This window comes from Xenopus laevis, chromosome 1L (genome assembly GCF_017654675.1).
Source record: "Xenopus laevis strain J_2021 chromosome 1L, Xenopus_laevis_v10.1, whole genome shotgun sequence".
NCBI lineage: Eukaryota > Metazoa > Chordata > Amphibia > Anura > Pipidae > Xenopus > Xenopus laevis.
The window spans coordinates 202,474,888-202,528,332 of record NC_054371.1 but is presented as its reverse complement, the minus strand read 5'-3'; the positions used below and the strand labels follow the sequence as shown (position 1 = coordinate 202,528,332).

The 53,445-nt window shown below is 39.5% G+C and overlaps 1 protein-coding gene and 2 long non-coding RNA genes across 3 annotated transcripts; 1 reads left to right on the top strand and 2 right to left on the bottom strand.

Annotated features, from left to right (window-relative positions):
* The first annotated feature begins 465 nt into the window (after positions 1 to 465).
* Positions 466 to 3,017, top strand: LOC121395467. Its single transcript, XR_005962498.1, has 2 exons — positions 466 to 1,494; positions 1,678 to 3,017. It is a non-coding gene; the product is annotated as an uncharacterized LOC121395467 (long non-coding RNA).
* A 993-nt stretch (positions 3,018 to 4,010) lies between these two features.
* On the bottom strand, positions 4,011 to 6,295 carry LOC121395464. The gene is made up of 2 exons (XR_005962497.1): positions 5,536 to 6,295; positions 4,011 to 5,502 (listed from the first exon to the last, which is right to left on the bottom strand). It is a non-coding gene; the product is annotated as an uncharacterized LOC121395464 (long non-coding RNA).
* Positions 6,296 to 15,258: 8,963 nt separating this feature from the next.
* On the bottom strand, positions 15,259 to 51,536 carry jmy.L (junction mediating and regulatory protein, p53 cofactor L homeolog). The gene is made up of 11 exons (XM_018265504.2): positions 50,408 to 51,536; positions 35,596 to 35,769; positions 34,146 to 34,296; positions 32,072 to 32,241; positions 29,640 to 29,805; positions 24,888 to 25,075; positions 22,130 to 22,216; positions 20,224 to 20,319; positions 17,199 to 17,754; positions 16,303 to 16,613; positions 15,259 to 15,963 (listed from the first exon to the last, which is right to left on the bottom strand). The coding sequence occupies exons 1-10, from the start codon at positions 51,038 to 51,040 to the stop codon at positions 16,306 to 16,308; spliced, it is 2,529 nt and encodes an 842-aa protein (XP_018120993.1). The 5' UTR covers positions 51,041 to 51,536; the 3' UTR covers positions 15,259 to 15,963; positions 16,303 to 16,305.
* Positions 51,537 to 53,445: the final 1,909 nt, after the last annotated feature.

The following is a 53,445-nucleotide window of genomic DNA, read 5'->3' as shown; positions in this document are numbered from 1 at the left end:
AACTTTTCAGTTGGTCTTCATTATTTATTTATTTTAATTATTTGACTTCTTCTGACTCTTTCCATCTTTCAAATGGGGTCACTGACCCCATCTAAAAAAACAAATGTATTTTTACTGCTACTTTTTATTACTCATCTTTATATTCAGTCTCTCGCCTATTCATGTTCCAGTCTCTTATTCAAATCAAGGAATAGTTGCTAGGGTAATTTGGAACCTAGCAAGCAGATTATTGATATTACAAACTGGAGAGCTGCTGAATAAAAAGCTAAATAACTCCAAAACCACAAATAATAAAAAATGAAAACCAAATGCAAATGGTCTCAGAATATCACGCTCTATCATACTAAAAGTTAACTCAAAGTTGAACAACCCCTTTAAGAAATGATAAATTCTGCTTGTATAGGTGTCAGAATCACATTAAAGTGCCATTACTGGAGGAGAGAGCAGTCAGGTGGGGAATGTGCTCTGTGTATACAAGTGACATAGAGATAATGTATTTACATCCTTTTCCATCTGCACAGACTCACTAACAGTTTGTCCTTCCCTGGGGATCATTCGCTGGAGCAATGTTGTGTAGTTCCTGAAGCTGAGAGTGAGGAGATATTCTGAGGGTTCAGTATTCCCTCCATTATACGGCGAGGCTGCATAGTGTGTGGCAGTGGAAACAATAAAATTAATACTAGTGAAGGCTCAGGCCCAAGTTTTGCAATGGAGACTGAAGTTACACCACTACCAACAGTCCAACTTAAAGGAGAAATAAAGACTTCAAAATAATATCCCAGTAATGCTGTATTTTATGCAGTGGACTTAGTGTGCCAGGCCAGAGGTTAGGCCTCAGTGTAACAGTAATAATCCAGGCCTTGCACTGGAATGTGCCATCTTGGATGGTCAGGCCATCTTTTGTCAGTGACTCTGCACATGCTCAGTGTGCTCTGGGCTGCTGTTGAGAAGCTAAGCTTAGGGCTTTACAGAAATCATCCCATTAAGCTGATGCTACAGAGCTGACTATTAATCAATAGTGATGTGTGGGCCACTCCAAAACCTCCAGGAACTGTTGATTTCCGCACAAGATTGTGGGGTCACAGGCAGGTTTGGGTTGAGCACTTCCTTCCCTCACTCTGACCTTACTGTACCGCTTCTGCCTCCAGTCTTTTATAGACTTGTGTCTGCATGCCCCACCCCTTTTGTGATGCCGGGGCGGGTGCAGGTCTGTAAATAAGGAGGTGTGCTGGGTTAGGGCCGGGTGTGGATGTTGAAGGATTGGTGCAGGTGCTGAAGAGTCAGGTGCCGGTGCTGAAGAATCAGGTGCGGGTGCTGAAGGGTCAGGTGCGGGTGCTGAAGAGTCAGGTGCGGGTGCTGAAGAGTCAGGTGCGGGTGCTGAAGAGTCAGGTGCGGGTGCTGAAGAGTCAGGTGCGGGTGCTGAAGAGTCAGGTGCGGGTGCTGAAGAGTCAGGTGCGGGTGCTGAAGGGTCAGGTGCGGGTGCTGAAGGGTCAGGTGCGGGTGCTGAAGAGTCAGGTGCGGGTGCTGAAGAGTCAGGTGCGGGTGCTGAAGAGTCAGGTGCGGGTGCTGAAGAGTCAGGTGCGGGTGCTAAAGGGTCAGGTGCGGGTGCTGAAGGGTCAGGTGCGGGTGCTGAAGAGTCAGGTGCGGGTGCTGAAGAGGCGGGTGCTGAAGAGTCAGGTGCGGGTGCTGAAGAGTCAGGTGCGGGTGCTGAAGAGTCAGGTGCGGGTGCTGAAGAGTCAGGTGCCGGTGCTGAAGAGTCAGTAACCTAAAGCAGCTCCTGCAGTGCCACTCCCCAATGCTTACATTTCCTGCGTTGGGTCTGGGGGGGGGGGCGCGCATTGCTAGTGTGGATAGCAGAACGGAGTGCTCTTGCAGTAGAAGAGACAAATTTCTGGTTTCAAATCTGCCAGGGAACCTTAACAATAGGGGATTTGTGCAATCATTAGCTCCCAGTTAATTGTGGAGTCGCTGCTACATTGTTGCATTGACTACTAGAGGCAGATTTATCAAGGGTCAAATTGAAAATTTGAATTTTGTAAGTTTGTTTATGGTCAAAACTGTCAAATTCGACTAGGGAGTTGTTCAAATTCGATTTGAGGTTTTTTTTTTTAAATTTAAATTCGATTTACGAGATCTATCATATACAGACTCTTTAAGAACTTGAATTCGACTATTGCCACCTAAAACCTGCAGAATTCAAGGGATATATTTAGACTTGTTTGTAGCCTCCTGACATTCAAGTTTTTTTTTCGTAGAAAAACCGCAAATTGAGTTCTTGAAATTCAATTATATTTGAATTTGTTTCGAGTTTTTGGGTTGATTATATGCACCTGACTTTAATATAATTCGATTTCAATGATAAATTTCAATTGGTCGAATTTCGAGTTCATGGGATTTTTTAAAAAAAAACTAATGTGAATTGGAAATTCCACTTATGATAAATGTGCCCCCTAATGTATTCTGCCTGCATCTCATGTTCTAGATACAGTCTGGCTCTCTAGCAGCCTCGGGTTCTGCAACCAAATAGGCCGTGAAAAAAAAGAGGTATTTTTGGCCAAAAACAGGGAGTGCCAGTTGGGCGAGACTACAATGAGGGGAGACTTTGGTGGAGTCATGCAAATAAAAAGGCAACATGTAGTAAGGCATGAGAGAGTTAAAAGCTGACGAATGTCACATTAATCTGACACTGAATCTATTAGCGGGGGAGGGGGGATCTGCAACCTATGACTGCCTGGATGTAATTAAACTACAACTCCCATTATCCCCAACAGCAGCTGGAGGGCATAAGGTAGCAGATCTCCTCTCTATGGAATCCAAACCACACAGAATTCTGTTCCCATGAATATAGCTTTACTATTAGAAATTCTTCAACCTGAATCTCACCTTGCTTTGTTTTCTACAGGCACAAATCTGAATCTGACATCAATTTTAACCTGTATTTTAGTGGCATTTGCTGCATTTTAATTAGAACCCATGTTTGCCATCTTTTTACAAAATAAACCCAAGTGTTTTTTTTCCATTGTGTGTTGAACTGTTTGTTATTGAAGGGTAAGTAAGACTTTCAAGCATTGGGGGGTAATAGGCAGAACACTTGCCATAATAATTAATGAGCAGAGGCACCAATGCAGTTACAGGGTGAACCTGGGGAGTTTTCAAACCTAAATGACCTCCGTTAGAATCACCCCAGGAAGCCCAGCTGCCCCTCTGACTACATAAATACGTGCCACATTTTACATCTCTACAGTCCAGACTGATATTATTTTACTTTTCTTGGCCCAGTTGTAGGTACGAATCTATACCCACCGACTACACCCACCACTATACACAACCATACCCCTGACTATACCAACTGACTACACACCGGCTATATCCACCACTATACCCACCAACTGACTACACACCGAATATACCAACTGACTACACACCGACTATACACACCAACTATACCAACTGACTCCACACCGACTATGCCACCGACTATACCAACTGACTACACACCAGCTATACCCACGACTATACCCACCACTATACCCACCAACTATACCAACTGACTACACACCGAATATACCCACGTCTCTACCCGCCACTATACACAACCATACCCCTGACTATACCAACTGACTACACACCGACTATACCCACCACTATACCCACCAACTATACCCCTGACTATACCAACTGAACACACGCTGGCTATATCCACCACTATACCCACCAACTATACCAACTGACTACACACCGACTATACCCACCTACTATACCCACAGACTATACCCACCCTTTGTGTACAGGGATTTTACACACTCCCTGGGTTTTTCCCCAGTCCAAAAACATAGGTTCCTTGTCTGTAGGTGAGAGCAGCCCTAGTGCATGTGTGTGAGACATTGGGTCCTGAGACTGGAGACAGCACTCATGTGACTGATGAACAGTTATTAGAAATGATAAAGGGTCACATGATGGAAGAAGATAAGACGTAAATCACATGGAGACGCGATACATGAAGAGGAGGCTTGAAATAAATAACCTTTATTAAAGAAATCAAATGAACGTCTCAAGCACCAAAAATTGTGAGTATGTTGTTACATAGATTTATATGAGAAAGTGATTCAGTACAAAGTAATTCAGCTCATGAGAGTAAAAAACAAAAAAACAACAAGTGATACAATAACCAGACTTGGCGGCAATAATAAAATAATAGAATAGTTTCTGTTAGTTGTATTGCTGTATATATACAGTATATATATATAGAAAGGCTTAGTTAGAGTAACTGAGCTGCAGAGTTGGGAATGGCAACTGCGCGTCAAGGACAATAAAATGAGTGTTTTACTTTGGGTCATGGTAAATAGTGGATTGCTACCCCCCCCCAAAATAATTTGAAGCCACTTTCCCGTATACAGCCATTAAGTTATTTGCATTAGCTAAAAGTAGTTGTTTTCTTATCCCTTCCTCTTCTCTGGGTCTGACTCTGCAAACAATGGCTTCTCCTCCGGGCTGGTTAATCAGCTGCTGCTACATTGTTTCAGTAGTCAGAACAATTCAGAGAATATAAACGGGCTGATGGCTACAGCAGTTACAAATAGAGATTTATTAAAGACACTAAAAATATTTATGGACAGTAAGATTGTATATTGGAGAGTTTTGTTTTCTGTCATAATGCAAAAAAAAATTTTTTGGGCGGAGTTCCTCTTTAAAGGAATAAGGGGCTAAATCTGAAGCTTCCCCATTAGCAATCATTTCTTATAGAGGCCAAGCTGTGCTGCTCTGGTGAGACCTGTAGGGAATGGAGCAAATGGAGCAACATGGCAGCCAATAGCAGGGAAGGAACAGACACCTGCACCTGGGAATGAGCAGCGGCTCATACATAAAGGAACATGTATGGGAAATAAATTCAATATAAAGGGCATATTTACCATAAATTATGTACCACTTCCAAACCCAACGAGTCCTAATTACTTTTCAGATAGTAACAATGATACAAACTAGGGATTCAGTTCAGGATTAAATCCAAGTGCTCCACTGAACCAAATCGAAACCCCTTTTGTCACATAAACAAGGAAATGACTATTTCCCCCACACGACACACACAGTGACCCTTCCTTACCCCGACATAAGCAAATTATGGTTCACATGTGATTTTGTCTGAATGGCAGAAGTATTGGGGTTGTTGCTACATGTCATCAATGAACAGCAAACAGGACAGGTTACATATGCAATAGTGATACATGAGCACATGCTTAAAGGGGAAGTACAGCTGAAAAATGAAGAGCCGCAAACAGGTCACACGAGTAATAATATTACTTCCAATTGTTTCCCCACATATGATTTTACTTTCATTCAGTACAGACAGTGCCTCACCAACCATCTCTGATCCGTCTCTGAACCTTCTCTGAGCTGTCCCTCAGCCTCCTCTGATCCGTCTCTGAACCTTCTCTGAGCTGTCCCTCAGCCTCCTCTGAACCTTCTCTGAGCTGTCTCTCAGCCGCCTCTGAGCTGTCTCTGAACCTTCTCTGAGCTGTCTCTCAGCCGCCTCTGAACCTTCTCTGAGCTGTCTCTCAGCCGTCTCTGAGCAAGCCTTTGGCCTGAGGTTTGAACACTATTCCCATAATTATTCTTTCCCTTTGACATGTTTCATATACAGGAGATAAATGATGTGATTTTGCCACACACACACACAGGCAGATGACAATACGAGTAACACAGGAAAGTGCTGAAGGGGCCCTGTCATGTAGGGGCCCTAACCAGTGGTGCTGCAGCAGTAATGGGACAGATAATGTAAGGGCCCTTACACCCGGCATTTCACCCTGCCTTCCCCTGTGATTCATTCTGCCGCAGGGGAGAGCACAACACAACACAACACAACAAAGCCTATTCTTCCTTATGGGCCTATAGTGTGTTTGGCAGTCGCTATTAAGTGGCCAATCAGAAGAGCCAGAAGTGAGGAGGAGCCACAGCTCTTCTTTCTCTCCTCCCCCGCGGATGCACTGACACATGGTATTTTCCAGGTAGGATTTATTAGGCTTGAGCCGCTTCTCATGGACAGAGGGACACGTGACTCTCAATACAACAAGCCCCACAGCAAATGGCACAGAGATCACAGTGAGTTTGAGCAGAATGCTTTAAAGGTTCAGGAAAATACATACCTCCCAACATGTTGGAAATAAAAAGAGGGACCCCATCCATTTTTGAGGCCATACCCCCTGATTACCATATTCATTTTACTAAATTTGGCAGGTTATGAATGTTTGAACATATTTCTGTGTGTTTTTTCAATTACAGTTTTGCTAATGAAGGTGAATTGCCATTTAAGCGGTGAGTGTAACTTCTCCCAAGGGACCTGTTATCTTATATTGTTACAATTACTTATTGAAATTGTTACAAAAGTATCTTATCTGCTGCGGAGGCTGTTCTGGGCTCTCTGCCAAAAGCCAATTCCATTAGAAATTTGTTTCTTTTTCTGGCTGTTCAGTGCAGAGAAAAACTGGACCTTCCAGTACAAATGAGGGACTGCAGGTTGAGCTGTCAAAATTGGGACTGTCCCTCTGAAAACGGGACAGTTGGGAGGTATGTCTGGTAATGTCACTACAACTGCCCATATCAGCAGGACCATGTTCCAATGAGCCAACACTTTATTAGAGGGGTGGTTCACCTTTAAGTATGTTATAGAATGGCCTATTCAATTGGTCTTCATCATTTATGTTTTATAATTTTTAAATGATTTGCCATTTTCTTCTGATTCATTCCAGCTTTCAAATGGGGGTCACTGACCCTGTCTAAAAATCAAATGCTCTGTAAGGCTACATATTTATTGTTATTGCTACTTTGTATTAATCATCTTTCTAATCATGCCTCTCCTATTCCAGTCTCTTATTCAAATCAATACATGGTTGCTAGGGTCATTTGGTTCAGATTGCTGAAATTAGAAACTGAAGAGCTGCGGAACAAAAAGCTGAAAAACCACAAATAATAAAAAATGAAAACCAATTACAAATTGTCTCAGAATATCACTCTCTACGTCATACTAACACTTAATTTAAAGGCGAACAACCCCTTTATGTACCACGTGCTTTACCAAAGAGACTTAAGCAGTGCCATGACACATTATGTATTTGGGCACCAATCACAGCCAGTGCTTGGCAGAAGAGCTATCAATCAGTGCTAATGAAGGGGGAATTACAGTACAGAAACACACATGTGCCTTTATTGTGATCTGTGTAAAACTTGGGTGAAAATAAAAAATATATGACATAAAATCCATGTTGTGCTATAGAGAAGTGTCAGTCATTAGACTCTGCTCTGTCCCCCCAATGTTTGTCCAGTGTATGGGTGTCTGACCTGGGTATATTTGGGCGCATGTATAAAAACCACACGTTATTCATATATATTCAGCAATGTCTTTCTATATTAGTTTATGTGCACAATACAGTCATAGGCAGCAAACAATGTGAGTGAAGAATCACACGGAGAATAAAACATAATACACAGGCTGATAAAGAAAGACAAACGGCAAAGAATCCATAAAAAATAATGGCCAAAATGATCAGCATTTTACCTGAATCTTCTTAAAACTGGAAAAAAAAATCCATCTGATGGTGAGAGGAAAGCTGAACAGCGAGTGTGTAAATGGCAGATAGGGATGTCGGCACCCAAAGCACCTCTGTGTTCTACGACAATTTGCAACGGCTCTTGTTTGTGAAAATGATTTTCTCTTCTGTCTCTATCTGTCAGTCAGTAATGTTGTACAATCCCACAGCGAACTTATATTATATTTGCTGATACATAAATATCAGGGAGGAGTCTGAAATAAGAGTGAGCAGCTTCCAAATTATAGTGGTCTATACATGGCACCATCCGGAGGTAGGGGAGCCCCTCTAGAGCTGTTAGTGTTTGGGGAGATATGAAGATATGAAGCTTCTAGTCCTTCATTATTGCTTGTCTTTCATTCATCTCCTCTCTTATCTACCAGTCTGCCATTCACTCCTGGATTTCTATGGTCACTGGCGCCTAGCAACCTCAATACCATCTAAACTCCAAACAGAACAGCGGCAGAATAAATAATACAAAAACATCAACAAGGGAAGACCAATTGCAACATGCCATAGAGAATCACTGCCTCTATAGTATAATAAAAGCTTCCACATTTGTAGAGCATTTTTTTTTTAGCTTGGACTGTTAAACTTAAAGTGGTTCACCTTAAGTTAATGTTATACAATAATTCATTCTAAGCAACTTTCCAATTGGCCATTATTTATTTTCTATGGTTTTTGAATTATTTGCCTTCTTCTTTTAAGTGGGGGGTCACTGACCATATCTAAAAATAAATGTTCTGTAAGACTACACATTTAGGGGCACATTTACTAAGCTCAAATGGAGGATTCGAAGTAAAAAAAAACTCTGAATTTCAAAGTGTTTTTTTGGGTACTTCGACCTTCGAATAGGCTACTACGACCTTCGACTACGACTCAAACTAAAAATCGTCCTACTATTCGACCATTTGATATTCGAAGTACTGTCTCTTTAAAAAAAACTTTGACTACATACTTCGCACTTTAAACCTACCGAAGTACAATGTTAGCCTATGGGGACCTTCCCCATCACTTTTCTAAGGTTTATTTGATCGAAGGAAAATCCTTAGATCGATCGATTAAAATCCTTTGAATCGTTCGATTTGAAGGATTTCATCGTTCGATCCAAAGGATTTCATTGTTCGATCGAATGATTTTTCCATCAATCGTAGGATTTGCGGTAAATCCTTCAAATTCGATATTCGAATTCGTAGGATTTTACTTAGACCCTTAGTAAATGTGCCCCTAAGTGTTATTGATATTTTTTATTGCTGATTCAGGCCTCTCCTATTCATATTCCAGTCTCAAAAACTATCAAAAATGAAAACCAATTGCAAATTGTCACAGAATATCGCTCCTTACCTCAAAGGCAAACAACCCCTTTAATTATAAAAATATTCCACTTTGTTTTAAACATTTCAATGAACCTGGCTTCCTTTTCCCACACAATGACATTATTTTACTGCCTGTTGCTAAACTATTTTATCATTGAAATGCTACTGAAATAATTGTGTTTCAGTAAAATTCTATTTATTGTCAAAATTTCCACCATGAAATCAACGCACGCCCGAACACACTCACTTACTCACTCACACTCTGACCGGGACAGAAGCTTTTAAGGCTATATATATATATATATATATATATATATATATATATATATATATATATATATATATACACACACACACACACACATACGGGTATGGAATCCGTTATCCAGAAACCTGTTATCCAGAAAGCTTGAATTACAGAGAGGCAGTTTCCCATAGACTCCATTTTATCCAAATTTTTAAAAATGATTTCCTTTGTCTCTGTAATAATAAAACAGTAGCTTGTACTTGATCCCAACTAAGATATAATTAATCTTTATTGGAAGCAAAACCAGCTTATTGGGTTTAATTTTCTAGTAGACTTAAGGTCTACCCCAGGTCACGAGCATTCTGGATAACAGTTGGGATCAAGTACAGCTATGGGACCTAAGATATAATTAATCTTTATTGGATACACAACAATCCTGTTGGGTTTAACCAATATTTAAATTAGTAGACAAAGTATAGAGATCCAAATTATGAAAAGATCCCTTGTGCAGAAAACTCCAGGTCCTGAGCATTGTGGATAACAGGTCCCATACCTGTATTCCAATGCCCGGTGTGCTTAGCATTAGCATGCAAGAGTTGGTCAGTGGAAGGTAACTCTGGGTTGGGAATGGAGGCTTTTTTTATTCATACAAAGATAAGATTTAATCTATGATAAACCAAAATGATTGCATACAAATGTGTCTGTGCATCTTCCATGTTCATAAGGGACATGTATCATTTAAACATTAAAATAAACATTTAAATACTTTGGGGACGTTTGTGATTCCTCTTATTGTATTTTTACTAGTTTGTTACAAAGCTATACATATAGGCTTTGAGAGTATATATATATATATATATATATATATATATATATATATATATATATATATATATATATATATATATATATGGATTTATAAAATGTACTTAACATATTTGGATCAAGGCTTGGATTAAGATGCAGAAATACACAGAGAGATTGTAGGATTATACTAAGGCTTTATGGAACACATAATAAAAGTGATACTAATTTGGACATAATTTCTGCAAATATTCCAAAGATGTACAAAGCTCTGCATATTCGCTGGCCCTACCTTTATGTCTTTGCTCATATTTGTATAGGTTAGTTGTCTGGTTACATTACCGTAGGAACAATATATCCAGTAAAAAGCTAAAGGGGGGGGGGGGGTCAGCCTGTAGGACCAATGTTGAAAGATGTTTTTTTCAGGATACTAACGCCATTAAGGCATTTACTTCCCTTTAAACAGTCCTAGCTTATTGCGTGTGCAGTCAGTCTCTACATTGCAGCACTTGCACATCTGACTGAAAACTGCCAGACTTCTATAAAAAGAAACAAATACTTTGTGGGACTAGATGAAAGGGGACAACCCTGACCTGGTGTGGGGCTCCTCCTGCATTGTCCAAATATATTTTTCATGAAACAAGTGAAACCACACAATGAGCAGATGGATTCCTTTGTGTGTTTGGTAAATTAGCAGTTGGGCAATCTGGAGTTCCAAAGTAAAAGAAACAATAACATTCATTATTTATCATGCTGTGTAAAAAGTGGAGAGAAATATTAACGGTGATGTTGCTCATAGAAAACAAAAGCAAAGATCTGATTGGTTGCCAACTGTTGATATGTTTTCTGCTGCCTATGGAAATTCTACAAGAACAACTGCCACAGCAACGTGGCTGCTAGTGATGTGCGGGTCAAGAAAAACCTGCACCTGCCCTGGACCTTCACGCACCCAACTTCCCCCTTCCATTTATAGACACACGCCACCCCGCCGATGATGTCATGAAAGGGGAGGGGCAGGAGAGAGCCTATAAAACAGGAAGCTGAAAGTCAGCAGTCTAAGGTCACGGGCGGGTTCAGGTTGAGCTCTTCTGCGTGCTCTCCCTACCAGTGACCTTAGACTGCCGACTTTCAGCTTCCTGTTTTATAGGCTCGTTCCTGCCCCTCCCCTTTTGTGACACCATCGGTGGGGTGACGTGGGTCTATAAATGGAAGGGGGAAGTTGGGTGCGGGAGGGTCTGGGGCAGGTGCAGGAGGAACAATGAGCTTGGCCCGCACCTGCCCGACCCACAGGCAAACCCGCGGGTATCAGGCCGGCCCACACATCACTAGTGGCTGCACCTACTAATATGCACAAATGGTCATTTAAGGAGGGACTGGGCTTTACAAGCCTCGTCATTTAAAGGAATATACACACACACAGAAACATACACTTCAGTGCACAGGCAAACCCCAATATCTATTCTACACAAAAGCATTTTAAAAAGGCACTGACAACATTTCCAAATTCAATTTCTTTCACAAAATGTGCAAAAAAGTTCCATATCAGTTGCCCTGGGCAAATTAAATATAAACTGGGCCCAGGAGCAGCAAGAGTCAGATTTGTACTGTCCAAGGGCAAAGTAAATATAACCATTTATAAATAAGTTGTAATGCATTGTAAGTAATGAAGCCGAATGAAATCCCAATTGATTTTATTTACACTAGAGAAGGTGCGGAATGATTTTCATTCTGCCAAACAAACACTGACACCAAACTTCAAAACATAATCTAAAAGCCCCTGCAAACATGGTTTATTCCATACATTGCAGGGACTATTCAGCAACTGTGTATGAGGGGAGTCTTTAAGAGTAAGCTCTTTTTCTTTTTGCTTTATATGCTTTGAGCAGCTGAACAGTGTTCTTGCAAGTAAATGAAGGAGGGCATTGTTGGACTGGGGCATCCAGGGCTCACTGGGTGCCCCCCACCCCAGTTGCAGCTCCTCCATACGGCACCAGCAAGCCCCCTCCCCACATGCCGGCCCAGTCCGACCCTGATGTAGGGACCTGAAACACACTGTGCAATGTATTGACAAGGCAAAAACAAAAAACACACAGATAAGGGGAAAAGGTTTGCATAGGAAAATTCATTCTATTAAAAGAAAATATATATATATATATAAATCTGTTAGCATAAAATAACGTGTTCTGGTGAAAATTTGGTTTGAGAAGCCAAACAAAACCAAACCGTTTTCGCGCACTTTTTTAATAGGAGGCTTTAAACAGATGGCAGACTATTAAATGTTAATAAGCAGAAGTGAGCAAGTCATGTTGCTCCAAGTCCATTGAAGAACTTGTAAAGTCATCGGTGGGACCATTACATACTAACCGCTATTAACACATCTGTTTTAAAGTGTGCTCTCCTTTTCAAGTAAAGGTTTACTAACATTGCAAGTTGGACTTAACATGCAGCCACCTTGAAGCCTAGTACCAATGGAGCTTGGCATGAATGTATTTTGGTGGGAGCTTATTGGGCAAGCGTGGAATAGCACACAGGGGGACCTCTGGTGCGTAGCTTAATGATCGAAACCAACATAAACATACAAAGTAATTCAACCGCATTAGAAGTACAAATTCTATACCACCAGAAGATGATCGGGAAGAACGGAAATAATTAAGAAACTGAATTATTGTCCCAGGATAATTGTTTAAGTAGGAGTCTCTGTAGGCCTCATTAAAGGCACGGTTTTCAGCCATTTGAAATGTGGGATTTTAAAAATCCCTTAGTGCAGTGGATTTTTTTGTCAAGTACCCAATTCGAGAGTCAACATTTGGTCAGGGACCTGTTAGTAGGTTACAGACATATGTAACAAATGTGATAGTTCCACCGCACACCTTTAGTTCACATGAACTGCAATAGTGGTGCTGGTCCTCCGTAGACCCGGCCAGGTCCGCACACACGGAATAATGCAGACGGGGAATTGACCTCCTTTTTTTAAAAAAATTATGCCACCAGTGACATCAACGTTTCGGGGGGGGGGGATCTTCATAAGGAGGCAATTCCAAGTGCACAACCCTATTTAAACCTTAATGCCCCGCCTCCATTTCCCATCATACAATGCAAAAACACCCCACTTTGGGCTATGATATTAAATTAAAACATTTAATATCATATGTTGGCCACACCTCAAGAGCTTTTAAAACCAGGATGAATGAGCATAAAAGTATAATAAGCTAAGGGGGATGAGTCTACCAGTGTCCGGAAAAGAGAAAAAGATAAATTTAAAAAAAAGAAAAGAAAGACCTTACTGGCGAAACATTTTTATGATACCAAGCACAACATCTCACAACGTAGATGGCAAATTCTTGAAGTAATTTATAGAGAGAAAGGTAAAGTTGACAAAAGGTCTTTATTAAGAGGGGAGGCCTTTTGGATTTGGAAGCTTAAAACATTTACTTCCAAGGGCTTCAATGAGAATTTTAGTTTCCTATAATACACAGATTTGAACTATTTCCTGTTCTTCCCACCTTTCTTTACAAATAAGAACTGCCGGGAGAGTTCATAGAATACTATGAAATACTAGCAATCCCAAAGAGCAGTAACTGTTTCCTTACACCATAAATGTTGTGAGGTACAATCATTGTAACTGTTTTCTTCACTATTGTTGTGGCATTTAATAATGTAACCTTTTTTCTCACCGACAATGCAGCGCTATGATTAATGTGAATTTTTCTTGGGACATTCAGTCACATAGAGACACTCATGCATTCGAATGGGATAATTGAATTGCTATATTGCATTTTTTCCCTGTTAGTAAATTATTTTTTGCATTGTATGGTGGGAAATGGAGGACATTTAAGGTTTAAATAGGGTTGTGCACTTGGAATTGCCCCCGAAACATTGATGTTACTGGTCCAAAATTTTCAAAATTTACAGGGTCAGCGCTAAATAAAAGCTCAGGGGAAAATGTAGAAAATAAGGGGGGAAAAAAGGGAAATTTTATAGTGTTGTAATTCTTTATATCGTTATGGCTCCACACTCATTTTAGTATCATTTTAGTGCAGTTACCCTTTAAAGATCACCACGTATGAATATTTGGATGGGTACTTACAAACGGTTTAGTTTAATATGTGCACATCAAAGTTTGTAGAAATATAGCTGTGTGGTGTCACTTCTTGCTAGGAGAGATTAAAATGCGCAGGAGGTTGTCTTGGTGGTTTGGGCTCCGACCTGCGTTTGCCTCCACGCACCGCTGACTCCTGCCTGGATACTTGGAGATGACGTCAGCCGCCTTTGCCTTGCGCGTTTCGTCGCTTTACCGACTTCTTCAGAGGCTAGAGCTTGTAGCCTCTTATTTTTATTTAATCGAGGAGAAACGAGGACTTTTGGGTTAGAATTTAAAGGGGAAGATCCAGAAACTTTGGTCACTTTTATAGAGTAAATTAGTTGATGTTACTGGTGGCATAATTAAAAAAAAGGGGTCAATTCCTCGACTGCATTATTCCGTGTGTGCGGATCTCTTTTCGAACATTTGCTACAGACATATGAAAACATAACTTTATCAGCCTTAGTTCCAAGAAAGGAAATAAGTGTTCATCCCCCAAATGAGAACTCCAATTGACATTCAAGCTGGGCTTTTGGGACATTCTTCCCGAATCTCTTGTAAATGGCCTTTAGTCTGATCCCTCCTGGGGCAGCTCCACAATTATAAAACAAACTCAAAACATTTTATGCTCCAACTCTGGACATGGATACAGGAAAGCAATATACTGCACTCTGTGTGACGAAACATGTAATACAGCAAATATGCAATGTGGGAAAATAGATTGTATCATGCCTAATAATTATTGTCTCCAAAAGAGGTGTCCGCAAGTTGCTGAGCTATCAGCTGTATTATTTGTAGCTAAACTTAAAATTTTAAAGATATATATTATATATATATCATGGTAGATGATGAGGCAAACTTACAGATACTTTTACACAGTGCAAACTGATATAATGGGCTAGTTAACCATCAGATGCAAAGTGCTGATCTATCCCTTAATACAGTACAAGAAATTGCCATCTTCATGACACCCAGTAAAAATTAATATATATATATATATATATATATATATATATATATATATATATATATATATATATATATATATATATATATATATATATATATATATATATATATATATATATATATATATATATATATATATATATATATATATAGATAAGAATCACACAGAAAAAAATAATACTAGGTTTTCTGATGTATAAATATTTCTTTTGCCTTTTCCTTCAGGAAGCCTGCAAGGAATGTCAATAATATTGCATACAATAATTAAAAAAAAATTAAACTGATAAAATCAAAAGTAAAAAGACAAACCTACTTGCTCATTACCACGCTGTATATTTGGTAACTTTTTTTTATAGCATCTGTGAGCGGCTAAATCTAATTATTGGGAGGAGTACATCCCCAAAAGCCACAAGAGTCCTGGAAGTGAACGAGCACATGCTTTCAGCGGAATGCAAATGAAACGTGGGCAATTGATATTCAGGAGAGGTATTCAGTGATGTGGTTACCGTTGACCTCTTGTTGAAATAAAGGTCACTCGCATCCAGGGCACGACCTGCTGTTATTGTACAGAGTTTGCAGTGAAGGAAGCTGAAGATGCCTGGAGCAGGCTTTCCTTGACAAATTCTTTGATTAAAATGGATTCAGTGCAATGATATATAGTCCTCCATACTATGCAACTTCAAAAAATAAAGGGGGTCAGTGTAGTGCTCATAAAAATACCCTTACCCTATGACTGGCCAATCATTTTAAGCTAAATTTAAAAAAAATAAAAAGTGCTTCGGATGCAAGGAGAGCTTCAGCAATTCTGTGTGAATGGTCTAGTACTAAATTCACTACTCCAGCACTGACGGTCCACATTTACTTTTTTTCCCACGGCGATTACAAAGTCCTCTGTTCTCCAATATAAAGTACAGCATTTCCTGTGCAGATCTGCTCCCCCACAATCTGTTGGCTTCATTCTCCTATCTATAGACAAATACAACACAAGTTAATAATAATGCAACAAAATTTAATAGGACTTTGCTTGTTTTAGCAGAAGGGCGATGAATTAAAAATAATAAAAAATACACTTTTTTCGCTCGGTTAGAGATCACCACAGTCCTCTAGAGTGAAATACCGCCTCTCTCCATTAATTTCGATGGGGATTTTAAAGGCGTAAGGGTAAACTTTCACCCTTTGATAAATACGCCTTTAAAAATCCCATAGAAATGAATGGAGAGAGGCGGTATTTCACTCTAGAGGACTGTGGTGATCTCTAACTTCACTTTTTGATAAATATCCCCAAAACACTCAGGGGTATATTACCGTTTAGTTCTCCCATTCAGTGCCAGGCAAACTCTCCTCTTCATCCTCTGATTCCGGAGATGCTTCCTTTATGCGCCTCAGTGCTTCATGAATGCTGCGAGTTAGTGGGTCAGTATCAGGGAGAAGGGTGAATGATTCTCTTAACGCCTCTTTCTGAACTTTCTTCAGTTTAACCCCCTTTCTGATTTGAGCCAAAATGTTATTGCTTTCATCCTCATCAGGAAAAGGTGGCATTGCTCTCTGCTCCACTTTCTTCAAGTGGAAACTCCCACGTTTTAGAGAAGCGAGAACTTCATCCATTGGCGAGCTTACTGAAAATAAAACATCAACTTTATCAGGAAAAATACAATGTCTTTCCTATACTTTGGTGTGCTTTTAATAATACAGTGGCAATACTGCTAAACCAGGAGTGCCCATACTTTACTAATGCGAGGTCTACTTTTAGTGATGATGTTCCATTATGATCTACATCCATAAAAGCATTGTTGTTCCATGGAAAATATTGCTTAAAAATAGTATATTGATTTGAGAGAATTTATATTGCTATATTTAACAAACAACGATTTGTTTGTAACCGTAACATAATAAATATCTGAATGAAAAGAATGAAATAGGACAGTGATGTAGACAAGCTGTTTGTTGACAGTGTCTTGAGATCTACTGATCCCCAGCTAAAGTTCTACTGGTAGATCCCGATCTACCTTTTGGGCACCCCTGTGCTAAACAGCATAATGTTTAAGCTCAGTAGTACTAAGGAATCTGTAGGTACCAATTATTTTATCTTTACAAATATCAGAAGCATTGGTTAAAGAATGTTGTGTGTGTTTACTTCATGATTCCACAATGTAAATCTGCACATGATAAAAGCAACCCATATTACAAGTATAGCACTATACCTCTCCTACTTTGTATGCCTTCCAGTGCCCCTGTTTTCTTCAGCCTCTTCCGTGCATTGAGAAGTTGACTGCTGTCAAATAATTGTGGCAATGGGCCCGATCCAGGCTTAGTGCCCTCCTTTTCCTCCGTCACTTTCTTTACATGAATAACTCTTATGTCTAATGTGTCAGTATCTTGCTTAGAAGCGGGTGGAGGTGGCGGAGGAGGAGGTGGAGGAGGTGGTGGAGGAGGTGACACAGGCAAGGAGCTTGGCTGTAAAGTACTGATTTCAAGTTTTTCATGGGTAAACGTAGGAAGAGAAGTCATTAGAGGCAATTCGGAGGTAATGGCATTAGGAGGTAATGAACTGTCTTCAAGCTGTGTTGTGTTTTCTGGTTTCTGGGTCTTTCTGGGCTGTAACACTTCAGTGTCTCCAAAGTCTGATAATCCTTGTGTCTGGATACTAACAGAAAGAGACTGTGGTGCGTCAGCAGAGTAGGCTGTACGTATTGTGCTTCTTCTTTCATGAGAAAAACGCAACCTAGTCGATTTCAGTACCACTTGTCCAGGATGGCGCTAAACATAAAATAAACATTATATAAGTAATACATATGACAATAAAAGCAACTAACATCTATTTATTTTGTGCTCTTTGTGCTATTGCTGAGCACAGCCACCTGCAGACTTGGGCTACTAGCTTCTCCCTGTCACAGGGCCAATATACCCCTTGTTCAACACAAAATCAATTAATAGGCTTTGTGCTAAACCAGAAATAAGAAATGTATATTTTGCTATTTCTTGCACTAAACAGTTAGTGAAGCCGATTCATTTCACAACTTCCTGGTTCTTCAGAGCAATTGTGGGAGGAGAAGAGGAAGCTAGTCTGCAGATAAACCCCCTGTATAATAAACCCCTCCTTATCCGTAGACCAAAAATATCAACTGCAGCTGGGGGAAGAAGGTAGTACGAGATTAACAAAATCGTGATTAGTTACTGCTTAAGAACAGAAAGAAAATGAATAATCAGAATACCTTTTCAAAACAAGAAAGATGAACCAAGGAGTATATAAATGTGTACATCACTCCTTTAAGAATACAATTGTAACCACTTTCAAGCCTGTAAGCATGTTTATTTCAGAGCTTTAAAGTTCTGCAGGCCCCAAACAATGTCAATGTGGTCAAAGGTCAGTATGTCTAACCGTTACACACTGTGTATGTAGGCAAACTTTTCCACTTTATTACTACCACTCACAAGAAAGTTATAGTTCTATGTCCCGATCTATAGTTGAAAGGACCTTGACTACAGGTAAGTTTCCTCTATGCAACCCAAGAGTGAGATTAGAGAGGGCAAGTACCTAGTTAATAGGTTAAGGCACAACAAACCGGAATATACTGTAAGTGATATAGAAACGTGTTGGATTGGAGAATATAAATAAACCTATTTAAACAGACCTCAGGATCAGCATGCATGTGTCTCATATCCTGAAGATTAGTATTTATAGTCATAAACTGAAATGCAGAGCTGTGGAGTCGGAGCAATTTTGGGTATCTGCAGTCAGAGTCAGCAACAATTTACCGACTCTGACTCCTAATAACTTTTAAATACAAGCACTGAAAATAGTCAGATTTAAGAGCTTCTATGAAGGACGATACAGCGAAGCAATTTTTTTTTCTAAGAACAATACTTTAGTTCATTTTAAATTGTATTTAGCAGCTATTCTACAGCTATATGTCAGGTTCAATTAATATATCAGTGTTTTAGGCTTTCCCATTTAAACTAAACTACAATTTTGGTTTAGAATTACCAAAGCATGTGGTTTATATTTTTGAGTTGGCAGTGATAAAATGTCTAGTATGTTGTGTACTTAAAGGAGCACTAAACCCCCAAACTAATAAAAACCCCTACACCCCCCCTTGTTCCCCCCGCATAGGTGTTAAAACCTTTAACTGCACCCTAAGTCTTTAATTACCCCTCGATGCATCGGCCCATGCACAGTTGTAGCAATGTTCCCATTCTGAACAGGGAGGTGAGACTATGGAGAGTAGGGGTTTTCATTAATTTGGAAGTGTAGTTCTCCTTTAACTTCAATCAACATGGACAATACTTTAGGAACAGTACCACCAAAAGAATGAAAGCGCTTTATAGTAATTAACATATATTATACTGTTGCCCTGCACTGGTAAAAGCAGTGTGTTTGATTCGGAAACACTACTATAGTTTATATAAACAAGCTGCTGTGTAGCCATGGGGCAGCCATTCAAGCTGGAAAAAAAGAGAAAAGGCACAGGTTACATAGCACATAACAGATAAGCGCTGTCCAATACAATGGTGTTTTATCTGTTATGTGCTGTGCAACCGGTGCTTTTTCTACTTTTTATTCCAGCTTGAATGGCTGCCCCTATGGCTACACAGCAGCTTGTTTATATAAACTATAGTAGTCCTTCTGGAGCAAACACACTAGTTTTACCAATGCAGAGCAACAGTACATTATATTTTAATTACTTTGATACACTTTCAGTTTTTAGTGTTGTTTGAAGTTGGAGGTAGAATAAACTGAGTCAGAGGATTTAAGTACTGACTCAGCCCTGCTGAAATGACCCATCCAGCAGGTTAATGGTTTCCAAACTCATTCAATCTTCCTCCCGAAATCAATTTAGCAACAAGCAGGCTGACACACTGAAAACTGAACCACAAAGTTGAAAAGTGCAGTAAAAAAAAAGCTTTATTTAAGGAAAAAACATCCAAAATATGAAATGGTAAGCCTTTTTTTTTTTTACTGCTTTGCTGTTTCTAGAGTCTGAGATTGTATACCCTAAACTTAAGGTCTGGGGCATGTGCTTGGACATCCAACATCATTACTGGTAAATTTATACCACTTATCCTCCACCAGTTGCCCAATTACACACAATTAAATCTATCACTACTTTTGGTGCCTTGTCTGACTACCATCAATGGAACCAATATCACTACATAGTGAATATACAGGGAAACTTGACATTAGCAAAGAGCATGGTGGGGAAAAAGGTATGCATGATTTTTACTGACCTGTTTAAAGGTGCGCAGCCTGTCCAGTGTTTTCTGACGTTCTTGACTAACCCATGTGCTTTTCCGTTCCTGTTCATCTTGCTGCTTGTCTCGCTTCTGAAAGAAGAGAAATTAGCAGATGAAAATAATGATTTAGGGTTTCTATACAGACTGTAGAAAGGTATACAGTGTGTGAGTGCACGTTATTTATGGAGCTGAATAATATGTCAATCTTAAAATAGGTGAAGCAACTAATAAAGGGATCATGTTGTCACATTTACTTTATGTAAATAATATTTTATTTGCTTCATATAAGCCTCCTTTAAGGGGTTGCTCATCTTCCAACACTTTTTTTTCCAGTTCATTTGTTTTCAGAAAGATCACCAGAAATAAAGACTTTTTTCAATTACTTTCTATTTTCTATGTGTGACCAGTTTTCTTCTATTGAAGTGTAAAGTTGTCACCTTCTAAAGCATCTCTGGGAAGGGGGGTCGCCGACCCTGTAAACTGTTGTAAATTGTCTTTATTTCTGGGGAACAATCTGAAAACAATTGGAACTGAAAAAACTGTTTGGAATGCGAACAACCCCTTTAACTCCTTTCACTCTTATTGTAAATCAGCCATGGGCTGTCGTTAAAGGAACAGTAACACCAAAAAATGAAAGTGTCTTAAAGTCCTGTTGCCCTGTACTGGTACAACTGTCATTTTTACTTCAGAAAGACTACTGCAGTTTATATAAACAAGCCATGGGGGCAGCAAAAACAAAGTTGAAAAAGGAGAAAAGGCACAGGTTACACAGCAGATAGTAGACCATCTCTGTAGTATACAATGCGATTCCTCAGAGCTTATCTGTTATCTACTGAGTATCCTGTGCTTGATTGGCTACCCCCATGGCTACACAACAGCTTGTTTATATAAACTATTGCATTTATTCTGAACGAACACACAGCTTTTACCAGTGCAGGACAACAGTATGTTATATTGTCATTCTTTTAAAAACTTTTTTTCACACAAACATGGAAGTAAAAAAAAATGTTAACAGCTTGCTTGCATGCACAGTTCTTTTTCCCTCTTTTTCTCCAAATTAGGGTTCGGATTCGGTTCGGTCGAATCTTTGACAAAGTATTCGGGATTCGGTCTAATTCTAAAATAGTGGATTGGGTGCATCCCTAGTATTTGGACCTAGATTCAGTCAGAATCAGAGCCTGGGTACCAAAGGACAAATCCTTTGGTAACCAGGCTCTGATTCTGACTGAATCTACACTCTGCCATTTAAAAAATTGTCAGGAAGGAGATGGAAATAGGGATGTGAGTACAGTGTACCAGGAATCTATTCCCCATGCAAGCATACAGGTGACATGTTCCTTGTAAAATCACATGGCAAGGTTGGATTTGGTTGATTTAAAATCATACAAAAATCCCCTGCTGCTCCCATCTGCAACTGGTTTTCATTTTTTAGAATTTGTTTTTGAGTTATTTAGCTTTTTTTCTCAGCAGCTCTCCAGTTTGCAGTTTGAGCCAAATCCAAATTACCGGAGCAACCATGCACTGATTTCAATAAGAGAATGGATTATGAATACTGTAGGTCCTGATTAGAAAGAGGAGTAAAAATATGTAGCAATAACAGCTTTACAGAGCATTTGCTTTTTAGATGGGGTCAGTGACCCCCATTTGAAAGCTAGAAAGAGTCAGAAGAAGGTTGGCATATCATTTAAAACTATTTAAAAAAATAATGAAGACCAATTGCAAAGTTGCTTAGAATTATCCTATTCTATAACAAACTAAAAGTTAACTTAAAGCTGAACCGTCCCTTTAAGGGAGCAGACAGGAGTGGCAGGGCAAACACCACAAACTAATAATCATGCAAATAAAGGCATAAAACATTTTATCAAGCTGAAGGGGAGACAAAGGCAGCCGCCAAACTCACTTGCTGTGCAGTATGATGCACTCTGTATTCTGAATCACTATCAAGACGTTGCTGGATCTTTTCACTGTGTTTTGCAATGCAAATTTCCTGTAACGACACAATAAATGTTGGAACCACACAATGGGAAATACAGGGAAAAAAACTATAGCACAAAGATAAGAACAAAACAAAAGGAAAGGTGGGGAATGGTAACAGCAAAAAATAAAAAAGTTAAAACGCTAAACTACTATGTGGAGGCAAACTGGTACCTACAACAGTAAAGTGTATGCAAGCCGTTTTGAGAGTGCACAAAAAAAGGAGAAATCTGACTCAAGAGGATAAAGATTTGCACTGACAAATTCATTTTTTTAAAGCAAATAAACAACGAGATGTTTGCAAAAGCCAGAAAACAAAGTAGAAACCAGACACAACTTACTGATTATATGTATAATTAATAATGAAATTGCACTGCCTAAGAACATTGTCATTCCTTGTGTGTATACACAGCACTGTACTGAATGCTGACTCAACTACACTTTAAACTCTAAGAGGCATATTCCGCAGGCGAAAATTCACCAGCGACTGCTTCGCTGCAATCGCAGATGTAAATTCTTTAGGACAACGCTAATTCCCCGAAGTGCAAAGTTGCATCCAGGGTAATGCCCTACACATGAGCCCAGTGTATAGTTTATGTTCCATATGTTAGAAAATGGAGGGGGGAACCCGGTTACACAAAACATTTTTACGGACGTTTGCAGGCTATCACTCTGAAAAAAGGATGCCAGCGTTTTTTTGGGACTTAGAAAAATTTTACACTAAAAATTGAGGAAGTCCTATTCACTCCATTGCACTTCACCTGGTCTGAGTTGGCGAAGGCAAGTCTGGAAAAAGAGGTAACGTTCAGTCCAATCCGTCCATCCTAGTGAGTTTGCGGAGTTAAGTCTGTTCGCCAGAGCAAAAATTCGCCTGGTGTTAGAGTACGAAGCAACGCTAGCGAAGGGAAGCCTGCGCCTGTTAGGAAATCAGCGAAGTTCCGAAATGATGTCACGCTGGCAAATTTTTCTGCCCCTAAATGGCTTATTTTATTAACATTCACACTTTTACTGTGATTTGAAGTGCAAAAAAATGTAATAACTCAAATGTAAAACTTTGGCATCTAAAAGCTTGTGAGTTCCTGTATAAGTCAAGGGGAGTTTTTTCCCTTCGAGTTTGTGCGAGAGTTTGCAAACCCATTGAAAATGACGAGTAGAACACAAGTTTGATACATTTGAGGTTTTTTGCACGGTTTTATTCAATCAAGTTTTTTAGATTCAATTTTTTTAATAAATAGGCAAACATTAGAGCTTGTTTTTTTTTTTCAAAAATGTAAAAAAAACTCTAAAATTTACAAATTCAAATTATGATAAATAGGCTTCTAAAGGTGGAGGTATTCCCTTTTAGGTGTAAAATGCATTAGTTATCTGGAAAGCCCTTATCCAGAAAGCTCTGAATTATCTCTCACAGACTCAATTTTAATCACACAATTCACATTTTTAAAAAAAAAAGAAAAAAAAGAAAAAGAAAAATGATCTCCTTCCTCTCTGTAGCAATAAAACAGAGCCTTGTGCTTGTTCCCAAGATATAACTAATCCTTCCTGGTGGCAAAATAATCCTATAGGGTTTATGTAATGTTAACGTTATTTTTAGTAGACCTAGGGGCAGATTTATTGAAGTTTGAGTTGTTTTGCCACGAAAATTCAAGTTTTCAAGTTGTCTTTTTTGGTCAAAACTCAGATTTTCAGGTAAAAAAAAAAAAACTTGAATATTCAAGATTTATTATACCCCCAACCCTGGAAATGGCTTGAGCCACCTAAAACCTGTCAAGGTCATGTAGGAGTCAATGGCAGAGGTCGCTTGAACTATTTGAAGAGTTTAACAGAACATTTGATGTTTGAGGTTTTTTTTTCGGAGGGTTTTGCCTGAAACTCGAATGATTCGAGTGTTTCAAGTTTTTTCTTCACGAAAAGTCGATCAATTCAAGTTTTAGGGTTGCAGGACTCAAACTTGCATATCCAGTTTTTTCTAAAATAAGATACCATTCCAGTTTCGAGTTCATTCGAGGTAAAAAAAATTCTTAACACTCAACCTTTGATAAACAACCCCCCTAAAGTATGGTGATCAAAAATATGGAAATACCCCCTTTATCGTTAATACCCCAGGTCCCATTCTGGATAACAGGTCCCTGTATAGTGATTATTGGTCCCTGTATAAGGATTATTAATGTATTTTTTCTAGGGATGCACCGAACCCACTATTTTGGATTTGGCCAAACCCCCAAATTATTTGCGAAAGATTATACAGAATACCGAACCGAATCCTAATTTGCATATGCAAATTAGGGGTGGGAAGGGGAAAACATCTTTTACTTCCTTGTTTTGTGACAAAAAGTCACTCTATTTCCCTCCCTGCCCCTAATTTGCATATGCAGATTAGGATTCAGATTTGGTTCAGTGGGGCAGTAGGATTCGGCCGAATCTGAATCCTACTGAAAAAGGCCGAGTCCTGATTGAATCCCAAACCGAATCCTGGATTCAGTGCATCCCTAGTTTTTTCCCACCACTGTGCCTGGCTCATGTATTGCTTACAGTAAATGCCAATACACAGTAGCCTTTTAATACTAATTGTCCCATTGTCCCAGGTAAGAAGCATGAATGTGAAATACATGATCACGGAGGCCAGAGCGCATGCTGCACCCTGCTTGTCGTGATTTCATAAAAGATACATTAAGTGGCTGAAATACCTTTTTATTTCTGAGGTAGGCTTTTTTGGCTGAAATGCGGCCACGCTTGGCTTCCAGCTGACGCACTTTCAGCTGAAGTTTATGCAACTCTTCCCTTTGTAAAAGGATAGAAGCTGCCATATCTTCAGTTGCCAGCATTGCCTCCATGCTTTCATATGTATCATAATAAACCACTTCGTCTGTTTTTTCTGAAAAACAAAAGCAATATAGTAAGATAAAAAAACAACAATATTTTAGTGGAGATGCAGATATTCATCACGATTCCTCCACAAATCATTTATATAGAATTTACAACATATAATCTACAGGTATGTACCATACACGGTACACGGAAACCAGTTATCCAGAAAGCTGCGAATTATGGAAAGGGCGTCTCGCATAGGGTAAATTTACGAAGCTGCGAAAATTCAACAGCGACGGCTTTGCAGGCAGCGCAACACTTCGCCAGGCGAAAATTCGCTCAAACAACGCTAATTCACTAACATGCAAAGTTGCGTCCAGGGCGCCGAACGCTGGCAAAGTTGTGCTAGTGTTAATTCAGCAAGCAAAGCGAAGTTGCGCTAGCGTTGGCTAATTTGCATATGGCGGGAAGTTAAAGTTGAATGGACGTATATGTTGCAGGAAATACAACACACTACACGTCCAGGAAACTTTAATAAAATGAAATAAAGTTGTTATAATGCTCTACACATGAGCCCAGTGTATAGTTTATGTTCCATATGTAAGGAAATCTAGGGGGGAAGCCGGTTACCCCAAATAAGATTTACGCTCTTTTGCGGCCTATCACCCTGGAAAAAGGAAAAGTCGCCAGCGTTTTTTTGGGACTTAGAAAAACTTTCAACTAAATTTTGAGGAAGCCCTATCTACTCTATTGCACTTTGCCTGGTCTGAGGTGGTGAAGGCAAGTCTGGCGCAAGAGGTAACGTTCAGTAAAATCCGCACATTAGTGAATTTGTGAAGTTATGTCCCTTCGCCAGAGCGCAACTTCGGCTGACGATTGAGTGCGAATGAGCGACAGCCTCTTTCACTAGCGAAGTACCGACATGACGTCACGCTGGTTAATTTTCGCCAGAGTTAATCACTTCGTCCTTCTTTTTCTCTGTAATAATAAAACAGTATCTTGCACTTGATCCCAACTAAGATATAATTAATCCTTATTGGAAGCAAAACCAGCCTATTGGGTTTATTTAATGTTTATATGATTTTCTAATAGACTTAGTGATACGGACAGTAAAAAAAATCTTTTCAAAATATTAATCTACATTAAAAGTTACCTATAGGCCATGTTGATCATTGTTTGCTGATAGTTCTGCTTTTGTAAGTCATTTTCACTTGAAGTTCCTAAACCTGACTGTTTTGCCAACCTGACTGTCAGTTAGAGTCTCTAATGCTAACCTGACTGTCAGTTAGAGTCTCTAATGCTAACGGACTCCTGCTGCACAAATATGGCAGCCCCCTCATAGAGGAACAGGGTAATAAGAAAGGTAATGTAAAAGCATCAGGTAAATACTTTTATGAGAAAATTATAAATAGCATTCAAAGACAGTGTTATGATAGATGATAAAAAGGGTTATTTTCTGATCTCTTTAAGGTAAGAAGATCCAAATTGTGGAAAGATCCATTATCCAGAAAACTCCAGGTCCCAAGCATTCTGGATAACAGGTCCCATACCTGTATATATACTAAGAAAGATGTGTTGCCATCAGCTGCCCAGCATGGTTTAGTTATATTACTTTATGTGACGTTATTTAAATTGGTGTTCTGATGTTCACCTTGTGATTACCCATTATTATAGAGCTCACTGAGACACTTGTGTAAGTGCAATCTAAACACTTTGTATTTGCTCTTCTATATATAATTACAGGATATTGAGCAGCAACTGTCATTTTTAAGGGTCAGGGCACACGCTCAGATTCGGGTAGATTGGTCGCCCCGGTGATAAATCTCCTCTTCCTCAAGGCGACTTATCTCCCCGAACTCCCTCCCCTGCCTTCCCACCGGCTAAAATGTAAATCGCCCAAAGTTTCCTCGTGAGGCAACTTCAGAAAACGAATTGCTCCGAGTGCCAACCCGCTGGCGATTTACATTCTAGCTGCCGTTAGGCAGTTTGGGGAGATTAGTGGCCCAGAAGAAGAGAAGATTTGTCGCCCGGCGACTAATCTCCCGAATCTGAGCCTTAGTGTCACAACACACAATATTTTCAGAAGTGATTTAGGGATTAAACACACTGTACATAGTTGTTCAGGCAGTATGAAATAAATTGGTCAAACTGCTTGGCCAAATATGTGCCTCTATGGCCTGATTTAGTACTGCCGATAGAATTTCTATAGGTTTATTTAGATATAAAAGGTTAACTGTACTAGTTTTCTCTCTTTTCAGGACTGTCCAAATAGAGGTTTGCTTCACAGGGAAGATAGAGTCTGCAAAGACAATTTTAAGGCAACAGTCCTTCCCAAATCTATATTTCTTTTGAAATGAACTTTCAGATATAATATAGAAATGGAGCATAAGTCAGTAAAAAACCAGCCCAATATGGGTAAAGTTAAACTGCCGTTCTAATATAAACGTACTGTATCCTGACACCAAACTGAATATCAGATAATATATGGACCACCACCCAAGACTCTGCATTTCTGCCCTGCTAAAAAGGCACCTGACTAATATGCTGGTGTGATCTCATCGAGAAATCATTTCAGAACTTTACTATTCTCACTCTAAAATTATTCCCTGCTGTTGAGCATGAAACAGTGTTAGATCATCTCTTTTTACGAGACACATTTGTAATCACATCTGTATCATTACATGCTGGATGACATTAGTATATATTCACAGGAAACACGCAGTCTGTATCCCTAGACGAATTTCTTAAGAATCCCAAAGTGCATAGTGGCGCACAATCATCTGTTGGGATGGAGCTGCAGGGTTCAAGATGATGCAGGATTTTAACTAATATTACTTTAAGTTCCTTTAATCGAAAATAATTCAGCCTGCCCCAAGCAGCATCTTAGACTGCAAAATGGTATCCCCCAAACATGTGCATTTGGAGTTGAATGTACAGGTATGGGACCCATTATCCAGAATGCTCGGGACCTGGGATTTTCCAGATAATGGACCTTTCCGTAATTGAGAAATAAGTCTACTAGAAAATCATGTAAACATTAAATAACCCCAATATGCTGTTTTGCTTCCAATAAGAATTAATTATATCTTAGTTTGGATCAAGTACAAGCTATTATTTTATTATTACAGAGAAAAGGGAAATCATTTAAAAAAAATTGGATAAAATTTGGATAAAATGAAGTCTATGGGAGATGGGTATGCCGTAATTCGGAGCTTTCTGGATATCGGGTTTCCGGATAACAGATCCCATGCACACTGAATCCCCTCCAATGACTTCAGGAGTCAGAAGTGATGTTCAATCAAAAAATGTCATTGGTGCAGCTGAATATTCACAAGGATTGAATGGCCTCCCCCATGGCTACACAGCAGCTTATTTATACTAAATACAGCAGTGTTTATTATGCAAGCACACGTTATATTTAATTGCATATCAAACACTTTCATTTTTACAGGTACTTTAAATAAATACAAAAAAGAGGGGTTGTGGGTGCTCTCCTAAGGCTAAAGGTGGCCATACATGGATAGATCCGCTCGTTTGGCGATGTCGCCAAACGAGCGGATCTCCCTCCGATATGCCCACCTTGGGCAATATCGGGCAGATCCGATCGTGGGCCCTAGGGCCCAACGATCGGATCCTAGCATTCGGCAAACGGGCGGTCGGATCGCGGGACTGCATCAACGAACAGATGCAGCCGCGATCCGACGGGATTTTTAAACCCATCCGATCGAGATCTGGCCGACTTTCGGCCAGATCTCGATCGGGGAAGCCCGTCGGGGGCCCCCATACACGGGCCAATAAGCTACCGACACAGTCTGTCGGCAGCTTTTATCGGCCCGTGTATGGCCACCTTAAGTTAAATTGTGTTTAAGTATAATGGAAGTGCTACTGATTTGGCCAATTAATCAATGCACATTCCTTGGTCCCCTGTCTCTCTCTCTTAAAACTACAAGCTAGTGGCGGGGGAGAATCTAGCCCTCAGACTGAAACCAAGGTTCAGCAGACATTTACTTCAATTAATGCTACTATGCAGAGAGGTACAAGACCTTTTATACTATGACCAGAGGTAAACAAGTTAGGGACCACCGTGTGGGGTTTACCTTGATGGCTTATCAACTTTATGATCATAACTTTGTAACAAAAAAAACGTTTTTTGTAAACGCATGCACTTGCATTTATACTGAATTACTTAGACAGGGGACCAAGGAATGTGCATTGATTATTTGGCCAAATCAGTAGCACTTCCATTAGACTTAAACTAGGGATGCACCGAATCCAGGATTCGGTTCGGGATTTGGCCAGGATCCAGCCTTTTTCAGCAGGATTTGGATTCAGCCGAATCCTTCTGCCCGAATCCGAATCCTAGTTTGCATATGCAAATTAGGGCCAGGGAGGAAAATCGCGTGACTTTTTGTCACAAAACAAGGAAGTAAAAAATGTTTTCCCTTTCCCACTCCTAATTTACATATGCAAATTAGGATTCGGATTCAGTATTCGGCTGAATCTGGAGTGCACCCACAACCCCCCTTTTTTGTACTTTAAATAAAGAGCAAAGTCAAAAGTCTATCTACATGCTTCCAGTGAAAAGCAATCTGTGCAGCTTACTGAAATCAGACTTTATAAGCAGATTGCACCTGATATTTGTCTTTTAATGCTTTCCAGTTGAGCGGTTAGCAGCAGCTCTTCACACTTCAGGATCTCAAACTGCACTTCATATAACTGGAGCTGGTGATCATAATAGTCGGCTTCTAATTCATCTAGGACGGCAATGGCCTCTGTTCCGCCCTGCAAGCTCTGCATCTAAAAGACAAAAACATGATCATCGCACATGTAACAGAATAGTAACAAATAAGGCTGCCTTTGTCCTTCACAGGAATCTACATTGGCAGTCAGGAAAGATTTTTTACACATTCTCTGACTTTCCAAAATAAGTAATCAACTGATGGTACTAAGGAAAACTGAAGTGCTATGCCTCATGATATAACACAGACAAGGAAAAGGGTGCCAAAAATCTAGTTCCATCTAGGACCATTCTTCAATTCATGTCTGACTGTATATATGCATTTCTCTTCTGTATAACATTGCCCCCACAAGATCATTTCTGTGCACATTGCCAAAAGTAAATAAGAGGGAACACTGCTACTGCTACAGAATGAAATGTATTCAATTTCAACAGTTTCATGATAATGATCTACATCAGTCTCTGCAGTGGAGCTTACAATCGAAGATCCCTCTCACATTAGAACAACACAAATAGGGCCAGGGGCATTTTAATGAACTTGCTTGTATGTTTTTGAAGAGTGGGCGGAAAACTTATGGAAAATCCTTGCAGACGCTGCAACAGTAATACAGAGCTTCACCAGAAACCTATAGGAGTCAATATAACCTCCCTTAATCCTCTAATACCCATAAAAAACCCAGTATTTTGTTTATTCCGTTACAATGATGCCCCTTAGTGCTCATTTGGGAAGCATTGCGATGAAAAACCTCATGTTCAGTGAAGAGACCAGAAAGTTATGAATTACGAAAGGTTGTCTCCCATAGACTCCATTTTAATCAAATAATTAAAAATGTTGAAGCATATTTCCTTTTTCTATGTAATAATAAAACAGTACCTTGTACTTGATCCTAATGAACACATAATAAATCCTTATTGGGTTTAAATAATTTTTACTACATTTAAAGTATGAAAATCCAAATTATGGAAAACACCAGGTCCCAAACATTCTGTTTAACAGGTCTCATACCTGTATTGTATTAAGAGGTGGGAATGTGGAATAAATGGGTCTTTTTGACAAATAGCTGGGTGGAAGAGTGGTTAGAGTTGCTAGCTTGTGGGGCTGGGGTTCTAGGTTTGATTCCAGTTAGAGCACTGCAAGGAGAATTTTATGTTCTCCACTTGATTGTGTGGGTTTTCTCCCACACTCCAAAAGCATTCTTGGTTTCTGATAAAAATGACCATGGCGTGCGTGTTAGGGACTTGTAAGCCCCACTGGGGCAGAGACTGTAGCAAAGTATGGGAAATGTCTATTTTTATAGCGCTGGCTAATTCCGCATTGCTCTGCAAAAGATATGCATTACCTAAAGAATCCATTCCACTCACAGGCAATCTTCAACCTCCTTCAAGCACCAAAAGTTGGTTTCATCTATATGGTGACTCAAAGTATATTGTATACAGCATGCATTGTTGCCCATGATCATTTCAGATCTGTTTAAGGCTAGTGCAAATAAGCAAGCAATCAACTGGAGAAATAACTTCTAAAAGACGCTACACTACTTACTGTAGTCTCAGATATTTGTTGAACCACTAATCCAGCACCTGGCTGGAAGCCTTCTCCTCTAAGGGCAATGGAACATGTTGAGATTAGTCGCCCGTGATAAATCTGCTCTACTGCATGAGGAAAACTTCCAATATGGAAAACAAACCAATACGTATGTTGTCCCACCAACAATTTAGATTTCACACTAGAGTGAGGTTTGTTGTAGCACATTTTTACTTCTGGCCGTTGCCGTTGATCTAAGGGAGTTAAAACTTGTCCAAACTGAATCATTTAAAGGGACATACAGTATACCCAGACATATAACCATATGAACTTGTACATCTACAAATTAATTTTTTTTTTTTATTACATTTCACGATATTATCATTTTTACAGTGCTGATGCCGTGAATGCATTACAGGAATGCTCTCTGACAAAAAGGTAAAAAAGCATGATTTCCTGAAACAAGAAGAGTCTGCTGATGCTTCCTTGTCCATTTCGATTCTTTATTATCATTGGGGTAATAGAATAGAGCATGTGTAAATTGCATTTGTGCATTAAGTGCGGGTATATGTCTTTTTCAAGTCGATACTAAAGCTGGTTTCACACACAGAGAATAGTTACAAACATTAGACAATAAAAGGAAAAAAAAAAGTTATAGAAACAGAAATTCAACTCAAAGGAACACCTAATATGTAAGCAGTGCTTCTGGAAGTTGTAGTTTCCCATCTCACTTTACCTTCCTTGTTTCAAAAGCACTGGACATGTTTAAGCAATTGTGTAAGGAGACAGCTTTGGGGGAATACCTGATCTTTCAGGGCATGCTTCTGTTGCTCTAAACAGATTTCTTTTGCTCGCATCAGTTGCAAGGTTTCTTTAGCAACACCATATTGAAGCTTTTCCACACGTTCAACTGCCGCAGCCCAGGCCGTCTTTCCAAACTTTTTTTGGTCTCCTCGCATCTGAGCGAACACAGCTACAAATTCAATAAAAATCATACAGTTTATTAAGTTGAGACTGTTGAATAATTTTTGCATTGTTTCCTCTAGGTCCTAAACATCATAGTAACTTACATAGTAATTAAGGTTGACCAAAAAAAAAAAAAAAGACACGCACATAACGGGGAATTCACAAAAGTGGAGAGAGCCCATTTTTGAAATAAAAGTGGTGGTAAACTAGTGTAAAATACTTTCTCCATATTCACAAACAGAAATCTGCCTAAACTCAGACTCAACCACCACTTTTCAGTTTTAAAGAAAGACAGTTTACAGACACTTTTATGAAATGGTCTTTCGAAAGTCATATAAATGGTCCAAAAACTACATTTTAAACAACATTTTCTCCCAAAAAAAATGGAGTAGAGCTCAGTTTAACTTCCCTGTGTATCAGATCAATTCTAATATAATCTGTTCTGCTTTGGTTCAGCCAATCTTCATTTCACCCCTCTTGTAGGTGCCCCATTGGGGAATTATCATATTAATAGGGATTCGCTTTTCAGTCAGGACACAAGTTTGTGTCTAACCCTATAGGTGTAAAAGCCTCATTAACAAAACAAGTAAAACACTGATCAAACAAATAAAGTGTATTTTATACAACAGATAGTTTATATCAAATAAAGTGTATTTTATACAACAGATTATATCAAATTAAGTGGCATATTAAAGTATCTTACAAACTGGAATATATATTTAAGTTAATATTGTCCTTTTACATCTCTTGCCTTGAACCACCATTTTGTGACGGTCTGTGTGCTGCCTCAGAGATCACCTGACCAGAAATACTACAACTCTAACAGGAAGAAGTGTGGAAGCAAAAGACACAACTCTGTCTTTTAATTGGCTCATGTGACCTAACATGTATGGTTTGTTTGAATTGTTTGTGTGCACCTTGAATCCTACAATCCCAGGAGGCGGTCCTTATATTTTAAAATGGTAATTTTCTATTTATGGTTACACAATGCCACATACTACTACAAAAGTATATTATTATGAAAATGGTTTATTTACATGAAGCAGGGTTTTTCATACGAGTTGTTTTATGCAATATCTTTTTATAGAGACCTACATTGTTCGGTGGGTATAGTTTTCCTTTAATGCTGAGGATCAATTGCAAACTCACTGAACAGTTATATCCTATGTGGCCCCCCTTAAAGTCGCTGACTAACTCAGAGTTAGAGATCTGAAAAGCAGGAAGTAGTGTTCAGGCTATTATGTTAGACATCCAGTCACTCCAGCCTTTATACATTACATTTTTGGCTAACTAACTATATTAGAAACAATTTTTATTTTGTATAGGCTATCTATTTACCCAGTTTTTATTTTTACACCAGGCTGTTCCTTTAATTTGCCAACCTAAACAAACCTAAAGTATGTTTCTAACGTATCTTTACATTAGCTAATTTTAATGGAAAGCTGGCAGGTCTGTTAAACTAAGCTACAGATTGAGGCTAGGGCAACATGGGGGCCAAAACCTGATTGTTGATTTCAGCCCTACCGAAGGCAGTAACCTCCTTTCTCTTCCACATTCAGAAGTACGGAATTGGAAGTGGCACAAAGAGATTTTGGCTCAAAATGCACAGACTCGCAGTTCTTTGCGAAATCCGCTGAGTCTGTTTGCGCTGCTTCCAATTCAATACTTCTGAATGCATAAAATAGAGGAGGCTACTGCCCACAGTAGGGCTGAAATTAGCCAGTGGATTTCAGCTAGCAGATTTTGGCCCTCATGTGGTCCTAGCCTAACAGTGAAGTCACTGTTATAAATAAATGATTATACAGTATACTAATGATTAATCACTAGCTTAATCCAATGACCTAGATTTGTGGAAAGCATAAAAAGCAGTGAAGCAGTCTCGTTAGCACTTGTGCTTAAAGTTTCTGTTACCTTTCTGAGCTTTAGCTGTTATTTCAAAGTATTTGACGGTTAGATCCTGAATTGAAAGAACTGCCATATGAGCTTTCTTTTGCCAGTCAGCATCTTCTTTTGTAAGGCTCTCTATTCGTCTTGGACCCAAGTAATCATTCTCAATTGCGATCTGAAAATGTAAAATTATCATTGTATATTAGTGAAGTCATCTTAATGAACAAAGCTAAGGTCATAACTTGATCGTGCTCCACAAAATGACAATGGTGTTCTTCATATGCAGTGCTGTTAATGGACAACACATCTGGAAACTGTATAGTGTTATAAGTAATGCCTGAGCCATGGATAACTTGGGGTTGGTACTGCTCAATGTAACTATATCTGACTGTACACTAACTTGGGGTTTTAAGAAATAACTATATTAACAGAATATGCTAAACAGTGTGAGTAGTGGTATTGAAGCATTATATTTGTCCTCCATCTTTTATGCCTTACTCAGGAACAGAAGACATAAAAGGAACACTGTGGTCATGATTTGGTGCATGTTTATGTCACCTTACTCCTCATGTTTTATTGTAAAAGCAATGACACCTAAAATTCAGTGAGTGGTTTGCAAAACAGCCTCACTTTACAGCTTACAGACACGACAAATTAAGTAAATGCATTTTGAAACACTAAAGAGAAAGAGCACAAAATGATTTAACACATAAAGCGCCAAGCATGATTTATACCAAGAGGATTAAATGGACTAGATGCCAACAACTGGTAAGATGATGAAGTTTATTAAGGCAATACCATTGAAGTCAATAAACAAATTGTTCAGAAAAAAAGCCAGCAGCACACCGAATCCGGTTGTAGTTGTGTTCAAAATTGAAAATTTATTTAGCCCATATGCAAAAAGGCAACGTTTCGAGCCTACCATGCCCTTTATGAAGCTTGATAAAGGGCCTGGTAGGCTCGAAACGTTGCCTTTTTGCATATGGGCTAAATAAATTTTCAATTTTGAACACAACTACAACCGGATTCGGTGTGCTGCTGGCTTTTTTTCTGGATATTGATTTGACCCAGTGACAGGAGTGGGTCTCACAGTACAGCACCTGACACTACAAAAGTGTGATTTGGGGAGGTGAGCGCTCCGCATAATTGAGACAATAAACAAATTGTTGACACTAGGACAACTGGCATATGAGCAATGGGTCAATATAAAAGCTTACTTTACTTACATCTGTATCAGCTAGCATTTAGGCAGGTTTTACTTTTACAAATATTTATTGTTTATGTGGGAAATTACATTGTCTTGTACTCCTGTGTGTATACATCGTTCCTTTCTGGCTAAAAACAGCATTCTGGCTCACTTTAGAGCACAAATAACTTTGTTAATATACCATTTAATTAAAAAATATATTTTTATACTAAATAAAAACTTAGGGTGCTGGAAATAGTTCCATATAATTATTTAAGCATACAATACCTTAATCTGCTGTCTCCTCAACATTGCCAGCTCCCTCATATCTCTGAATGGCTGTAGCAGGTACTGGTAGAGTTCGGTGGTTGCTTCTACAACATTACTGTAGGCTTCATCCTCCAGCTGATACAAGTCCAATAAGTCCACCATCACTTCTGTGGTTTTGTGCTTTTCCAACAACTTTAAGTAAACATATATAAGGTTTATGAGTGTACAGAACATCATGCAATTTAGCAAACAAAATAAATCACCTTAGACAATTGACTAAAACAAAGAGGATACTAAAGCTGGCCATATAGGTTATGATCTGTCTGGGAACCTCCCCAAAGGAGTATACCTTTAGCCAACCTTCTAGGTGACCACATTTCCCAAATTGTTTGACCTTCTGCCCAGCAATCACATCTCAGACAGGCCTGTTAGAGACCATTCAGGAAAGGACCACATCCACATGCGTTGCCCTCTTCTCACAGCTAAGCCCTACTCACACATTGTCAGATGACAGGCCAATAGGTTCCCAACTCAGTCAGGAATGGCCAAGTCGAAAAACAGTCTCAGCCTCTGAGAAAGGCAAGCTTATATCCTAAAATTCTCCAAAAGATGGTGCTAGAGTTGTCAGACAGCAATCAATCTTTCTTTAAAGGAAAACTATACCACCAAAATGAACACTTAAGCAACAGATCGCCTGACCAGAAATACTACAACTCTAAGGGGCAGATTTATCAAGGGTCGAATTGAAAATTCAAATTTTTGGATTTTTTTATGGGCAAAACTGTCAAATTCAACTAGGGAGTTATTCAAATTCAATTCGAGTTTTTAAAAAAATTAGAATTCAGGCTCTTTAAAGGAGAACTAAACCGCCCGTGATGTTAAGTCCCCACTGGCCCTCCTCCCTGCCTCCTCCTGCACAGCCTTACCCCCAGAATTCTGTCCCCTCTTGAAATAGCAACTGCACATGCAGAGTGAGCACAGCGGAGCTCACGGGTGCCATCTTCTTCTCTTCGGTAAGCTTCGTGTCTTCTTCCTCCCATTCGGCAATTTCCGACTCTTTTGGCGCATGCGCAGCTGTCACTAACCAGAAGATTTCTCCAACTGCTCATGCACCATTATGCCGCTCACTTCACGAAGATTAATGAAGAGAAGAAGATGGCGCTCACTCTGCAAATGCGGTCGCTATTTCAAGAGGGGACAGAATTCAGAGGTAAGACTATGCAGGGGGGTTTAGTTCTCCTTTAAGAACTCGAATTTGACTATTCACCACCTAAAACCTGCCGAATTGCTGTTAAAGTCAATGTGAGACCTCCAGGGATCAATTTAGATATCGAATCGAGTTTTTAAAAATTCTAATCAAATTCGAGTTTTCAGGTCGATTCCATTCATCCGAGTTAATAAACTTAGATTTGTCGAATTTATGGGAGTTTTTAAAAACTCACATGAATTTGAAATTCGAACCTTTGATAAATCTGCCTCTAACTGTAACAGAAAGAAGTGTGGAAGCAAAAGACAGAACTCTGTCTGTTAATTGGCTCATGTGACCTAACATGGTTTGTTTGTGTGCACTGTGAATCCTATTACCCCAGGGGACGGCCCTTATTTTTTAAAATGGCAATTTTCTATTTATGATTACCAAATGGCACATACTACTAAAAAAGTATGAACTGTTATTATCCAGATAAGGCTCACAGAGATAAGCTGCAACATGGTAACACCCGATATCCGCATCTGCATTGTAGGCGGGCAAATCTGGTGTGAGATTGACTTGCACTGTATTTTTATTTATTTATCTTGTCTGGCTCTAAACTTACATTTCGTATAGCTTTCTATATTAGCCTGCCTGTTTCTGAAATGCTTGATATGATCCACAGAGTCAAATGCTAACGCTGATCTCTTTATATGTAAAGCAGCTATTATATGAAGAAGCACTTCCTTACTTTAATTAAGGCAATAAATACAAACTAATGCAATACAGTAGAACCCCATTTTATGTTTTTCAGGGGACCAGAAAAAAATGGTGTAAAATCTAGGAAAATGTAAAATCAGGGAAATGTATTATGCATAATATATAGGTGGGACCACAAAACAAATGAGGGAAAACGTAAAATCAGGGGATGTAAAATGGGGGTTCTACTGTATAAAGGTTGAGAATAGCTGGGGTAGCATAAATGTTGCCAAAAAAGGCCAGATATTTGGGATCTATGACCAACTGGCCAACAATTTGCTTTTTTTTTTTTTACAATTTGAGAAAAACGCAAAAAGTCACCAGAAAAAAACTCTGCAAGTAAATGCGTGAGGTTCAATGGAACTTGTCTTGGTGGTGGAAGGAAGTTTCAAATGAAATTTTATAGACTTAACAATCCATCACTTGAATGGTTATCATGCAGTTAGGTTTAGGGAGAGCAATAACAACATCCATTGAATGATTGACAAGGAAAGGCTAGCATGCAAGGACATTTCTCTTGTGCACAAACACACAACTCAGAGACATTGTGAGACAAAGAAGGCTACTGAAGAATGCCACATCAGCTGTTTTCTTTGCACTTTCCTTCAGCCGCCAGCTGAAATGAACAAGCCCATTTAAAGCTTGAGACACTAGATATTCAAGGACAAAGATCTTAGCAGAAGGACACACAGGAGAAATGAGGATGCTTGAGAGAAAACAATATAGACATATAGCATTAAAATGTGCTTGGAAAATATTTCAGACTTGAGAGAAGGATATGGACAGGGCCTAAACCTTTGCATTTTTATAATAAGGCTGGAAAGCAATAAACCGAAAACCCAAAAGAACTAAACCTAACTGGCAAATCCCACAAAATACTGAAGAGCTGTAGGACCCACATGGTGAGACTAAGGGGCAGATTTATCAAGGGTTGAACTGAAAATTCAAATTTTCGAATTTTTTATGGTCAAAACTGTCACATTTGATTAGGGAATTATTGAAATCCGATTCGAGTTTTTTTGAAAATTCAAATTAGATTTTTGAGAGTTATCATACTCTGTCCCTTTAAGAACTCAAATTCGCCTATTTGCCAAATAAAAACCTGCCGAATTGCAGTTTAAGTCAATGGGAGACGTCCAGGGGTCAATCTGGAGTTGTTTGCAGCCTTCCTGACATCCAAATTTTTTTCGGAGAATAAAACTTGAATCAAGTTTTTAAAATTCAAATCGAATTTGATTCGAGTTTTCGGGTCAATTTAATTCACCCAAGTTTAAGAAATTTATAATAAATTTCAATGCAAAAGATTTGCTTGGATTTTCTTTTAGAGGCTGCAAAACAAGTTTAATGTGGAGTTGTACATTTTCAAGAATAAATCAGAAATTCGTGCAAAGACACAAGAATTAGAAATAAATCCAGAAGAAGGTCATATAACATTTTTAGACACTAATGGCACAGCCATGTACTCATAACAGCTATCACCAATTTTGAAAAATACCGTTTTCCACCTAATGCTTTTCCATATTTTTTCCTAGTTTGTAAGTTATTTGCGGTCTTCAAATGGTGAAAGAATTCAGGTGAGAGGAAAAGGTCAGCAGATTTTGATGGTCGGCTTGTTTAAAGGGACTGATACCTGGAAATTAACTTTTAGTATAATGTAGAAAGTGACATTCTGAGACAATTTGCAATTGTTTTCAGACTGGAATAGAAATAGGAAAGGACCTGAATAGAAAGAGAAGTAATAAAAATTAGCAATAACAATAAATATGCAGCCTTCCAGAGCATTTTTTTTTTTTAAGATGGGGTCAATGACCCTCCATTTGACAACTGGGAAGAGTCAGAAGAAAAATGAAATAATTTAAAAAAAACTATAAAAAATAATAACGAAGACCAACTGAAAAGTTGCTTAGAATTGGAAATTCTATAACATAAAAGTTAACTTAAAGGTAAACCACCCCTTTAAACCAAGATACCAAATAAAAGGGTGCAAGAAGTCATGAAGATTGTTCTTGGCAAAAGTCTTCTGTGTGTATTTATATCATTGTTTTTCATGGAGTAAAACAAAAAAAAAAAAAATGTTGTTACGTTATATGGTGTTACTGCAAACAAGGGATCTTGGCGTAATCATATGGTCTATATTAAGTTTGAGGATAGCGGGGCAAGGAATAATAAAGATATAAAAGACTCTAGAAGGCAATCTCAACAGTAGTAAAAACGATCACAGGAGGGGGTGAAAAGCTGATGACGGCTAGAAATCATTTCACTGTAGAGAATTCCTACAAAAAGAAGAGAAAGTGGCCAAGGAAACTGGAACTATGCATCACAAGCAGCCAAACGAGTAGGCAGATATAAACAAGAGGCATCATTCTTCTGAGAAAGATCTCCACCCCAGAAATTCAGGAACATGACGATGCTTATGAAACCTAGGAGGTAAATTAATCTTTTTGTGGGGCTACACAGCATCCTTATAGGTAGGAATCAAAAGCAGGGGAAAAAAAACTCTTATGGGCTTTATTTGACCTTTAATAGAACCCAACAAAAAACCAAACACTTGTGGTTACTTCTATAATTCCAACTTTTATGCTGTGGTGAAGCTTGGATATCAGTGTCATAATTACAAAGAATTGGAACATAAGAGTTATGGAGCACATGAATGTACAGCCAACAATTACACAGTGTGTGGTTACTATTTCACAAGAGAAAAGCTGCAGCTACTGTATCAACTAATACTTGGGCCTTTCTATTCAATCCCCCCTATACATCTACAGTATACATGTATGGGACCTACTATCCACAATGCTCGTGGCCTGGGGTTTTCCAGATAACGGATCTTTCAGTAATTTGGATCTTCATACCCTTAAGTTTACTAGAAAATCATGTAAATAGTAAGGGGGTTATTTAGCAAAGGTCGAATGTTAAAGAGTTTTTAATACCTCAAATGAACTCACAACTTGAATGGTATCTTATTTTAAAAAGAAAACTCGTACGGAAAAAACTGAATTATTCAAGTTCGAGTTGTCCGAAATTCGAAAAACTCGAATTAATCGAGTTTTTCACAGGAAAAAAAAACAATCAATCACAAAATTAGAGTGCTCACCCCTCCAATATCCGCTTTCGCAGTGCCAGGTGCTGAACTGTGAGACCCACTCCCGTCCTTGGGCCAAAATATCATTCAAGGAAAAAACAGCAGCACACCGGATCCAATTGAAGTAATATATAAAAATTCAAACTTTTATTAAGCCCCTTAAAAAAAAAACAAATCATGTTTTTTTCAGAGGGTTCTGCCCAAAAACTTAAACATCATGCAGGCTGTTAACATGTTCAATCGACCTCTACCACTGACTCTTACATGACTTCGGCAGGTTTTAGATGCTGTGTTTTCAGATTTAAGCCATTTCCAGCTTCAGGGTATAATAAATTCGGGTTATTTTTAACCCGAAAATGCGAGTTTTGACCAAAAAAAATCAACTCGAAAACTCGAATTTTTTTGAAAAACACAACTCGACCCTTAATAAATAAACCCAATATGCTGCTTTGCCTCCAATAAGGATTAATTATATCTTAGTTGGGATCAGGTACAAGATACTTTTTTATTATTACAGAGAAAAAGGAAATCATTTTTAAAAATTTGGATTATTTGATTAAATTGGAGTCTATGGGAGATGGCAAATTCCGAACTTTCTGGATAACCGGATTCCTGATAACGGATCCTATACCTGTACCACTATATTGAGCAACAGCAGTACATATACAATGAAATGGATAAAGTGCCAACTGAAAACAAATGAAAATCATTTAGCCATTCAATGATCTTACAGAATAGATTTTCCTGCACAGCAAAGTAATAAATAACATTCTCCATCATTTCAGTAGAGCATGCTCTCTTAAAAGTAATCACTGGAGGTTTTGGACAACATAAACCTTATTATTCTTGCTATGACAAACAGGTATTTATTAATAACAAGGTTATGGTGGTGAGCTTAGACTAATACTAAAGGGCAAATTTTCATGCCCTGATTATTTTTTACTGTGCAGTAATGATAATGGGTAACAAGCAGCCAAACACATACAAATGGACACATATCATATTTAATAGAGATTTCAATGTGTCAAAACCCTTAACTGGCAGTCAGGATTATTTTGAAAACTGAGGAAAATCTAAAACTTAGGGAATCTTTCACGATGTAACAGTCTTGTTATATTTTGCAGTACAAGATTATTCTCAGTGACAGTGCCCCAAGACATTCACAGTATCCTTCTGGATCAACCATGATCATGATATAGTGTAGACCTGTGATATAAACTTACTAGTATTTTATCTTTATCTCTAGCCCTGACTTTTTGAAAAACCCGCAATATTTTTGTTCCAGTAATTATGAAAAATTAAATAAACAAGCAAATCTGTAAAAAATGTTTTTACATTTTGAGTCCCACAGATCTACGTCTACGATCTACGATTTTGGCACAAAAAGATTGCACATCTTACTATTAGGGTTGCCACCCGGCCGGTATTTTACCGGCCTAGCCGGTAAAATACCCGCCAAGGCCGGGATTACAAATTTACCGGCAATGTAGCTGCCGGTAAATTTTTAATACGATCAAGAGGAGCCCTTGGCCTGCCCCCAATCTCCTGCAACTTATCTTTTTCTTTGCCTCTTCTAGCGTCCGTGGGTCTCCGTCGCGTGGCCCGCCCCTTTTGACATCACATCCTGCCCCTTTTGATGTCACACCCGCCCCTTTTGAGGTCCCGCCCCCCAGCAGCCGGTAAAAAAATTATAAAAGGTGGCAACCCTACTTACTATCAGTAGCACTTTTAGGTGCAGATGTAAATACTAGTGATGTCAGCAAAGTCTCAACCCGCACACAACCCTAACCCGCAATAGTTGGCCAAATCTCAACCTGAACCCAGCCAACCGATTGCCAACCCGAGGGTAACCTCAGGTTTCAGGTCAACCCGCATATCACTAGTGCATACAGTACCTTACAGCCAGTCATGTGATGCTCATCTGTAATTTCCCACTAGTAAATGAGTAGACCGGGGCATGTGATGGGACTGGGGTGCAATAGCCCCAGGAGTCAAGGACAACACATATTTGGTGTCCATGTGACTTTTATATTACTCTACAGGTGCCCAAAACCCCACCAACATCAGCCTGCCCTTTAGCACTCCTTGGGCCCTCCAGCATCTGCCTTAATGCCACCCTGAAGCCACTTAACACCCACTTATTTTTGGGGGGAGTTCATTCATATTAGTGCATATTTTTACTGAGTATTTTTTGCACTAAAAAAACATTGTATTGCCCAGTGTGACTTGTATGAGCACTTAACAAACTAACTGAATTCAGTCATTTGACTGCAGTTCTGCCTGGTTTTTGGTTGCTTGCTTTTTTTCTGTTAAATGTTTGTTTAATACTAGATGAACTGGGATTTTAACCACTAATCTCACTTGTCAGCAACATAGAAATACACATAGAAAACAAGAAACGAAGAATAGTCACTTATTACTGAGACAAAACATACAGTTACAGGTGTGGTAGGAGCTCATTGAGGTCAGGCTAGAGAGGTTCTGTTCTTTACACAGGCAGGTGCAACAGGTGAGTCAACATTCTGTGGAAGATTTTCATTTTAAAAGTGACCAGCGTTGCATAATGATATATACACAGTCATACTGTATGTTGCAAATAATTAGTATGGTAGACATGCATTGGTTAAGGAATTAAATGGTAACTAAATCACCTACTGTTTTTATAACAAGTAGCTGCTACACAAACAGAGAATTCTACTGGATCTTTTATGCAGGAGGGTTTGGCTGGTTTGTTATCTGCCTGGAAGGTAAAACTTTCTTTCCCTATTCCTCTCTACTCCATCTTTTATCTACAAGTTAGAATTCCTACCACTATGAACTCTGCATTTGAAGTCACTCATTTGTTATTAATGCATTTCAAATACAAACTGATTGAAATTAAAGTTTTTTTCCCGCTTCACCTCCCTCCCTTTCTCATTGGTTAATGTAATGTACATTCTGATTGGTGGTTGTGCCTTTAAATACTTTTTTCTATGTAGTGTAGTTTGACCTATGATTATGTGCCAGATGGGCACAATACGTGTAAAGCGGTCTTTGTACTTCATTTAAAGAAAGACTTTTATTCTTTTGGCCTGTATATTAGAGCCTGTTGTTCAAGTGCAAGTTCATATGTTATTACAGTCCTGCCATGTGGCAGCTTGAGAAACCCCACAGGCTATTTTAAATGATGCTATAATAAAGATTTTTTTGTACTTTTAGAATGAAATGAATCTCTATATTTGCATTATATTTGTAATATTTCTGAGATGAGAAGCTTGCCTCACCGACAGCAGTATGCACACTGGATGCCAGCGGGCCAGTTTTGGATTGACTGCTCTAATCAATGCATGTTCAAAACCATAGTTATATGGTAGGAAGGAATGCAACTCATACACCTTTAACAGTTATACACATAGGTTTTATTCTAAAGGGTGGATGTTACTGAACTACAACTGTCAGCATGCATTCACTTTTGATTACATGTTTACAAATACGGAGAAATGTGGTAAAAAAAAATAAATAAAATAATGTGTATATGTATATATATATATATATATATATATATATATATATATATATATATATATATATATATATATATATATATATATATATATATATATATATATATATATATATATATATATATATATATATATATATATATACTCTCAGTCTTAAGCGCCTGCACTCAATCCCAGTCACTTTACGGGGTGCACGATCAATCTTCAAACGTATATTTGGTGTACAGAATAACTCTTTTTTTCATGAAATAATGTGTTTTAATTTATACACACATTATAATGTTATAACATTGGTGTATAAATACAAACACATTATTTCACGAAAAAAGGAGAGTGTTGTTTAGGGTCCCCGCACATCACTACTAGAAAGATATGCTGAATAGCTACTGTAATAAATATATATCCTATTAAAGGGGTTGTTCACCTTTTTCAGTTGAGTTGTTTTCAGATTGTTCTACAGAAAAACACTTTTTTTCAGTTGCTTTCCATTTTTTATTTTATTTACGGTTTTTTCAAAATACAAGTTCAAAGTTAGTGTCTTTGGTGTTTGGGTCTGGCAGTATAGTAATTCAGGTGCAGATTCTGAATTGTTACAATTTGCAACATTTAGTTGATCCATATCTCAGCAGCATCTGTGGAGCATTAGCAACTATTGTATCAATTCAGCTGCCTTAAAGGGGTGGTTCTCCTTCAAACAACTAGTTGTTTTCAGATAGATTGCCAGAAATAACGACTTTTTCCAACGACTTCTTCTATGTGTCACCGTTTTTCTAATATTGAAGTGTAAAGTGTTATTTTTCACCTTCTGAAGCAGCTCTTGGAGGGGGGTCGTCGACCCTGTTAACTGTTCTAAATGGATACATTTAGTTGATACATTTCTTATCTTTGTCCCTGCTGAGCAGAATCTCTGTATTTCATTAGAATGAATACAATAGTTTCTAATACTCTAGAGATGCTGCTGAGAAATGGATCAACTAAATGTTGCAAAATTGTAACAGAGTCTGCTGCACCTGAATTACTGAGCTGCCAGACTCAAACACCAGAGACACGAACATTCAAATTTACACTTTTGGAAAAACAGTAAAAAATAAATAATGTTAAGTAATTGAAAAAAAATCTTTATTTCTGGGGAACAATCTAAAAACAACTGAATTGAAAAAAGTGTTTGGAAGGTGAACAACCCCTTTAACAAAACTCAGGGATTCTGCTCAGCAGGGACAATACCAACTAAATTGCATCAATTTAGAACAGTTACAGAGTTTGGGCGCATTAGCAATATTGCTGTTGTAACATTCTAATCAAAATGCAAGAATAGGCATAGTAACATTTGGGAAATAGACAAGCTGCAAACAGAGTTGCCTGATTATGTGACAAATGCCTGTGTTTTCTTTTTTATTTAGACAGATTTTTCAATCTGTAAAGCAATTATTATGCAGGCAAAGTATATCAATGTCTGAAAAATAAGTACCTATGACTTCTATGAAACACCCATATTAGAATCCTGCGCGGGTCCATTTTTTGGAACCCCTATCCGACCCATACTCGCAACTTGCAATCCGCAACCCGCATTCTTACCCCCTTGGACCCACTACCTGACTCGCAAGTACCTTATCTGCAACCCGGACCCACTGACCATCAAGAATCAGGAAGTACTGTCATTATAAACTGGAAATGACATCAGAAGTAGGCGTGATCAGAAAAAAGGGAGTAAAACAGGAAGTGTAAACCGGAAGTGACATCATCGGAAGTAGGCATAATCCGAAAAAAGAAGTAAAAATGCTATTGAGAAGACCCGCGGCCCGACCGGTGACCCGCAAAACCGCCGACCAGCATCTATACCCATACCCGGAAATTCAACCCGCAATGTACCGCAAGTTTTTGCGGGTAACCCGCGGGTACCCGACCTGCTGCTGGACTCTAACCCATAGAAGACAGAAGCAGCGAGTCCATCTGTTTAGGAAGCATGGCATTTGCACCATGCTGTACATCTGACAGATGATAGGTTAAAGGGTTGGTTGACCTTTAAGTTAACTTTTAGTAGGTTATATAGAATGACCAATTCCAAGCATCTTTTCAATTTTCGTTTACCTTTTTCTTCTGCTCTGTAAAACTACAATTTTTTTTTTATTATTATTTTTTTTGTTATTGCTACTTTTTATTACTCATCTTTCTATTTGGGCCCTCTCCTATTCATATTCCATTCTGTAATTCAAATCAATGAATGGTTGCTAGGGTAATGTGGACCCTATCAACCAGACTGCTGAACTAGCAAACAGGAGAGCTGCTGAAGAAAAAAACTAAACTAAAAAACCACAAATAATAAAAAATGAAAACCAATTGCAAATTGTCTCAGAAAATCTCTCTCTACACAATACTAAAATATAACACAAAGGTGAACAACCCCTTTAAAAGCCTGATTAAATGAATCGGCAAAGTTGGTTAAAATACGGAGTATAAATTAGGCGTATGGCAAGCTGCATCAAACAACTGTATTGGAAATTACGTCTAAAAGTGTATTTTCCATAGAAATGATGTGTATGAATGTCTAAAGGGACACGTCAGAACTGTGGGAGTATCAGCATAATAATGGTGCTATTGAATATAAAGCCAGCAATGTGCCAATTTGTGAACAGAGAGAGAGACAGACAAGGAACAATCCAACAAGCTCATTTTGGCATGTATTAATCATTTACAGTGGCTTCTCTGTCCCAGTCCCAGTTACAAGCTGCAACAGAACATTACATTAGACCCGTCTCATCCCTTATACGTCAGCTATTAAAGAAACTGCAGCTGCCATTCATGTGAATGTGCACCATGAACTTGAAAGATTATTGTTTAAAACACAAGAAACAAAGGCAAATGAGCTTGTAATGCTAAAATATATTGTAAACCATTGGCCTATAATGTGATACTGACACTAAAAAAAGAATTTTAGCATATGAATGTACATTAAATGTTACCTATAGGTCATGTTGATCATTTTTTGCTGAGAGGTTTGTTTTTGTAGATAATTGTTAGTTGAAGTTCCTAAGCCTGACTCTCTGACACTGACTTTGCCAACCTGACTGTCCCATCTCAGTCCGTCAGTTACAGTTTCTAATGCTAACGGACTCCTGCTGCACAAATATGGCAGCCCCCTCATACAGGAACATGGGGGATCAGACGGGTAATGTAAAAGCATCATGCAAATACTTTATGGCAAAGTTAGAAGTAGCTTGCAAAGCCAATATTATAATAGATGTAAAAAAAAAAGTTTAATTTCAGGTGTCAGTATCTCTTTATATCTGTAGTACAAAAGGTTCTAAACAACAAATGTGAATTCAAGGGAAAGTCAAGCCTGGCCTTTTTTTTTTTTTAATGTCTATTTGCACCAAACAAAAGATATCAACAAGCAAAATTTAATGGCATTCAGCGTTATAGTTTTACATAAGGTTACAGATAAAGGGTAGGTCTACACACGTGGGTTTCCAAGCCTGGCCTTTTAAGAACTGCTAATGAGGGTGTCCATTATTGGATGTGTGCTACTTGTTTTTTTCCTCAAATATAAATTTTAGTAATTTTTACATTTTCTAAATATACATTTATTAAATATTCCACTGGTTGTAAAGGCATTTGTATATACAACAGCGGTATCTATCTGTCCAATGCTATTCTCTGCCCTGGTGGTTCTGACCAATTGAAAGCAATATTTGTCTTTTCCTTACTGCACTCCTAAATCTTGAAACAATGTAGCAGAAGCCAGCATGTCTTGGTTTTAAGATTCAGAAGTGCAGGAGAGCATAAGGAACATAAAAATACTACTTTTAATTGCATTCACAAATAACTTTTAACCACTTAACAGCGTCCTTAAGACAAGGGCTGACAGTTGTACTTGCAACAGGTTGAGCTATGGGGTAAAAGAAGAGATGCACTGTTGTTATACCCCTTAGATGTGTTCCAAACTCCTCTATGGCCCTGATTTAACCCATGTTTTGCCAAGGGCCCCAGGTACTAAATGAAGCAAGAAAACTAAGACTGTCAAAATTATGTGCCTACCGCAAAAATAAACCTGATAGGTATGCAGGTATTTTACTTGAGAATTATTTTACTGGACTGGAAACGCAGTGGGATAAATCCAAGGATTTTTGCCAGGTTGTCAGGACAAATAGGTCTTTATCATTATTGATTTAATTAAATTTTTTGTTGGAAAACGTTGCTAATTCTAAGCAATTAAATTGGCCTTCATTTGTTCTTTGAGTGTTTTTTTAAATTATTTGCCTTCTTCTTTCCAGCTTTCAAATGGGGTCACTGGCCCCATCTAAAAAACAATGCTCTGTAAGGCTACAAATTTATAGTTATTGCTACTTTTTTAATATTCCTCTTTCTATTCAGGCCCATTCCTATTCATATTCCAGCCTCTTATTCAAATCAATGCAGAGTTGCTAGGGTAATTTGGACCCTAGCAACCAGACTGCTGAAATTGCAATATTCAAAGTTTGTTTAAAGGTGAACAGCCCCTATAAATTAGCAAAAACACCCATACTTTTTTCCCTGTAATGTCAGTATACTTAGTCAATTAAGGGAGGAATAAAACAAAATTATTGTTGGCTGAGTTAAAATCCATCACACGAGAGAAAGGAAAGAGATTTAATGCTCAACATCCAGCAGAATCCTAATGGATCAACATGTATTCATAGATCTTATGTGGTACAAAGGAGGAGCCTAATCTTTAAAAAGGGACTTTTGGTATAATCCTGGGTTAGTGAATCACTACAGGGCCTGCCTGCCAATGGCACACAACATTACATCTATTGAGGAGACCACTATAGTTTATCACTCCCTGCAGTTCATGTAGAGTGTAGCTCCTTCCATTACAACAACAGGATGGAATGCAAAACAGTGAGAGGGACATAAGTACAACACCCCAGCTCTGGCAGTTTTACTGCTGGACAAGTTGACAGTTTGGATGTGCTGAGTTACAGATCAACAACTACAAAGCGCATTAATTATTAAAGTACAATTTTTTGCTTGTGCAAAGAAATGTGGCCCTCTTACAGTTACTGAGTAACGCTCTCATCCTAACTAAATAGAAAAGACGGTATTTATTATTTATTTATATCTGCTCCTAAGGAGTAAGTATACATATAAAGTTTGCAAAGAAAATAAAAAATCACATTGTGGTTTAATCACTAAAAACCCCAGTCCAAAGGTTGCCAAGAATTGGAAATGTACCCTTTCATGATTGGACAAGGCTTTGTGTGATGGATAATTTTCTGATTGGTCATCACCCCTATACAGGCCTGGACTGGCAATCTGTGAGTTCTGTAAAATGCCAGAGGGGCTGCTGTAAAATGCCATAGACAGTCACTGTGGAGTGGGCTGGTGGGGGGGCTTGTTGGGCCTTTTTGTACTTGAAATGCCAAGGCCTATTTTGACTCCCAGTCCAGACCTGCCCCTATAAGAAGTTTGTACAGGGGTGGGACCATTAGACTATGAGTAGGTGTCCACTTGGTACGAAACGCATTAGGCTACACATCTCCGAATAAACATTTTTTACTTAAATAAATATTTTTGCTACTGTATTTACTATCAGCGGCTCTCATCCTAACCTCAGCATGGTTGGAAAACTATGGACATTCAGCTGCTGTTCAACTACAAGACTGTGCCAGGGCAGCTGGAGGGAATCAGTGACCAAATCTGCTTGATACTGAGGGATAGAGAGAGCTGCTCTACCATTGGAACACCCAGCAAGTGACCCTTAAGGTGGCCATAGATGAAAAGATCCGCTCATTTGGCGACATCGCCAAACAAGCCGATCTTTCCCCAAAATGCCACTATAACGGGCATGGCTATATCGGGGGTAATCTGAACGTTTGGCCCTATGGCCGAACGATCAGATTACGATGATGGCGCAATGGGCTCCGGCGGGACGGTCGAGACAAAATCAAACCTTTCCGATCCACCAAACGACCGATCTCTGCCGGACAAAAAATGATGGGGCTCTTCATACACGGTCCAAAAATCGTACGAATCCTCAATTTGTACGATAGGATCTTTGCGTGTATGGCCACCTTTAAGGTGATGCTGAACTACAACTGCCAGTAACTAGAGAAATCCAGAGCTGTCACACAGCAGCCTCTCAGCAGGGTGTTGCTGGGAGTTGTGATTCTAAAGAACCCTACAACTCCCAGCAGCCCCAAGCAGAATGCTGAATGTGAGGCACAGCCGCGGGTGAGATTCGGGAAGTCGCAGCGACACTGTTGTGAGCAGTAGCAATAAGGCAAAGGTTAGGGTTTTATAATGATTCTATTTGGGTACCTCTTGGAGTCTCTTGCGGTTCCTCTGAAGCCCCTCCTCGTAGCCCTTGTGACGCAGCTCGCTGAGACTCTGGTAATACTCCTCGGGGTCGTCGGGGTCAGCGAACAGGACTTGTGAGAGGATCTTCCAGCCGCAAGTGTCCAGCACGTGGTCCAGGTAGAGACGCAGCAGGCGGCCCAGTTCCTCCACTTCAGCCTCGCTTAGTTCAGGGGCCCCAAAAAGTACGGACCAGACGCTGGAGGGCTCCTCGGGGAAGGTGGGCAGACAGGGCTCCAGTTCGCTGTTGACAGAGCACAGCTGCTGATGGACGGCCCGCAGGTCCTGGAAAGAGAAGAGTCCGGCCCAGCTGCACTCCTCGTCCTCCCCCTCCTCCGGCTCCTCACGGGCTTTCCTTGCGGGGCTCTCGGTCGGGCTGTACCGCGGCTGCTGTTGTCTGGCCGGGCTCCGACCCGCCGCCTTCTCTGCGCTGCGCTGCCTCTGCGCGGTCCGGTTGTGGCAGGTGATGGCGAACTTGCCTTCCACCTCATTCCAGGCCACAATAAACACGAACTTGCGCCTCTCCTTCTCCTCAAACACATTAGGCCGAACAGCGACCCAGTCCGACTCCAGCGTATCCTCCAGGCTGAACGACATGGCTCCGGTATAAGCCTCCTCTTACCGCTGCGGCATTAGGTCCTTTTGGGGTGTCTTTTGTGCGTCCGCGCTAGCGGCGGAGGAATCTCTGGGACCCTGTCACTCTCTGTGCTGCACTCTCGGTGCTGCCGGATCTCTGCCGCTTTTGCCTTCTATTGTCATCAGCGGTCTCGCTCGCACGTCACGTGATGCGCTTTGTTGACAGCCGCCGGGCCCTTCTCTCTCCTCCTCTTTGTCCTTTGAATCAAGCTGCAGTGTACCGCTGTCATGGCCTTTGTAAGACTCGCGCTCCTGTGTAACCCCCTCCTCCTCCCTTATCAGCTTCATCCACCGGGAACTCAACAAAACACTTTCCTGACCGGGGGTGACGTCACGGCTAGTGCCAGGAACGTAAACAAGCGCACGTGTCAGTGGGACGCGCGCCAGGGAACGCGCTTAGAAACTCGGTCATGGAGCTAGTCTAGGAAGTGGCACTTAGTTTCCCTGGTAACTTTTGTGTTAGACATCTCCGCCTGCCTGTTTAAGTCCCGCCTCTTAGCAGCCCTGCAGTTATACTAGTCCGCCGTTATGAGGCATCTTCCCATAAACATGTGAGGAGAAGATGGCGAATGTATTAGACTGGTCACTGAGGGACCTAGAATTAAAATTGTTAAATCTCAAAAGGCATTACACATCTTAAAACCAACAAAGGCATCCATATGGCTGGGATTATACCGTCCTGGCAGCAATGATAAGGCCACTATTATTGTGCCATATGTGGGTCACACTCAACATGATATGACATGTTCAACTGACAGTTTTGTGAGGGGGTTTTGCTGCATTTTAAAAGCCCCTTTAAGAACCTATTTCTGACAATAAAGCAATGCAGTTGGTCAATTTTAAAACCAGTGACTGGATATTATTTATAATTGACAAATTTTAGAATGCTATTGTGTTACTGGGCAGCAGGCCCGGACTGGCAATCTGTGGGTTCTGGCAAATGCCAGAGGGGCTGCTGCATGGTTCCATAGAAAGTGACCATGGAGCCCTGCGAAACGGCGTATGGGAGACATACAATAAAACATGGGGTACTTGGAGTCAAAAAGACAACTAGGGAAAATTTAGAAATTGTTTAATGATACAAGAGAATACGGAATAAAATATCTTAATTGTAACCAGAATAAGAAGGACTCTCAGGAAGGTCATTCAGATGTGTACCCGGCTTTCCATATCGATGCTCCCCTTTATGTTTTGTACCCCACCCCTTTTTATATTAATGTATTATTTTTATTTACATATTTATTTGTGTTGATTTTTTCTTTTGGTCCCTCTTTTCCATTACCCCCCCCTTTTTTTTTTTTTTTTTTTTGGCATTTTGGCATTGTTAAAAAAACTATGAAAAATAAAGAATTATAAAAAAAAAAGAAAGTTACCATATAGTGGGCTGTTTGGGCCTCTGTGTACTTGGAATGGCAGGGCCAGGGGCGTAACTACAGAGGAAGCAGACCCTGCGGCTGCAGGGGGGCCCAGGAGGTACAGGGGGCCCCATGAGGCTCTCATTGATGAGCAATTTGAACATATATTGGTAAAACAGGACAAACACTGGATATGTTGGGGGCCCTAAAATTTATTTGCTGTGGGGCCCAGCAACATCTAGTTACGCCACTGGGCAGGGCCTATTTTGACTACCAGTCCAGGCCTGCTACTGGGCAGAGACACCAACCCCAGTGGTTTTCTATTTCAGGAGCATCTTTACCTTTCCTTGTAACACCCTTAGCCATGTCCATAATAACACTTTCTCCTCAGGCTAACGCCGCCTTGTTATGAGGAATATTCAAGTGCCACCAGGCCTGTAAAATGCTTGATACTAATGTTTTAAGGGTCAGGGCATACAGGCAGATTTGGGGAGATTAATTGCCCCAGGCAACAAATCACTTCTTCAGAGAGACTAATCTCCCAAAGCAGTACGGGGAGATTAATCAACCCGAAGAAGAGGAGATTAGTCTCTGGGCGACTAATCTCCCTGAATCTGCCTGTGTGCCCTGACCCTTTCGAGATAACTTCGGGCGACTTCGGAAAACGGCTCGCTCCGAGTGCCATCCCGCCAGCGATTTGCATTTTAGCTGGCAAGAAGGCACGGGAGGCAGTTTGGGGAGATTAGTCGCCCTGAAGAAGAGGAGATTTGTCACAGGGGCAACTAATCTCCCCGAATCTGCCTGTGTGCCCTGACCCTTTTGAGATAACTTCAGGTGACTTTGGAAAAAGAATCGCTCCGAGTGCCATCCCGCAGACGATTTGTATTTTAGCTGGCGGGAAAGCAAGGGAGGCAGTTTTGGGAGTATAGGAAGGCTGTTTTTTCCCCAGATAATGTGGCAACTAGGGATGCACCGAATCCACTATTTTGGATTCGGCCGAACCCCCAAATC

Coding starts and splice junctions, on each gene's coding strand:
- jmy.L (XM_018265504.2), bottom strand. CDS start 51,040: ATGTCGTTCAGCCTGGAGGATACGCTGGAGTCGGACTGGGTCGCTGTT. Junction 20,320..22,129: donor TGCATCATACTGCACAGCAA/GTGAGTTTGGCG, acceptor CTCTTCTTTCAG/AAGCGAGACAAGCAGCAAGA. Junction 17,755..20,223: donor GGCTGCGCACCTTTAAACAG/GTCAGTAAAAAT, acceptor TTTTATGTTTAG/CGCCATCCTGGACAAGTGGT.